Source organism: Lacerta agilis, chromosome 4, assembly GCF_009819535.1.
Source record: "Lacerta agilis isolate rLacAgi1 chromosome 4, rLacAgi1.pri, whole genome shotgun sequence".
Lineage (NCBI taxonomy): Eukaryota > Metazoa > Chordata > Lepidosauria > Squamata > Lacertidae > Lacerta > Lacerta agilis.
Genome location: NC_046315.1, coordinates 57,084,667 through 57,156,755, shown reverse-complemented (window position 1 = coordinate 57,156,755; position 72,089 = coordinate 57,084,667). Strand labels below are relative to the sequence as shown.

At 41.5% G+C, this 72,089-nt stretch overlaps 2 protein-coding genes across 3 annotated transcripts in view; one reads left to right on the top strand and one right to left on the bottom strand.

The window, feature by feature from the left end:
- Positions 1-5,510, bottom strand: part of DYNLT3 (dynein light chain Tctex-type 3) — an 8,483-nt gene extending 2,973 nt beyond the window's left edge. The window contains exons 1-4 of the mRNA XM_033147194.1: positions 5,351-5,510; positions 3,242-3,283; positions 1,856-1,979; positions 506-583 (exon numbers count right to left, since the gene is read on the bottom strand). Coding sequence (XP_033003085.1) covers positions 506-583; positions 1,856-1,979; positions 3,242-3,283; positions 5,351-5,380 — 274 coding nt within the window. The 5' untranslated portion in view covers positions 5,381-5,510. The remainder of the gene's footprint in view (positions 1-505; positions 584-1,855; positions 1,980-3,241; positions 3,284-5,350) is intronic.
- A 26,565-nt stretch (positions 5,511-32,075) lies between these two features.
- Positions 32,076-71,100, top strand: SYTL5 (synaptotagmin like 5). 2 transcript variants are annotated; one of them, XM_033147181.1, is made up of 17 exons: positions 32,076-32,421; positions 39,777-39,989; positions 45,643-45,758; positions 47,049-47,187; positions 48,761-48,862; positions 50,922-51,069; positions 52,905-53,034; positions 55,396-55,502; positions 56,776-56,868; positions 61,550-61,615; positions 63,270-63,448; positions 64,598-64,700; positions 65,645-65,806; positions 66,735-66,843; positions 67,970-68,105; positions 69,703-69,911; positions 70,683-71,100. In XM_033147181.1, exons 1-17 carry the CDS (start codon positions 32,303-32,305, stop codon positions 70,823-70,825), a joined length of 2,274 nt encoding a protein of 757 aa, XP_033003072.1. In that variant the 5' UTR covers positions 32,076-32,302; the 3' UTR covers positions 70,826-71,100. The 2 variants fall into 2 exon arrangements, with proteins under 2 accessions (XP_033003072.1, XP_033003073.1); XM_033147182.1 differs by lacking the exon at positions 61,550-61,615.
- Positions 71,101-72,089: the final 989 nt, after the last annotated feature.

Here is a 72,089-nt window from a genome sequence, read left to right as displayed (position 1 = left end):
TGCCAGAGCTGTTCAGCGCTTTGAACGATGTCTGCCCTCATGAACTAGCACCAACTATCCAGGAGAACAGTCTCTTATCTCTCATGATGCCTTGCAGTAAGACGGATTTGATCCAGAGAGTGAATGAAGTTCAAATACTACTCAAACTTAGGCATCAATAATGATTCCATGTCAGACTTAAACTCATCTAAAGAAACAGTCCTTGGCCTTCTGCCAAAGCATTTTTTCACATGCAACCAAAAGTGATTGGTCAGCCCTTTTCATTTTAGCCTGGCAAGTCTATACCTCTTGCTCATTTGGGGACCTGGGTAAAGAAAGTGGGTAACATATAGTTTGGGTGAAATGATCCTAATTTCAGGCAATATCTATTATATCCTGGTGGCTATATGTGGGCTGCCAATTCAAACCGCCTTTCAACTGCAGCATAATGTTTCACAACAATAAGTGAAAAGTCTCTCTTTTTTTCATGAAGTAATTTGCCTCAATTCTGCAGGCAGGCACTTACCATCAGTTGTGGTATCCCAAAAACATGAGCTTGCTGTATGCAGACCAGCTCCACACTTCTGCATCACTGCACAGGTTACTGAAGACAGAACAAAATCCCATGTTTATCAATAAAGTAGATTAATCAATCAGACTTCACTAGTCCTTTATACAACTGAAAGGACTAAGTCGTGGTTAGAGTATAAGTTGCTCAGTCCCTGCTCCTGCCAACCTAGCAGTTCGAAACCACGTCAAAGTGCAAGTAGATAAATAGGTACCACTCCGGCGGGAAGGTAAACGGTGTTTCCATGCGCTGCTCTGGTTTTGCCAGAAGCGGCTTAGTCATGCTGGCCACATGACCCACAAGCTGTCTGTGCACAAACGCCGGCTCCCTCGGCCAGTAACGCGAGATGAGCGCCGCAACCCCAGAGTCATCCGCAACTGGACATAATGGTCAGGCGTCCCTTTACCTTTACCTTTAAGAGTATAAGCTAAAACCTCCTGCCTTTTCCCAAAAACAAATTCTGTTGAATTGTAATATTTAAGTTGCCACTATGCTGCAAAATTGTGATCCTTTTTCTTTAAATTTCCTTTATTTAAGAATATGAAAGCAACGAGATATATTCTTCTTCAAAATGGTGGACTGCTTCCTGAACAGCCCTGATATTCTAGGCATATGAAGTCTGTTGAAAATGCCTGGCTATTTTTCTGATGCAGATAATCAACACCAGATGACCAATAAATGCCACGGGAATCTGAAAATGGAGCGCACCCCCCCCCCATGGCAACCAGCCACATCCCATATTATTATAGTAAAATGCATAATAAATTGGAGCAAAACTGCCTTCAATGCTCTCACGAAGGTGGGTGGGGGTGCAGCACATAGAACCTTATATGCCTCATTCTACTAACAAAAGTATATGGGACGCGGGTGGTGCTGTGGTCTCAACCACTAAGCCTAGGGCTTGCCAATCAGAAGGTCGGCGGTTTGAATCCCCGTGACGGGGTGAGCTCCCGTTGTTCGGTCCTTGCTCCTGCCAACCTAGCAGTTCGAAAGCACATCAAAGTGCAAGTAGATAAATAGGTGCTGCTCCGGCAGGAAGGTAAACGGCATTTCCGTGCACTGCTCTGGTTTCACCAGAAGCAGCTTAGTCATGCTGGCCACATGACCCATAAAAACTGTCTGCGGACAAACGTCAGCTCCCTCGGCCAGTAAAGCGAGATGAGCACCGCAACCCCAGAGTCGTTCGCGACTGGACCTAATGATCAGGGATCCTTTACTTTACCTTTACTAACAAAAGTAGGCCTGAAATCATTTTCTCCCCATTAATTGTAAAATTAATATTAACTGCATATATGCACAGAATCTTACCAATGTACTTGTACGTTTTCCCCAGTTTTACCAGTTGTGTTAAAGATTGCTCTACTATAGCTGCAGTCCACTGATTGACATTGTCGTGATTGTAATCTGCCTTGCCCAGAACACCTTCTATGCACTAAAAAGGAAAAAAATGCTTTTAAAAAATCTGATTAAATACAAGTATTAAAAATAGATATTAGTATAAACATATATACTTTTAAGCCAGCCCCACTTTGTTATGTAAAGGAACTCAAATGTCAGAAAGAGATTCTCATTTGCCTCTTTTCCTAGGCTAGAGCTCCTAAATGGAGGCACATAAATCAGTAACTGAACTGTTTATACCATTCCCATCTCAGTGGTAAGAGTCATGTAACAAACATGCAGAATCCAGAATGCAGAAGAGCGTTTTAATAATCTGAATTTCTTTCCCAACAGGACTAAAATATCCCACTGAGCTGGATATAATAGTAAATGCTACAATTCTGAGTTGCTGCAGCACTGAAATTCAGACAAGGTGGTCCTGTCGCCTCAGTATACTGAGCAGCTTCTCTGCCAGGGCTAACCGTGGGCCACAATCAAACAACAACAGAGTCAACATAACAACAACAACTACAGAAATAAATCAAATTGACTTCAAGGACAGTTAAGCAGCTCACCTGCACAGGACTGTGATCTCAGTCACCATTACAAATTGTGTTCTATAGCTGTTTTTTTTAAAGCAGAATTCAACACTTAGCACTACTTAACATTACAGTGGAGTGTTATAAAAAGCAGTATCCAAAATTGTATTTTCATTAATCAAAAGGGTTCCTTCCATTCATGGAATGATTCCAGTACAACAAAGGCTTCCCTCTAGCACAAGTAGGGGAAGTGATTTCCCCCTTATATCCTTGCAGGCCCTACTGCCACCTCCCAGTGTCCCATAATGTCCACACTCCCTGGAACAGATTGTTGAAGTCAGAGGACTGCAGAGGGGGGAAAGAATTAGTAAAAATCACCTTCCTCTTCTGTCAGCAAGAGAGTATGATCAAAGTCATTGGTCTTGCTATTAGAATGTACAAAATTTTAAACATCCAATATTGAAAATTTAGTATAAAGAGTTTGAATATTGATAGTGCAATCCTATGCATGTCTATTCAGAAAAATGCCCCATTGAATTCAATTAGCTATATTCCCAATAGACGTCCATATGACTGCAACTCCAGAGTGCAATATTAAACACAGCAACGGAATATGCCCCACTAAATATAGCAGGACTTAGTTTTGAGTAGGCAAGACAGGATGTCTGGTGCAAGTCTTTCAGGGATACCCATTATTCCTGGAAACAGAAAACTGCAAAAATGCATTTTGTCACCAAAATATATAAATATTGTAGGTATACTAAAATGTGTAACTTACATCTTTAATAATACTGTGCGCTTCTTCAGCATTGAAGGTCATCTGTAATAATATAAGAGATTTAATTAAATTATTATTTTTATCACCCTTCATAAAATTTAATTCTAGAGCTACTAACACATTTTAGAATACAAAATAAAAAACAATAAAATTGCAGCTGCCACACAGGTTTTGGAAGAAATAATGAACCAAGACAGAATTTATTTATTCAAAAAGCCCACAAAACTCTCCAAAACAAGGTCCAGATATTAATAATCTTCATTTATTCTGGCAATATCACCAGCTCATGAATTTGATGCACACGGCAGCTGCATAATTGCCAAGTTCTTATATCTTACTGAAAACTAAGTGTGTTACTAAAAATCACAATCACCTGAGTCCCAAATGGATTTTACAATCACACTATTTCTGGCTGTGTCCTGAAATTCATGCATCAGCATTAAGATCTAAGGTCTAAAGGTAAAGGTAAAGGGACCCCTGACCATTAGGTCCAGTCGTGTCCGACTCTGGGGTTGCAGCACTCATCTTGTGTTACTGGCCGAGGGAGCCTGCGTACAGCTTCCGGGTCATGTGGCCAGCATGACAAAGCCGCTTCTGGTGAACCAGAGCAGCGCACAGAAATGCCGTTTACCTTCCCGCCGGAGTGGTACCTATTTATCTACTTACACTTTGACGTGCTTTTGAACTGCTAGGTGGGCAGGAGCTGGGACTGAGCAACGGGAGCTCACCCCATTGCGGGGATTCAAACCGCCAACCTTCTGATCAGCAAGCCCTAGGCTCTGTGGGTTAACCCACAGCGCCACCCGCATCCCCTATCTAACGTCTATGTCAAAGCTAATGTACCATATTATCCTAGTGAGCAGTATCCTTACACAAGATTGACACAGGATAAAGCAAAACTGTAGTAGTGTAATCAATACACAACAAAAACTACATCCTAAATGCTTTGACATGACAGTCAGACCCTCCAAAGGTTGCAGTCAGCATAATTCTACTTAGGGTAGACCCACTGAAATGAAATAGGCTTAAATTAGTCATATTCATTAATTTAAACGGGTCTGTTCTGATTATGATTGGCAATGGATACAACCCCAACATTTTTTAAAAAAGAGTACCAGGCTAAGCATGTCAAAGAATCAAGAGATGACAGCAAAAGGAAGAGTCTGCAGGAGAAGGGAGGTGGGAAAAGAGCAGAGGGATTGTATGTCTGAATGCTGCCACATCAAAAAGATTCCCTGGATGCACACACAAAAAACCCCATCATACCAGGGATAGCGCTACACCAAACCCTTTCTCTTTTACACCATCCTTCTCTGTGAGGTTTTGTCTTCTCCTTTTTCAATTGTGTGCAGAGGGGGTGGGCATTCAAACAGTGCTCCTCTTCCCACCCCTCCTCCTCCATCCTCCCTTGGCCTTAACCTTGGAATCCACTGCACCTCCAAATTGGGCTTCAAAGCAATGGCAGGCTCTTTTCAATACCCAATTTTGTTGTTATTATCACCCCACCGCCACCGCCTGCTATTATTCTGCAGTGGCTTCGATGAGCGGCAGGGGCGCGCGCGCGCAACCCTCCTCGTCCACATGAGGACTGGCGTCGCAATGACAGCATTCTTGGGCGGACCAAGCCTCCCCCGCCTACGATCCCACAAGCGGCTCTTGCGATTGGCTGGATGGAGACGTACACTAAATAAAAAAAAACAACCCTTGAGCCAGGTGACATTTTTATGCAGCCCAGGCCCACCCACGTCGGTCGGAGCGAGACTGAAAAGCGCAAGCCGGCCTGTTATGAAGTCACGGTTGTTGTTGTTGTTTGCGCCCCTCTCCTCCTCCCCTCCTCCACGCACACACTTTAAAGCGGGTGGCAGGAACGGGAGGCGCCTCCGCCCCCGCGTGTCTGGAGGGGGGGGGAGTCCCTAACCTAATTATTCCTCCTCCTCCTCCCAAGTTGAAGCGCGCGCCACAGACCAGCACCGCCAAGCGCGAGATCCTTTCCTGCGACAAGGAAAAACCAGACCATTGCTGTCCGCCGGGGCGACAGGGAGCTTGGGCTGGGGCGAGGAGGGCGCCCCGCTCCCGCTGAGCGGGAGAGGAGGGGGAAGTCCGTACTACCTCGTCGTTATGGGGGTGAAACTCTTCCATGGCCCCAGGAGCTGCCGCGGCGCGTCCCTATTCCCGGCAGTGGCGGAGGCGGACCCGGTCCTCGCCCTGCTCCGCAGCTCCACCTTCCCTAAGCCGGAGGTGCCGGGTGCGCAAAGAATGGCGCCACCTCCTCCTCCTCCGCCAGCTCCCTCTGCCGTCTGATGGGAGCACTGGAAGCTCCCTCGAAGATGCCGCGGCCTCGCGCACACGCGCCTGTCTCTGGAGCGGCGCTGCCGGCACAAGCAAGCTGTTTTCGCAGCGTCCGCACGACGTCGTCGGCGTCGAAGAAGCAGCCCGCAGTTTCCCCCTCTTTACATGGAAAATCCGATTATTTAAGGTGCCAGCCACCCGTTTACGACATTCCGTGGACCCCCCCCCCCCAAACAACACTCTTGATTTTTAGCAGGGTCAAGGCCAGAGCTGTCAGCCTTCCTTTTTTTTTGCATTGGGAAACAAGGCTCATTCTTGAAATCTGTCTTGGATACCAGGGTTGAGAGCTGGAGAGTACAGTATTTGTAAAGAAAAACGTCTCCTGCCACTTGCAGAGTGCCTTTCAGGCTCACCGCTGCTTTAAGAGCATACACGTGCAAGTACATACACAGACTAATAATAAAACGTTTTTGGGCAAAGGGAATAGCTTTTAGGTGGATTTCGATCCCAACACTTTTTAGCAGGGGTGTCATAGTTGCTATATATTGCCTGTGATGTTGCCATTAGCTGCTTTGAACCTGGTTTACCATGGAAGAGTGACAAAGAAAAAAGAGAGATGAAGATGGAGATTTGGTCCATAACTGAGGTCTATCCCACCCATATGGCCCTTTAAGGGGCAAAGGAGCAACTTAAAATGGAAATACACTTGCCTGACTTCCAATCCCTGCTCTTTTAGGCCCCAGGCTAAAGGGATGCAAGTGGAAGTGTACTTAAATCCAATCAGACTAATTCCTAGTCTCTGCTGCCAATGTTTCTTGGGGGCATATGGGCCTCTGCTCCTGCCAGTTTGGAGGGCTTGCAGGAGGCAAGGGTTGTTCTATGACATCCCAGTATTTTTCCTTGCAGCCCAACCATACTTCTGAACAGGGAAGAAGTAGGGTGTTTCCATTTAAAGATACGGGTTCTTGAATATATGATGGGAAAGAATTATTACAGGCTTCCCTGGAAAAATATTCTTAGTGTTTTGTATTAACTCACCTAGGGCCAAAATTTATCCCAAGATGTCCCAATTAGGAGAGTCAAAGATCGTTTTTATTTCATCTATTAATTACATCCCATGAAACTTCCCAAACTGATTAAACATAAAACATAAAAAATAGGGGAAATGACAACAACAACAAAATACAAAAACAATTTCAAATCCAATACAGATACTGTAAAGATTGGAATAAGTCTGCATTGGCTTCCAGTTGGCAGAACCAACTTTAATCACTCTTTCTTCTCTCTTTCTTTGCTAAAGTAGGTTGAATCAATAAGTACTGAACCATGCACAGGGCTGGAATCCACAGGATTGAGACATGTGTAAAGTCAATTAAAATGACTTCTTGTGTTGATAAGAAAATGGTTGTAAGAATCTCTCCTTGGTGACCAGATAGTGATTGCAAAGGACCAATGATCTTTCCTAAAAACCACAGCTAATTCTTTATCATTAGTGTTCTGTTTACAGTGGTATGAATCCAAATAAGAACTCTGGCCAAAAGTTTTAACCAAAAAACATACGTTTACTCGTAAGTAATTCCAAATGTAATATCAATTCTGTAAAGAATTACAGTCTTAAACATAAAATAGTTTCATATGGAAATTTTCTTTGAAGTCTTCTAGATACAGATGTCAAGGCTTCTCAAATACGTGTCAGGAAACGCCAGAAAAACACAGCAAAACTTCTTCTAAGACACTATATCCTTTTAGGAATCAAAGAAACAGACACCATATATATTGTTCATACACTTCTATCATAAAAAACAAGCTGAAGAAGGCATCCATGCCGAAACGGGGCCCTGTCCTGGTCTCCCTGGCTTGCATCTGACACGTATTTGAGAAGCCTTGACATCTGTATCTAGAAGACTTCAAAGAAAATTTCCATATGAAACTATTTTATGTTTAAGACTGTAATTCTTTACAGAATTTATATTACATTTGGAATTACTTACGAGTAAACGTATGTTTTTTGGTTAAAACTTTTGGCCAGAGTTCTTATTTGGATTCATTACAGTGTATTTGGCAATAAGAACTCCAACTTCTTCTGTTTACAGTGGTGGCAAAAATCAGCTCCAGAGGTGTAGTGGTAAAAATAGCCATGATATCTGACTTTGCCTACATATCTCTGTGCTTGGTGCTCCCCATCACACAGAGAAAGCAAAGCCCTTAATTGCAAATGTTAAGCTACCCTTAGTGTTTGCAGGTGGCGCTGTGGTCTAAACCACTGAGCCCAGGGCTTGCCAATCGGAAGGTCAGTGGTTCGAATCCCTGCGACGGGGTGAGCTCCCGTTGTTCAGTCCCAGCTCCTGCCCACCTAGTAGTTCTAAAGCACGTCAAAATGCAAGTACTGTAGATAAATAAGTACTGCTCCGGCAGGAAGGTAAATGGCGTTTCCGTGCACTGCTCTGGTTTCGCCAGAAGCTGCTTAGTCATGCTGGCCACATGACCCGGAAAAACTGCAGACAAACGCCGGCTCCTTCGGCCTATAGAGCGAAATGAGTGCCGCAACCCCAGAGTCATCTGCAACTGGACCTAACGGTCAGTGGTACCCCCTAAGACAACAAAAGACTTCCCATCATCTAATAATTGTTCAACACAGATGCAATATAGAGGTTGTATTGTGAATAGTATTCTGAAGCAACAGTGTTCACACCAGAAAAACTCTAAGGCAATTAAGCAGCCTAGCAACACCCTTCAACATCAAAAGACTTGGCAAAACTTAATAGTGTTTTAAACAAAGCCATATTTTCCTAATTACCAATTTTCTGTTGGTGTAAGGGGAAAAAAACAAGTATAAAATGAGAATTCTTGGGTGCCAAGATCCAAGTTTGGGACAAATACTCTTTGGTGAGAGAACCCCACCAGATACGGTATTTTAAATCACAAAATATGCAGCATGGAAATAAAGCATACAAATATAGGCTGTTAGACTTAAAATATGTGCCCTTTAAAGTGAGTTCCAAAGTTTCCCTCTTCCCCTAGCATAGAAAAGACCACGTTTGATAAGTAAAAAAATTGTTTACTTACAATTTATCCAAAGGTTATATTCATGTCCTTTTCCATACAGCATTTAGAAAAAGTTTCAGAGAAGTAAAACCTGGCTTAGTAACAGTGGTGAAAGTTCCTAAATTATTGGTATAGGTCACTCAAGAATGGTTGAGGAGAGGCATACGGTTGAGCTGGAGTAATCAACTCAAACCTATTTATATGCTGAGCTTCTCAGGTAGACTGGGAGAGAACAATAGGCCTGATTACCTATTTCAGGCTTCCTCAACCTCGGCCCGCCAGATGTTTTCGGCCTACTACTCCCATGATCCCTAGCTAGCAGGACCAGTGGTCAGGGATGATGAAAATTGTAGTCTCAAAACATCTGGAGGGCCAAGGTTGAGGAAGCCTGACCTAGTTCTTTCCAAGGTGAGGGGAAGTGGACACAACTTACTCTATGGCAGGCATGCCCAACCTGCGGCCCTCCAGATGTTTTGGCCTACAACTCCCATGATCCCTAGCTAACAGGACCAGTGGTCAGGGATGATGGGAATTGTAGTCCAAAACATCTGGAGGGCCGAAGTTTGGGCATGCCTGCTCTATGGTATTAACTCCATTCATTAATTAGACTTAAGCATGTTGGTTAGATGAGATATCTCACATTTTCTCAAGTCTTCATTATCACCTCTGTTGCGATCAGATATAGAGCCACTTGTTTGCAAGAAAAGACCACTTGGCAAAGTATGCAGGCTATGAAGAAACAGGGCAACAATCAATAGCAATTGTATTTAGGGACACAACAGTTTCTAAGAACGTAAGAGAACTGCTAGATCAGACCAAAGGCTCATCTAGTCCAACATCATGGTCAACCAGAGGCCCATTTTAACGGAAGCCCCCCAACAGAACATGAACACTTTCTCTAGGGTTCCCTAGCAAGTGGTATTAAGAGGCATACAGTCTCCAATAACTAGTAGTCACTGAAGGGTAATACCTCTGGTGGGGAACATGTTGTGCCCCTTCTGGGGTAGTTTGCCAAGCTTTGGTCACAACACTGCACTCAGTTCTCACCTGTGGCTCCTACAAGCTGTCAGCATTTGACAGCAGCCACACCCTGGGAAACGGCCTCGACTGGCCAGCCAAACCAGGTGAGGTTAACCAATGGATCTCAAACCCACAGTGAGTAGGGGAATTTTCCTGCATGCAAAGACAAGCTCTGCCGGATTGAGCAGATGAGACCAATAGTGGGTCCAATGGCTAAGAAGCTTTCTGCACATGTAGAGGGAAGTGAGGGGCGGATGGGGCTCATCAATCTGGGAGGGTGGTCCTTCAAGGAGAAGGAAAACACTGATCCTAAACTCCTGCTACCTTGCAGGACATCTTTGGGATAAGAAAAGGCTAAGGAGGAGTAAACCCTACACAAATCTGGAGGGGAGTTCCTAGGAAGGTTGGATAGCGACTTCTAGCAACTCTTGCAGTAAAGCTGGTGCCAAACCTATTGCTCTGCTTTCTCTTGCACCACATCACAGAGGCTGGTGTGTGTGGGTGTCGTCGTCGTCCTCGTCCTCCTCTGGTGGACAGCCCAGAAGCTCCATACAGACTGCTCAGGATTGCATCCCAGGTGCTGCTAAGGCAGCAGTTTGACTTCACCCCCAGAGGCGCACTCCATTGACTCTTGAGACAGGCGGATAACAACAACTGAGATCCTTCTTCTCCATGACTTCACCTAAATCCCTATTAACCATCATTTATTTCATTTACTAATTAAATTTCTACACCGCCTTTCCTCCGAGAATCACAGGGAGGTTTACATATAAAAGCACAAAACTTGCAGTTTTGCCCGTCACTCTGCGTGTGTAACGCAGGTGCCAAACTTTGCCCTTCTCCTTTACAGCCAGCACTTAAGCCATCAAAACCACCACTTCCTCCCCCGGCCTTGTTCTTTCTTTATAGGTGGGTAGCCGTGTTGGTCTGCCATAGTCAAAACAAAATCGAAAATTCTTTCTAGTAGCACCTTAGAGACCAACTGAGTTTGTTCCTGGTATGAGCTTTCGTGTGCATGCACACTTCTTCAGATACCGTATCTGAAGAAGTGTGCATGCACACGAAAGCTCATACCAGGAACAAACTCAGTTGGTCTCTAAGGTGCTACTAGAAAGAATTTTCGATTTTGTTTTTTCTTTCCTACTGAGACTTCTTAGCCAAGCCTCCCAAAATCCTTGCGCGGCGTCCCTCCGAGGTCTTGCAAGCGCGCAAGGGGCTCGGTCGCCTCGCCCTTCTTTCGGAAGGTCTTCTCCCCGCACTGCCTACTGCCGCGGCGCTTCCCGAGCCGCGCCAGCAGAGGGCGCCTGAGGGCGGCAGTCGGCGTCCTCGGGCAGCTGTGCGCCAGCCCGGGCAGGGGTCTCGCTTCTCTGCACCGAGCAGCAGCAGAGAGCCGCCCGCCGCGCTCGAGCTGGAGGAGGCGTCCCCAGGGCCCGGCTGCTCTCACCGGGGGCGGGAGGCTGGCGGCGGGGATGCACCTTCTCGTGCAGGAGCTCAGCCCCAGCAGCGGCCGGGCGGGAAGCCGCAGCACTCTAGCTTGGGACCCGCGCAAAGGCGGCGGCGAAGAGGGAGAAGCGAGGACTTGACCCGGAGGGTAAGCTCGCCTCCTGAGCGTCGGTTTGCCCGGTGTCAGGCTAGCCCCTTTAGCAGCCTTGACCGTGGGGGGGGGGGGGAGCCGCGGGGGAAGCAGCTGCACCACCCCCCTTAGGTTTTTCTACCCCCCCCCGGGGTCTAGTGAGGGCCCCCTCGCGCTTCCATGGTTGAGTCCGCGTGCTTCGAAGGCGAGCGGGGAGAAGGCTGGCTGCGCCAATCCCGCGCGGGGCGAAGAGGCGGGAGGAGCCGGGAAGAAGTCGCTTGACTTCGCTCCCCGGCTCCGAAAAAAGCGGAGTTTGACTTCGAGCGGTTGCAGTTCGCGTTTTGAGACGGTAGGGAGAGAGAGAGGCAAGTGCTGGGATTTTGAGGGTGGTTGTTTTTTTGTTTAGAAACGAGAGAAGGACGGGTGCCGAAGAAAGACGCTCGTGTTGTTTCCCCGAAATAATTTCGCCTCAGGTTAGTGTTCCCGGGAGTTCGTGCCGGGCTCACCTGCTCGAGACTCGTGTGGAGCTGCACGTCTGCTGCCAGTCTATCTGCGGGGCACTTTCGCTCCGGGTTGTGCTGGGTGGATGGAAGCGCAGTGGGAGAGAGAGCCTTGCAGGTGCAATCGATTCCTGTTTTTTTTTTTTCTCCTTTCCTCCAGGCGTGGCTGGGGGTTGGGGAAGCCTCATGCCTGAAACTCAAGAGCTGGAGCTAGTTAGAGTAGGATGATACTGAATAAGGCAGCTTTCCTATATTGGTGTGTGTGTGTGTGTGTGGAGAGCAGGAGATCCTTCCCTTTTGTATAATTGAGCTGTTTTCTTAAAAAAAAATTAAGCATTTATTATTTGAAATATTTTATACTAGCCTTAATGCAAAAAATCCAAAGTATTGAAATAATAAGATTTTTTTAAAAATACATTAAAGCAAAATACGATATAATGTATGATATGCAGAGAAATAGGTATGGCCACTGGGTTGCATTTGTTAAATTGTCTACTGAAAATCCTAGACAAAACTCAAGAGACAGGTTATATACCAGTTTTCAGGTTGATGAAATGGCTCTTTGTATAGATGACCTTAAAGGAGTCTACAAGTAAGGTTTGGGCTTGGTAGCCAAGGGTTAGTTTCCACTAAGCCAGCTGCGATGTCCACTCCACACCATGTCAGTGCAAGAACATTAGTTGAATTTACCAATGTAAGTATTGTCTGATGAAGAGGACTCATATAACTCGGGATTTATGTAGGCTCAGTTTTTTTATATAAAAAAACCTTTTTATCTGAGATTCATTCTACAAGTTTTAACAGGGTTTCCATGTTTTTATGACTGTCCCACCAACTCAGGATATTAAACATTGCTGTTTTGTGATACAACAACAAAATATGTGAGAAGTTCAAAATTTAGCCAGTAGGGTTTTTGGTTCAAGAAAATACATTACAAAAATTAAGAGAATGACAAGTTTTTCAAGGTGCCAAAGGATAACTCCCAGGAAAAAAAAAACTGGCTATTCTCCCTTAATTTGTATAATAACTATAGGCCAGGAGCCAAAACCATATTTCAGGTGTACCTAGGGTTCTTGATATGTCTCGTAGAATTTAGCTTTCACTGTTACTCCCCACCCCCCATATCATATCCAAATTTGTGGAACTCTCCTCTGGTTCAAAAGAGATTTGCTGTATAGCACTGGCGTGTGTGGAAGGGAGGGATCATGTCCAAACCTTTCTTGGCTCATAGACCTATTCATATGGTGGTTGTTAGATCTATGATAGAACTATTTAGTTCAGCAGAGCCATTAGTAAAGCACCATGTAATTTCACTTGCAGATCAAGGAAGTGATTTGAACAGGGATTTGGGAGGAACAAATTAGGCTGAGTACACATTACTGCCTACTTGTCCACTCTCATGTGCTCCCACCGCTGGTGTATGAAGCTGAGTGCACATGATTTTAGGCACAATCCATCTGTATCCCTTAGTTTTTTGAGAGAGGCTCTTTTGATGTGCTTCCCCTCAAACCAGTGGAAACTGTAGTTAAACTGATATGTGTACATTTCAGGCTGACAGTGGCCCATGCACAAATGGGAGTTCAGTGTGGAGAAACAAATTGGACATGGTATGAAGATACCCCTGTCTCCTCTCTGGTATGTACAGCAGTGTTTAAAAAGCAACTTGAAACCTGGTGGGGGACCTCACTGAGTTTCAAGTCATAGACTTAGTTGAAAGGAAATTACAGTAACTGTCAAATTCTGTGCATGCTGACTAGGAAATGTCCCTCTGTAATCAGTGGGGCTTAATGCTATGTCAGTGTTGCAGCCTAAATTGCAGTGTTGCAGACAGAATTGCAGCCTAAAGCATATTATTTGTGTAGGTTCAACAACTGACTTCTATTCCTGTGAGTAACTTGCTCAGGTTTTTTTTCCTCATTGAAGAGTAGGTGGAGTCCTCACTGAATGGATATTGGTTTTTGATAACAGATTATCTTTTAATATCTAGCTGTAGTTCCTATTTGCTGGTTTGCCTATTGGCTTCTAACATATTCCAGTCTGGTGTTGGCTTTTTGTGGACTTCTGTTGTGAAACAGTGTTAAGTTCTAATTACCTTACCTACTTTAATTCCTGTTTTCATGCAGATGAAGATCCAAGGTTAGATTTGGGCCCTGTATTTGCAAGCCTGGATGAGCTAACAGTATGGTGTGACAATAGTAAGGAAACATATTGGCTGTAACTGGGAGTCAAGGCTTTCCCCTATGGTTAGACACTTAAGCTTCAGTTAGCAAAGTCTTTGGATCCTGAATAAGCATGTTCCACCAGAAGCAGCAATAATATACCTTTCAGGCATATACCCTCTGCTTTTGTTTAGCAAAATGCCCACCATTATAATGGGTGGAATGTATGAGGGAGTAGAAGGGAAGTCTTCTACTGCAACACAAAGAGGGAGCAGGAAAATATTGCAGTGGCCTCTGCAGGCTGAGGTGGAGTTGGTTCAGTGCATCTTTGTTGTATCCCCTCTTCAGAATGAGTGACACATATGCTATAACTTCATTTGCATGTAACACTAAGCCAAATAATGGCTTAGTACCAAGGACCAAATGTGCAAATATCCTGTTGAGGCTATTGTGGCCACCTAGCTCCTCCTTATGGCTATTTTGCTGTTGTGCTAGACTAAGCCATGGTTTGATTTAGCCTGTCATCTGAACCTGGACTTGTAGTCTAACTCTCAAACAAACTACCGGCTGCAAACCATAGGGCAAACCTTGGTTAGCTCACATGCCCGGGTTCAGACAACACGCTGACTCGTGACTTACCACAGTAGAGCTGCAGGAAGAGCAAAGTGGCTGCACATTCGCTAATTTGTGCTAAGTTATAGTTTGGCCTTAGTATGACACGTGAACCTGTGTCAGCAGTAGAAATCAGGGTTTGCTCTCATAGCAGTGTTCTGAAAGGCAACACCTTTTATTTCCCTATTGGGGTGAATAACAAGCACTTGTTTACATGGGAGAGATAAAGGAATGCATTTGGGATTACCATTGAGATGGCTGCTCAGCCTGACCCGTGCCTCTAATCTCAGTCATCAAGATTCAAACCTGCCACTTCATCTGCATAGCTCATCTTGGTTCTGTTTCTTCAGGCACTTCCAGACTGTCACTGTTCTGAGGTGGGATTCATTCACATACTGGCAAATTCAGGTCACACCATTATAGTTGTTTGGGAGGTCTTGAGCAGCAAACATGTCACTCAGAGAGGGCTTTTTATGATAAAGTAAGTGAAGTGAAAGTGCACTGGAAAGTGAGAGAAATAACACATGTTTTGACATAACACCATCTAACCCCCCCCCAAACAAATCAGAACAAGTTCTCTTTAAACTGCTGTCGTCTAACCTCCCTAACAAATCAAGATGAATAAACAGGTTTTCTGGAAGCGCCCTTGGTCTCACTAAAATGTTATCTATGTGTAATATAGTTTTAGACTTGAGGACATATCATCTCCTATTCGTTAGCATTCTTAAACTAATCCCAGACAGATCATTCTTCTGACTGGGATTAGTTTTAAGAATGCTAACCCTTCAAACCTGGCTGCTTCCAGGTTTGGATTCAGTATATGTAGCTAAAATGTGTCCATTTATAGTACCTGCATAATAAAGAGCATTCTTTACCTTCTCAGTACAGTACATTGTTGCAATATGGAATAAAAATGCAACTTTTGCAATAAATTGTACATCGGGAGTTGGCAGGTGTTTCCTGAAATTGCTTAAGTAAGTTTTTAAGCTCATGGTTTTGGAAGGAGGCAGGAAGAAGGTAGATAACTGAAAAGTAGTTTATTTACAAAGCAGGTCTTTAAAAATATAGCTGCAGCAATGTCCATTCTTGCTTGAAATGTCTTGAACAGCGGAGTCAGAGAACTGCAGTCCACAGAGTGATGTAAGCAAGAGAGTATGAGTCATGGTGTCTGAAAAGGAAGCCGATAAACCTCTTCATAGGTGGACGCTGAACAAATTCAAAGCTTGTGTAAGCAAGGCGGAGATCTGATTAAGTTTCACTTGATGACGACAGATCTGACTCTGGTCTTCAGCACACAGTATATCTAGGATGACATTCACAAAGTTTACTAAGGAATTAAACTTGTAGTGCAAAAGAATGGAAGAGAGCAAAGGAAAAGAGCTGCAACCTAAACCCATTTTGGATTTTATAGCAGTTATTTGGGGGGGGGGGGGGAATGCAGAACGTTACAAATATTTTTTTCTAGTAGAGTTCAAGTCAGATGATTTTTGAAAAAGGATGATAATCAAGTAAGGAATTCAGGAGTGTACTGGCTGCTTTCCAGTCTAGAGGGATTCTACATTCTGCTGTCCATAAGGTGGTTACTTGATATGCACTTGAAAACCCTCCCCTTAATTAGGTTGTCCACTCCTCTTCCTCCCTGCAGGTGCCCCAGGTGGTGATTGTGATCTTGCTATACACCACTCACAATGTCATTGGACAGGTGTGGTGTCCATCCCGCCACCCATTGTTAGTTAACACAAAATCAATCTGCTATGAGCTCTTGCTTTTGGAATGAAACCAGTTTCTGAGGAAGTGCTTTCAGGGCAAAAAACATGCCATAGAAAGCAATTAATTTCCGATGATTCTAGGTTAAAATGTTGTGTGTGTGTGTAGCCCAAGGCTGCATATACATCATACATTTAAAACACATTTTCCCCAAAGCACCATTGGAACTGTAGTTTACTACCACTTACAGAGCAACAATCTTTAGCAGCCTTAACAAACTACAGTTAGTTTCAAGGTTTCTTTTGAGGGAGGGACAATGGCTTTAAATGTATGGTGTGTACACAGCCTCACAAGGGTGGAGAACAGAAAGATAAATAGGGAAATGCTCATTTCTTCTAATGCATATTGCTCCTGTAGTCTTTGCTTTCATGAGAATTCTGTGGAAAGAGCTGGGAGAGCTGCAATTTAGGGAGTGATGTCAGCAGAGAGCGTGAGTCATCAGTTTTGATTTAGGAGGAAGGTCACATTCACCAGAACTTAAGAAGCTGCATTACGCAGTCAGGCCACTGGTCCATAGAATAATAGAATCATAGATTTGCAGAGTTGGAAGGGACCACAAGGCTCATCTAGTCCATCTCCCTGCAATGCAGGAATCGTTTTGTTCAACGTGGGGCTTGAACCCACAACTCTGAGATTGTACACTGGCCAGCAGTGGTTCTTCAGGATTTCAGGAAGCAGGTATTTTCAGCCCTACCTGGAGTTGCTGGGGATTGAACCTGGGACTTTGTGCATGTAAAGCAGATGCTCTCCTATTGAGCTTCTTATTGTTGGTTTCTGGAGAAATTGAGAGCTGGTGCAAGCAAGGTGACATTATCACAGTACTGAGTTTCACTTAACGACGATAGACTTGACCTGATTGTGGCTCTTCTAGTAGTTTTCTTTTTTCACATTGCAACAGTTTGTAAAGTGAAAATGCAAAGCCAGGATCATCTGGACCTTTGGTAATGTGCTCTCTCTCTCTCTCTCTCTCTCTCTCTCTCTCTCTCTCTCTCTGTATCTGTATGTGAGTGTGTGTGTTTGTGTATAAGGGAATGGATGTGTTTAACCTTCTTACCACCTGACATTTCTCTTCTTCAACTCATCTCAAGCTGCTGTGGAACTCTTGCACTCAGTAGTGTGCAACATATAGTTAATATCAGTTACTGAAATCGGTGCTAAGATGGTTCTTGTCCTTAGGTTTACGATCTAAAAGGGCATGACACATGAGAAAAATATGAATGGGAAGAAGGAGGGAAAAGCAAACTCAGGTGCAGGTTCTTAAATTACAGTTGTTGTTGTTGTTTGTTGTTATTATTATAACAAAGTTATATAGTTCTGTCTATGCAGATTCTGGATGTCTTAGAGGGGAACAACTTCCCACTGATGTCACTAGCGGTTCTGCAGAAGCATTTTTCCACCCCACGGTCCCCACTCCAATCAGATCTGGCGGGTGAGCTGGCAGAAATGTCCAAGCCAGAAGGACAGGGCTGCTCCTGCCACACAGTTCTTTCTTCAGACAGAATATGTGATCAAGTCCAAAGTTACAGCTCTGTAGAAGATCTGCAGTTTTTAACCAATATGGGATTGGATTTTCAGGATCTGGGACATCATTCTCATGTATAAAATTTATGTGGGAAGTTCAAAGCTTCACAGATAGCATGTCCTCTGAAGTTTATTTCAAGCATTGGTTTCTGGTTCATAATTGGTTTCTGCTATTTATTTGGAATAGCATTCTGGTGTTGCTAAGAAACTAATTTACTCATAAATATTCATTTTTGACAAAGTATTCGGTCAAATTACCAGACATTTGGTAATTTTTTTTTATTGGAAAATAGCCATTTCCTAGAGTAATCCTGAGCATAATCTCATGGTTAGTGATCAGAGCGGGGCACGGTAACTTTATCTGTTAAATTGCCTTATCTGATAGTGGGTAATAGTTTTAACACTGCCAGTTCACTGAATGTCTCTAATATGGGAACTGACCAGAATGGTGACAAGTGCAGCAATTATTATTATTGTTATTGGGAGGAGGCAGATTAGATTAGATTGGTCATAGTATCTGAAGTACTATGCCAGAGGGCTGATTTCAGCAAACATTTCATGGTCAGATTATTTATACAGTGTGTGAAAAGTGTAGAGGCTCTGTTAGAAAAGGGAGAACTTGTATAGACCTGCTGGGTATAACATTTTAAAGAATTGGGTTTTGTACATACTGTATATCTATTACTAGCCCATGTTCAAAAGGGAATAAACTACCAACAATAACATGTTTGAGGACTCTGATTTTGATGGGTATTAGAAGACTTACTAAACTACAGATCAGATACCCAGAAATGTCAGCTGGAAGATCATTCTATTTGAAAAGTTGTCCATCTGTCATCCAGATTTTTGTGCAGTTTTACCACTAGCACTTGAAGTGTGACAGAACTCTTCATTCTGACACAATTCAGTAAGCTTGGAGACAAGCCTCATTATTATTCTTTAATAACAATAAACCTACCGAGACCTGACAATTCGCCAGTGAGGAGCAGGGGTTCCGAAAAAGCATTACTGAGGGAAGAGAGCTTGACTTGGCTACAGCTCATTGGCTAGTCTGAAGAATTTAGCCATGAGCTTGGGTTGGGCCAATATGCTAAGCCAAAACCTGGCCTGGCTTGGCAAAGTATAGCAGCAAAAGGACTGGAGACCCGCAAATTGGCATGTGAAGTCCAGGTTATTATCTCTTGCAAACTCCATACTGAAATTAGATGCAATATTAGATTCTTGATCCTCAAACTACTGTTCCTTTCTAAGTAAAAAGAGATTCGGGAACTCTTCTTTATATTAGCAAATGGTCACAGGGTCCCTGGCTTATGATAAGCTCCAATCTTCTGAAAATTTGTGATAATTTCTTGGCAGGGTAGGGTAGGTTTGTTGCTGCAGGGACTTAGTTCTGGTGCCAAATGTTTACTTTGTTATATGTGATTTCTTCCTAATTAGAACTCAATATGCCTCTGTAAATATGACCTCTAGGTGAGGCAAACAGTGCAGATCTGTTCAGCTTTGCCTCACTGGTCTTGCAAGTTCCTCTTGGTTGGAATCTTGTAAAGCTGTTAGACAAGTACTGTATAACTAACTAACTAACTAACTAACTAACAGCAGAGCCGACTCAATACATTTTGCTGCCTAACATGAAGGACAAGATAGCACCTCCCTTTCCATATAAAGCAACTGAATGAACTGGCATTGCATCTTATTCAATACTACGGTAGGTTGTTGCTGTTTTTAAACAGATCTTCCAACTGCACAAATTCCCCATCAGATACTCCACACTAAAATAAAAAGTGGACTGAGCACAAAGCGTTATTTGCTCCTTGCACCCTGTTTTAGTGGCCGCTTCTCCATAAGAACCAGCAGTTCTTATCTACTGTACAGTGACAATTCATTTATGAATCTTCCTTAGTTCAGTAACAACAGGCACAAAAAACCCCCAAGAGTACTTTAAGGGTACTTACAAAGATAAGACAAAACATTACCTACCTGAAGATGAAGGTGAAAAAGAGGAGGTTCCAACCATTTTATTTTAAGCATGAAAACAGAGAACATTCTACCTTTATATATATATTGCATACATGCTGTTCCTGACATTGCCTGTTATTTAAGTGCTTAATAAATACTTCTGCCTAAAGGTGTCTAATGTCTCATTTTCAAATTGCACATTGTCAGCTTTCCGACTATAATTTTTTTCCAACTCTATGTTTTGTGTCTACCTGTACACACACACACACACACACAAACACACACAAAACCCTCCTTCAACACTGGTGACAGGATAGTGCCCTTTACCACACCTGAATTTAGGGGGTCCAGGACAGGCAGCAGAGCATACACAGGCCTGTCCTCTAGCAAGAACAGATACACCTTAGGAGAGTGAGTGAGGGAGAGCTGCAGCTCCTGTCCTCCAACACCTGCTGCCTGAAGCAGTTTCTGTACTTTGCCTAACAGTAGAGAATAACATTTTCAAGGCAATGTAATGGTGTATGGTAGGATGTGTTTATAAAGTTCTACAGATTGTAATGAAACCAGATGGTGTCTGTAAGTGGAACTATCCTTTCTACCACCATTTATTTAACTTTTTTTTTTGTCGTAGAAAATTGGTGCAACAAAATTATTTGCATCGCAGTGTGGTTCACTGCTAAGGCCCTGTTTGCCTCTTTTTAGTAGGTTATTTCAGAGCTATAACATGTCTGAAATTGCAAAGCATAGCCCAAATGTAGCCCTTGTACTCCCCCCTTTGAAGTTCAGGTTTTCTCATCTAAAGGAGTGCAGCTGATTTTTGTCATGTTACCTAAACCCGATTTCTGCCATTTGGTATTGAAAAGGAAATTGAACAGATGTGTAGCCTAATTTCTTCTTATTAATAGCCTAATCTCAAAAATTGAAACAATTTACATGAAAAGCCTTTTCTAAAGGCCGTATTGAGCATGTAGACTGCTACTGAATAATTTAAATCTTATAAATACTGTGCAAAGACTTGATTCATTAACATTAGCCTGACATGCTTAAAGGCCAATAATTCTAGAAAGATAACTTGTTGCTCTTCCTTGCCTGGTATTAATCACCCAGACATTAATAAGTCAACACGGGAACAGGCAGCAAGTGTACATTGGTTTTCATCCCAAGATTTGTTTCTGGCATTTTAAGAGAGCTGCACTTCTTCTTTTTAATTCCTCAAAGAAAATGCTGTCAGCTTACCAAGAGCGGGCTGTTAAAAGGGAAGTTCCAGCTTCATAGAGCTGTAGGGAAGAGAAATGAAACTATTTAAATATTCCACAGAGGCCACAGAAGAGCCTTTGGAAACAATTGTTTTCATGGGGAATTGGAACAAGGGAACATTTATGTATGGGAATTGTGTAAACCTAGGATTCTTTTTCTCTAACCTTTTAAAATACAGTGTTACCTCTGGTTACGTGCTTAATTCATTCCGGAAGTCCATTCTTAACCTGAAACTGTTCTTAACCTGAATCACCACTTTAGCTAATGGGGCCTCCCGCTGCCGCTGCACCGCCAGAGCACGATTTCTGTTCTTATTCTGAAGCAAAGTTCTTAACCTCAAGCGTTATTTCTGGGTTAGCGGAGTATGTAACCTGAAGCGTATGTAACCTGAAGCATATGTAACCCGAGGTACCACTGTACTCTGTTCTGCAGGTGCCTATCGGATGCCATTGATGTTTTTGATAGCCACCTGTGGTGATAAGGATTAACATTTCTGGATTGCCAGATTGAAATGTTTTAAATACTGTCATTTAATATATTGATAGTAGATTTCTCGTTGACAATAATGACCTTTTCCCAGGATGAAAAAATTCAAATATTAATTCATTCATAATGTTGGTAGCCGATGAATGGTTGTGAGTGAGTGGTGGTGGAACTCTTGTCAAAGTTTTAAACTATTTTTTTATTGGCACAGCAGAAAACATTGGTTTGGGGTGTGTGTGTGTGTATGGTACCTTGGGTTACAGACGCTTCAGGTTACAGACTCCACTAACCCAGAAATAGTACCTCGGGTTAAGAACTTTGCTTCAGGATGAGAACAGAAATCGTGCAGCGGTGGCGCAGTGGCAGCGGGAGGCCCCGTTAGCTAAAGTGTTACCTCAGGTTAAGAACGGACCTCCAGAACGAATTAAGTTCTTAACCCGAGGTACCACTGTATATATGAAATTTCCTTTATTTCATTGCTCATCAAAAATAAGGTAAAGTGGCATGCATATATATGCATGCAGTGGTCTTTTATATTTTTTATATTTTGAGCTGTTCTGATTTGGTTTATTGGTGATGGTTTTTGATGTTGTAAACTGGGCAGGGTACACTGGGGGAAAACAAAATATAAATAAAGTTGCTAACACAGTGATCCCAACTAAATCCATTGGAAGGAGACAGGATCACTCCTAAGTCCACTTGTACTGATGGAGGCCAAAGATACACTAGCATTCTACAATTCTGTAGCTTCATTGCTGCACCAGTGGGAACTGCTGCTGGTAAAACCCTATCAGTGCAAAGGAAGATCAGAAATTAGTTGGAATTCTGTGTTCCTTAGTTAGTCCCTCCCTTTAATAGTAGTATATGAAAATGTGTAAGTTAAAACTCTCAAATTTAAGTTAACAGAGATTTTAAAACGAGTGTTTCCCTACCCCCTGTCCAGCCAGCCACAGTAGAGGAAAGGATTCTGCCTAACCTGCAGCTAATTGTGCAGTACATACCTGGAAGCCTTTTTCAGAGAACATTGACTGAACATATCCAAGTACATGGCACAGGACTACATAACTCTGCCTCAATGTTTATAGAGCTGGAAGCCCTAAAGTGGATACATTAGTGATGTGTCATTTGGCAAAAAGGGAACACGTTGCACAAAGGCAGATAACTAACAGCCAGAGAGGACAATGAAATGAAGAGAAGGTGTATAACACTTTCCTTCTCAGAACCCTAACAGGTTCATTCTCTCATCAGGGGATGAGACACTATGCTTCAAAGCATGATGACACCAATAACTTCATCCCTCTTGTTGAAGCTTTCTAAGAAAAGAGTGGGAGATATGGGAGGTTTCTTCAGCAACCAAGGACATAATGTGTCTTCCACCTCCACCCTTCGCATGAGGGAAAGCTGTTTATGTTCACTGAGCTAACAGCTGTTACTCAGTAGGTTGTAAAAATGTCTCCCATACAGAGGACCTTAAGTTTGCCATCTGCAGTAAGTGGTTTAGTGCCAGCAAACCCAAGATTGTGCAGAGCTTTGTTTTTAAATACACAACTCTGCCACTGTTGTGTTTACTTGCCCTCTGTGTGTTCAGAGTGTAGTGCAGTAAAGTCTCAATTTCTGTTTGCTTCCAAACAAGATTCTTGTGCTAAGACACTCATGTGAGATTGTGTGTGTAATCATTACTTCTTTCTGTTTCTTTTATCCTCTTGGCTTAAAGATATCAAATAGCAAATGTAGCAGTAGAATTAGACAACTTGATGTCCTGTTGAGCAAATGAAAGGAGGTCAGCAAGAGCTAACGACCTGCTGTAGTCTGCAGTCTAGAAAGAATCATCTTCTAACCACCGTGGCATTTAACACTGTCAGAACTTTTTTTTGTTTTTTGTTTAATGCTGTGAAGCATATTCAAGACTGGCTATGTGAAAATAGATTCTCTTAATACAAGGATGGGCCTTGCGTGTCAGGAGACCGTATTCCTCTCTTCTTCTGTAGCCTACATCTTGTCCTGGCACTGCCTACAAGTAGATGCTGGTGGTTAACAATGGTCAGCAGGTCTACTTGTGGGCTCTGTTCTTTTGCCAAGGTTCTGTCACATTCTAGTAGGTGCGGGAAATACCACAGTTCAGTGGTGCAGCACCTGATTTTCATGCAGAAGGTCCTGGGTTCACTCTGTAGTGTTCCCGTCAGGTAGCAGGTGAAGGGGATGACATCGTGGACAGGAGCTGTCAGTCAGTTTCCCCAGCCACTCTGGGCAGCTCCCAATAGAGGACTAAAAACAGAATAAAACAGTAGGCACTACTGGGCCAGATTTGACAAAATAGTTTGGCTTGGTATAAGGAAGCATTGCTGAGAAATTGAACCCAGAGGATGGAACTGTGTTAGATGGACAGGCATGATTCTCAGTGACTCGGGTGACCAAGGGCAGGGTTGCTCTTGTTAACGAGGCCACTGACAGGGTTGCTGTGTTCATGGTGCAGTTGTTCTTGTGGATAGAGATGATTGCAATTTGTTGATCCTTTCTCTAAAACATACGTTGCCCCTTATAATAAGAGGAAGGGGTAAGATTTAATGAAATTTAAAACATGACTTGTTCTTACGGGAAAACATGACGTTATTTGTGCGTGTGAGTCTTTCACATGCTGGTGTTTTTTCCTCCCAAACATTTTTACTTGGGCACAAGTCTGATTGATTTGAGACATAGTACTTACCAAAAAGTGTCCTTAGGAAACAATGTCATATGGCCAAGTTCTTTCAGGTAGCAACTTTCACTGCTTGAGCATTACCTGCTTCCCTTCTACCAGGAAGAACTTGGTACTCTAGAGACGCTGTGATATGCAAACAGCCCTGTGTCCTGGGGTCTTCTGCCATTGTTTTGATTCAAGCTGTGTTTGACCTACAAATTGGTATAATTCACTGCAGAGTTGCACCATCAAAGCAGGTTGCTAAACAATGCTACATTAAATTGAAGACAAACCTTTTGCTGTCACGTACCATTTGGGGACATACTTTGTATGGCTTTGTAAAGAAATACAGAATGACATATGGATAATTCTGGCCAGATAAAACCTATTGCTCAAAGCTAAATTGATCAGAACCGTGTAAAAATGTTACTCATTTTCTGCTCCGAAACAAAAACACATCTGTGGTGTTAAATCACCTGTGGAGAAGGGGAAAAAGGCTTGGGCATAACTCACCTCAATCTTATTGTTTTGCCTGCAGCATTTGTACTGAACTAAAACCTGTCTTTTTTGAGATAAACTATATACCTTGTGCTTCATCACTTCTCATTGCATTTCCATTTTAACTACTACATTTCAATGGGAAATGAGATTAATATTAAAATCTTAAAGCAGTGCAGGGGTTTGGGATAGCATTCTGTCAGTTTGTTAGATTGTGTCACACTCATCACAATTTAAGCTGCACATAATATTTTCTCTGCACACTGTTGCCGTATTCAGGCATTGACCTCAACATGCAAGTGCAAAACTGTGGAGCAGGGTCAGGGGGTCAGGGCTGCATGTTCATGCCCTTCCATTGATGTACATGGTTCTCCTGCGGAGATCTTCCCTCTGTTAACGTGGGGAAAGTCTGCTTAGGATGCAGTGCATCTCTGTGTTGTTAAATACTGCCTTTCAGAGAGCAGCTTAGGGCCGAGATGAGAAATTTTGAAATCCACAGAGGCAGCAGCAGAATGTGAGTGAGCTGGAGGCTGGAAGCATCTTGGGATTGTAGGTGCTTCTCTGGAGACCTGATGTAGGGCAGAGGATCTGCTGCCTGATAGGAGTTCACATGCTGCTTGCCTCCACCCGTGCTCCACTTGTAAATAAGCCAAATATTACAAAAGCATCATATGTGTCCAGTGTTCTCTCGTCCAAATGAAGCTAAACTAAGCTAACACTCCTCCTGAAACCTCTCACCACTTGGGAGAAGTGGGGAACACATAATACTGTATTTTTTATATAAAAAATAATGTTTAATGAATATTTTCTTGGTTTATGAAAGTACGTGCATTGTCTCTTTTTCAGGTTGTTAAGTCTTTTCTACAGATCAGTTACATTTGATGAGACCATTAGTGTTGTATACAGTATAAGATCAAGGAAGAAGAGAGAGGGGAGAAGAGAGATGGGGTGGTGAAACTTATATTCATTTATACAGTGGTACCTCTGGTTATGTACTTAGTTCGTTCTGGAGGTCCGTTCTTAACCTGAAACTGTTCTTAACCTGAAGCATCACTTTAGCTAATGGGACCTCCCGCTGCTGCTGCACCGCCAGAGCACGATTTCTGTTCTTATCCTGAAGCAAAGTTCTTAACCTGAAGCGTTATTTCTGGGTTAACGGAGTATGTAACCTGAAGTGTATGTAACCCGAGGTACCACTGTATAGTGTATAGGTTCTCTTTCAATTCGCCTTTTACATTTCCTTGGTAGTGAGAGGGTGTGGTTGGTTGTCTGTAGTTGGCTGCAGTGAGGTTTGTTTGCATTTGTGGGGGGGGGGGAGGGATGGTTGGGTTATGTAAGCCATATTGATTCATATGCTGTTGGTGGGTTCTTGTTCTTGTTTTGTTGGGCTGTGTATGTGATAAAGAGGAGCCATACCAAGGTGAAGGCGTCATCTATTTTCCCATGTCAGTTTCAGTCTGTTGGTTAGCTTTTCTAGGAAGGCTGTTTTCCATGTTATTTGGTACCAGTGGCCCATGTTCACTTCTGACAGATCTTTGCAGTGTCTGGCTATGATGCTTCTGTCTGCTGAAAGTAGGTAGGTTATAAGCTCTTTATAATGTGAATGGACATTATTATCTTGGAAAATATTCAGTAGGGCCAGTTCTGAGGTGAATTCTAATACCTGTTAGTTATTTTGCATACCTCTTGTAGGACTGCTGTCCAGAAGGGTTGGAGGTATGTGCCTGGGGAGGTGCAGCCTCTCCAACATTTTGGCTCCTGGGCTTATCAGTGCCAATTTCCGTGGTGTTAGGTATCATCTGTAGGTGAGTTTCAGAGGTTTTGTGCTGCATGTTGGAATAGTGGGTGATGAGCCAGGGGGATTAGTGAGGCTGAGGCTGGGGACAGTTTCTTTTTCCTTCCATGCTTTCATGGACTGTGTGAACCTGTTTATTGTGGGGATTTTCTTTAGTTTGTTTTGGAGAAATGGGTACAGTCGAACCACTACTTACCACCACCTCTTTTTACGGTTGTTCCAAGTCACAACTGCGGCAAACCTGGAAGTAACCGGCAGGTTTGCCACTGTTTGCGTATGCGCACGAGTGACAATCGTTGTTCATGCATGGACAGAAGCAGCGATCACCGTTCGCACATGCGTAGAAGCGGCCAATCGCCGCCTGCGCACAACAGCGCCTCTCCCAGCAACCCATTTCGACCTCCAGACAGACCTCCAGAATGGATTATGGTCGCAACAGAGGTTCCACTGTATGTTATTTTGGGGGTGTTTTTGATTGTTCTCTCCAAGTGGACCCATTGTTTCGTCTTGTCGTCTAGAATGTATGGGATTAGAGATGTGAAGGCCCGGAAAAAAACGGAAAAATTTAGAAAAAAAACCTGTTTTTTTCCGTTTCCCCCCTGAAGCCTTTTTTGTTTTTTTTTCCAAAAAGTTGGAAAAATTGTTTCAATCCGAGCAAACATTCAGTTTTTAGAAGTCCATAATAACTGTGATAATGACAGACACAACAGAGTAGATGCAGAAGCAGAGACTGAAACTGATACTGATCATTACAGCTCAGGAAATGATTGATTAAATTTCATGCCCATTCATTGAAATTTAGTCCCACTTCCTTCTTCAGTTGTTTTTATGAGAATGTTTTTTTAAATACTTTGGAGAGGAAATATGAATAATTGTTACTTCTGGATTTTAAAAATGGTTTTGTGGAGTTGTTTCGTTGTTGTTGTTGTTGTTGTTCCACATAAACTAGTAAACAGTTCAGGAGATTGTTGCTCCATTTGTTACAAATGTAAATAAATATTATTTTAAAAGTAAATTCTGTTTGTAATAATTGTTTGGATACACTATATTTTTAATATTCTAGTTGTGAAAATTTTATGCCCACTAAAATTGTCCATAGTTATATTTTTTGTTTCTAAAGTAACAGAATGACTTTCAATCTGGAAAAGAAAAAATAAGTGCTAATGTAGCATTTTTTTCAATTTTTCCGAAAACTTCTGTTTTTTCCCGAGCTTCAAAATTTCTGGAAATTTTACATCTCTATATGGGATTATGTGGTACACTTGGTTGGCGATGTAATATGATTCTGTTTTGGGGATTCCACATTCTCCTCCTGAGGAGGGGAAGCACAGGTATTTGGGGCTTATTCTTGGCTTTTTGTGAGAGAAAATAAATGAGTATAGTTTTTTTCTGCCATTTCCGGAGCTGGGTATAATACTGTATTTCTAAAGCTAACTGGTATTTATCAGATCAATTGGCTTTTAAAAAAATCTTCAGGCATTAAGTGTTTTAGCCTGAGTATTAGTATTTTAATACATATGTGCTACTGCTTCACACTTCTGTTTTATAAATTTGGTACAGCTTGTAAGCACAGGCTTTGATCTAACAGAATCCAGGACAGCGTGCCAGGGAAGCTGGCATAATTCCCAAAAAAATTAAAGAGTGGCTTCTAGCTTCTGTTTTTACTTGAGCAATGAATGTGCCAACAAGTGTCCTTTTGGTGCCGTGTATTTACTGCTGATATGTAACTTCAGGAGATGAAATAATAGGAATTCTAGCAAGATTGTGGTGTTTGTTTATTGACGGGCTTTTTTGTTGTATGGTAAGGTAAAGCTAATGTTACTTTCTTACTTCAACTCTTTACTATACCATCATGTCTAACCATTAAAAATATGTTCATATAAAAAGGCTACTTTTTATTAGTTGTGATCCAGCAGCGACATGAACTGTTTAGTGATTTATGTAAAGTTATTCTAATTAGTTACATTGAACATTGCTCAGTTGATCATAAGCTCGTTCATTTGGAAGTAAGTCCTTTTAAGTTCAAAAGGGCTTACTCTGAAGTAAGTGTGCATAATACCACAGTCCCGCAACATGTTTTGATATATTTAAAAGTCATTCTGCTGGCCATTTTAGTATAATGAAGGCTCCACTTGCAGAGCTAAGGAGTGTGTGATTGGCATCCCAATAACTCTTAATGCTATTCATGCTGCAGCCATAATCCAGCTTGTTGCATATTCCTCCATTTTGTTGACTACCAGGGCATGTTGCAGGCCGTACAGTGTCAAGAGAGGGTGCTCTGAAGTGATCCTATGGATGGTCCATTGTTTCTCGCCATTGCACAAGGAGACTAGGAGCCTCAGGAGGATTGCCATTTCTAACCACTGGGAAATTTCCCAGAGCGCTAAGGAATCTATCAGATTTTTAAAATGTCCATTATATGTTCCACTTGTAAAAAATAACTATCTGGCGTGAATGAAAATAGTAATACAGTGGCACTTGGGTTAAGAACTTAATTCGTTTTGGAGGTCTGTTCTTAACCTGAAACTGTTCTTAACCTGAGGTACCACTTTAGCTAATAGGGCCTCCCACTGCTGCTGCCCCACGATTTCTGTTCTCATCCTGAAGCAAAGTTCTTAACCCGAGGTACTATTTCTGAGTTAGCAGAGTCTGTAACCTGAAGCGTCTGTAACCTGGTACCACTGTATATGCATTACAAAACAGGAAACAATGCTAGTTTGAACTCGTTTTTGATGGTTTGTCCTAACATAGTATAGCGCTTCTCTTGCCTCACAGGGTGCTATTAAATTAGGGGGTTCATTTTTGTTTGTTTGTTTGTTTGTTTTACTGTCTTTATTTATGTGCTTTCCCCCCCTCAGAAAAGTGATCTGTTGGCTTTTCTTTTTTTTAAAAAAAGTAGAAGAGTGGCATCTAGCAAGTGTCGCTCTGGTAAGACATCCATCAGTGGAATGGGGAATGAGGCAGTTTTTGCCACACAAACAAAAATAAAAATAAAAATTCCTCCTTCTGTTGGTGGATGCCTTCCATTAGTGGAACAACACCTATGGTATTCTGTTGTAAATGCTTCATTTAAACTGAAATATCCACTGTGCAGTAATAATGCAGTGGCATTCCTTCTGGTGATCTGGCTAGTTCAGACCTTAGAGCCGTAGCTCAGGAGCAGAGCATATGCTTTGCATGCAGAAGGTCCCAAGTTCAGTCTGTTGGTAGGACTGGGAAACACTCCTGTCTGCCTGTCACTGCAGGAAATAGTAAGCTAGATGGATGGAATGGTCTGACTTGGTATAGAGCAGCTTCCTAGACCTAACCACTTTTTACATTTTCAAATAAATCAGTTACATATGTATGATTGGGCATTATAAATGGTAGTCAGTAATTCTCCTTGAACGACTGACATTACAGCTTTTCACTTTGTTGTTTGTTGAAGATGGTTCTAAAAAGATGGAAGACTTTAATTCCTTCCTTTGAAAATTCAGTAGGTTGGTGCTGCAGGTAGTTCCTTGTACTTTTGATAACCAGGCGCTGGTGGCAAATATTGCATCACGCTGCTGGGTGTGTGCTTTGTGCAAACTGATTGCCTGTGGAAGAACAGCTGGTTTTTCTCGTTTTGTAGAGTCCACTGCAGTAGTCCTCTGTAAGTTGACCAGAAGTACTTCAGCTGTTAGCACTCTGGATACGGTAAGATGTATGTATTTAGAATGCCATTTGAAGATTTATTCTCATTTTAAACACTCAGTATCTCTTGTCATACTGTCCAGCAAAATAAGACTTAAGAAAAAGGTTTTGTAAGAATGCTTCTCATAACAGAAGACTTCTTTAACTGAACAGGAAGTTTACTGCCTGTTTTGTTTTATTTCCTGATGTCTCAGTGAATGAAGCTGGGCTATTTTAAGGTTATAGTTTCTCTGATACCATCTTAAAGTATCACATTGTTATGGCATAGTTGGCTGATTAGAATACATCGCGGCACAATGAAAATGCCAGATTCTGCCTGTCTGACCTGGAAGTAACTGCAAGGGTGGATGAGTTTTTATCAGTAGTCTCCCTCAGAGTGGTGAATGGCACTATTTAGTGAGAAGAAACTTCAGTGAAAATCCTCATTATTACATATTTTTACATGGCTGTTTATTTATATATATTTTAAAATTTTATATATGGATTTTTAATGATGGCCTATATTTGTAAAGCATAATAAAGGTTTGGCGAAAAAATATTAGAATACTTTCCGATTAAATGTTATTCCCGATTAAATGATATAAATGTAGATCAGGAATAACCCTAATTTGTTGTCCTTTCACAGCAAGGCTGTTCTTGGAATTTTATTACTAATTTGAACAGAACACAGTAAAATTACTTCTGTTTTATCTGTGACAGTTAAACTGGTATGTTGGCCTTGCCTCTAGGAATAAACTGGAATCATAGTATAGACAGAGACTTCAACAAGAGGGCAGTGTTTATAAATATGATTGATTATGTACTCAGTGCATACTGAGGCACTTTATTAATGCTTTTGTGGACCAGAAGTCAGACTGTTTTTCCTTGCCTGGTCTACTCTTGGAGAATCCCTGCTTATATCTAAGGAAACAAATACTAAAGATTATTCAGTGTATTAATAAACAGCACAGCATGGTCGTTTCACATATGGAAATATCTCTGTTCAATACACCATCAATTTAGTGTGTAAACTGACAAGCCAGGAATGGTTTACGCAATAATGAACCATTTATCATGGATCATGCCCACACATGACAAAAATGAGTACCACAAGTAATAATTGATCATTTGCTTTATCTAGTCTACAAATCTGTTAAAGAATCACCCACTTAACAATTCACATGTACCCTAAAAATAGCACCCTCGCTCCAGGAGATCTGTTGTATATTGATTAAGAATAAAATGTGAATACAGATCTAAAATAAGTTTTTTTTATATAGCATTGATCTCTCTTGCCTTCTCTCTTGTATTATTTACCTCAGAATTAATATTACCAACTGAGAAACAAGAAAGGAAAATGGGATGGAGAGTTTATTTGTTACCTGCTCTTCACTCTTAAGGTCCCAGGGCAGGTTGCAACATTAAAACACAATATTAAAAACAGTTTAAAACAACTGAGTAAGATTATATTTTTAGTGAAAGAAAATTGGAAATACTGTTTTGAATCTTAGAAGTACATATAAGTAGTTGCCTGCCAAAAGACAGATTAGTCATATGAATTTCCGTTATGTGGCTAAATCTACTTTTAGTGTGAACTAGCAACTACCGGTACTATGAATATATCCTCAGAAAATTATTTTGGCCATGTGGTGGAGCAATCAGATAACTGTTTTCCATTCTTCCAGTTGTTATGCAAATTGAACTCACCACATAGTCTGGCTGAATTTGGATTTGGGAACTGACAGTTAGACACAAGCAGTGTGGCCATCTCCGGTTTATTCAGCTGCAAGTACATTCAGTTGGGGAAATCTGGGCTTGTTCTTGCTGTTTCCATGGATGTAAACTGATGTACTTTAATACCAGTGGGACAGTCAGAGTCACAGATGTCTACAATGAATGTTGTGAATGTGTCAGCACTTAGGTATTTGCTATTGTCTTGAAGACACCAAACCACTGTTTGATTTCAGCTGCTCATGCAACACACTGATTATGTCAAGTGACTTATTTTCCATTTTGTTTCCAGGCACAAAGAATTGAAATAACCAGCTTTGGGGGGAAACGATTAACTTGAGGATAATTTGTGAATGAAGACCCACAGCATGTTCAGAAGATCCAGCAAAGTTGCAATGGACACTCAAGTCACTAAGATGGACTTTGTAACTTTTGGTTGTTTGCAATGATGTGCCTTTAAACTTTATATCACAATTCATGCCCTTCATACTACATAAATTATAAAATAATACAATCGAAGCAACATGTCAAAAAACTTGGAGATTATCAATTTGTCATTTTTACTGGAACATGAGAGGGAAATGATACTGGGAGTGCTGAAGAGAGACGAGTATTTGAAAAAAATTGAAGATAAAAGAATCAGGTAATTGTGAAACTTTCTTCTGAGGTATTTAAACTTCTGAATACTGGAGTTTGATTTAGATATTTGTGCATATGTTGTTGTTTTTGTCCAGTTAGCTCATGGTTACAGTGTAGGGTTGGGAAGACATCAGGCTTGTGGAATCTACTTTGTTTTTTACTACAACCCTGAGGTCCACCAACCACAGCCAGGTTCAAAATAGTGGCTCAGGTGAGCAGACTTAAGCTAAGAAGGAATTTTGGTTGAGCAATGGGACTTCTTTTCCCCTTGCATGCACTCAGTGCCCTTCTGAAATCTTTTCCAGAGGGTTGAGCCCCTAGAGCAGAGTTAGGGTTTGCATGGGAAGGAGAGCAGGAGAACATTCTGTTACACAAGCAGAAACCCTTGCCCTGACAGAATTTTCACACAGTGCTATGTGTACAACCCAGGGTACCTCTGAACACATGCTCGGAATTTTTGATCAGTAGCAGAACTGAGCTCACAAGTTCTCTTGCACACAAAAATCCACTCTTGGTTTCTTCCTCAATAGTTACTTTCCACCAACCTGATTTAGAAAGGAAAGCTTTTCGTTGCTATTGTTAAGACAGCTGAACATCAGAAACCCTTGCTGATCTTAAAACGCAGGCATATCAGTACAGGACAGTGACCATTTTGCACATGTCCAATTGACACATTACTGTTGATGCATGGATCCTTTAGGACCTGGAAGAGGGCAGAACAGGGATATGGCGTGACATAATGGGGTGGGCTGGGTTTATGCACACTCCACCAACGCGTGGGGGCCCAGGAATGGAACCCCTGCACAAAATGATTGCCATCTGTATTTACTTTCTGCATTTGTATGTTAGTATATTGTGGTTTGTTATTGCTGTCTATAAAATATAACAGGTGGTATCATTCATCTTGCAACACCCCCCCAATAATAGTAATAAAGAAACCATTTCCGATCTACTACGGTAGCATCTAGAGATCTTTCAGTAGATTCTGATATGCCCATCTCTAGTTTTGTTCATAAATAGCATGCATCTGTTGTTGACCTATAGGTTAAATTGACTGTAGGCTAAGATGATTGCCTTGCTCTTTAATGTTTTATGAGGGCATGTTGACTAATCTTTATCCTCCATTTGGAAAGGTTTAGCTTATTAACCACCACACTGCAGTTTTTTGTGCAGTTTCTGTAGTCTATGTGCATGCTATCCATGTTAACATCCTCACTCTCTTGACTCTTAACCTAAAATTTCTTTTTAAATTTAAGAATAGCTAGCATGAAACTGCCATTGTGTGATAAAAATTAAAAAGGCCTAAATGAAACCAATGTAATGGCTGTCATGCCGGCAATATAGCAAGGTGGCCGCTGTTCAAACAGAGAACGTAACACGATGGAATGTCATAGAATCATAGAGTTAGAAGGGATCCTGAGGATCATTTAGTCCAAGCTCTTGCCATGCAGGAATCTCAACTAAAGCATCCATGACAAATGGCCTTCCGACCTCTGCTTAAAAACCTCCAATGAAGGGGAGAGTCCACCACCTTCTGAGGAAGATCATTCCACTGTTGAACAGCTCCTACTGTCAGAAAGTTCTTCCTGATGCTTAGTCAGAATCTCCTTTCTTGTAACTTGAAGCCATTAGTTCGGGTCGTAGCCTCCAGAGCAGGAGAAAACAAGCTTGCTCCATCTACTGTGTGACAGCCCTTTAGATATTTGAAGATGGCTATCATATCTCTTCTCAGCCTCCTCTATTCCAGGCTAGGCATATCCAGCTCCCTAAACCATTCCTCATAAGGACACTTGATCTAGACACTTGATCTTCTTGGTTGTCCTCCTCTGCACATGTAACATGACAAGAATGTGACTTGGTGAGCCTTGAGCTTGGGTGTCCGTCCGTCCCGTCCCCCCCGGGCTTAATGTGGTGCAGCTCTGAGAAGGAGTTTGGAAGCTTTCGCTTCCATTTTTGCTTGGCTTCAGCTTGTCATGTAGACTGACCTTCTGATATATGGTTAACGTTTCTTTGAAACAAGCCAACTTTTAACCAATGATTTCAAGTTCCAGTGACATGACAGGTTGTGGTTAAGGAAGAACAGGAGCAAAAGCTTCTGAACCCCTCACAGATGTACCAGAGGAGAGGGGAGGAAGGGAGCTAGAGGTTCACTGCAGCTCATTCACATCATGCTAAACTATGACTTAGCAGATGAGAATCCATTGTGCTCTTCAGCTCCCATCAGTCTCAGCCAGCATAGCTAGTCATCAAGGATGATGTTAGCTAGCAATATCATGTTTCTGTTAGCATGATGCATGAACACTGCCAATATCTTTATTATGACCAAGTGAAAATTGCAAAAAACAATGAGCTAGCTTTCAAGTTTCACAGTAAGATTGAATTTAATTTTATTGTCCACCCAGGTATATCTATCTACACACACACACACACACACACACACGCCCAAATCAAATAAATTTCATGCAAAGAGTAGAAGGATAGTAGGCAACAAATAAGCTTGCACACACAGAGAAATGTCCAGCTCAAAATCAAAATACAGGGAAGTGGGTGACTAACAGTTTGCTCTTATATAGACTTAGTCACTCCTAACCCCGCCAACTTCAATCATTAACTCTTCTAGGATCAGCTGTAAACAAGATGAAGCAAGGGTTCAATAAACAGAGCAGAATGCACTTAGTGACTATTCACCGTTGAATGTCAATAGAACTGCATGGCTGGAAAAAATAAAAGCAGGAAAGGTCCCTAAAGGCTAAGAGTCCATGACCATTAAGAGTACAACAGAACCCATTTATGCATTTCCTGAAATTACTACTTAGTCATAACCCATTTCTTAGCTCCACTTCAGTGTAAATATCATGTGCTTACCTGACCTTCTGAATATCCAAATGTTCCACATGGCTGAATCTGGACTGAAAATTCCAGCAGTGTTGCAGGTGTAGCTGGTGAACACTATGTTAACTGAGCTCTCATTTCAACTCTCTAGTATTTAAATTTGCATTAGGACCCAGTGGGTTCTATTCAGGTGTCTAAAATGTCTGGTCTTCTCATGTGCTGCGGTCATCTGCTGATACTCTCCTCTGAGTGTACCTGCCGCTAGAGGTAAGGTCAACTGTGACATGGGCATCATTGGTTGTGGTGCCAGGCAAATACTGGTTTTCTCTCCCAGCCCTTAAGAAAAAAACTAATTTTTTTTGGTCCTGCTGCTACTTTTCATTTATTATTGAGATCTGGTGCACATGTGTTTCATGTTCAAACTTCTGTTCTACCTCTGAGGATAAGGAAAGATGCAAAATATGCTATAATGTGATATGTACCTTAAGCATAAGATTTGTATGTTCAGGACACAGTTCTGCACTTCACATTCAAGCACCACCTCAACTTACTGCACTCATTTCCAAGTATACTAAGAAAAACATAATGCAGGGTCTCCTTTGAACATTGAGATCCCAGGTTTTCTTCAAACAGCAGGAGGAAAGATGCAAGACCCATTGTAATGGGACTTTAGAACATTGTGCTTTACAGGTATTCTTAGACTTTTATACATTTAATTCCTTTTAATTTATTTTAGTCTTAAAAATTAGTCAGTTCTGGTTTTGGGCAAAAGCTGTTATTGTACAGCACATAACTGCTTATTCTACTGACGCACAGTGTTCCGTTTCCGTAGTGTTTGACATAGCTAGATAGTGGCTGTTTAGAAAATGTGCTCATGGTAGATTGAGATAGGATGACTCATTCTCCTCCTCCATCTCTTGTACTCTTGGAACACTTAATTCCTCCAATTTTGAAATCAGAGCACATTGTCACAGTTGTTCAGTGATTCACTCTTGAATACACCGCAAGGAAATATGGAAGGAAGTTTATATAAAACGCAGCTGTCTGAGGTTGCTTTATCATAAACGAAGGAAATTGCAAAGTGGGGCATCTTATTTGTTTGTCTACATTTGTGTCCTTACCTTTCTCTAAGGGCCTTGGAGTTGCATTCCTGGGGCTCCTGCATAATTCCTTCTAGTTCTTGGCTAGGTCCAGATTTATTTATTTAATCAAAAAAATCTTCCCGCTCGGTTTTTTAAAAACTTCAAAGTGGTTAGCTAAGATCTGCTTAGCTTTAGAGAGGAGCCTAGAACAAGTACTTCAGACCATTATTTCGTAACTCATAAGGCTCTGCACTGTTTTTCCCCCAGTTTTTTTGGGGTGGTGGTGGTTTGAAAGTTTTTATAGGAACACAGAACTGGAAAGCAGAAAGGGAAAAAGTTGGCATGCAGTTTATTTATTTTGGCATTTATATATGCCACCCAGGAAGGTTCTTTTATGTCATAAATAACTCTTTGCTGACAGGCAGACAGTTCTCAAATTGTTAACCTTTTGTCATTAAAACCTGCCTGATTTCCAGCCTTTGTTTCTTAACTTTGTATCCAAAGTGCCCTTTGCAAAGCTACATGCTGTGGGACATATTAAGTCTTTCTTGTGATCAGATGAAGTCTCCCTGCCCATGGCACCCATCAAACCTCTCCTAAAATTCAGAGGACCTTCAGGAATAAGAAGTTGTTCATGAGCAGTCTGTGAAGGTGATGACCATTCCCCTGTTAGTTTCCAGCACATGGTGCTCAAAGGTATCTGGATTCTGGACATCCATGACAGGTGGCCATCCAACCTCTGCTTAAAAACCTCCAATAAAGGAGAGTCCACAACCTTCTGAGGGAGTCCGTTCTACTGTCAAACAGCTCCTACCATCAAAGTTATTCTTGATGTTTAGTCAGAATCTCCTTTCTTGTAACTTGAATCTATTGGCTGGGCCACAGATTTGATTTAGTTTCGTAATGCTGGTATGCCAGATTTGCTAGAATCAAAATAATGGCAAAGGATTGATCCAGACAGAAACTGGTACAAGTGAGTGTGGAGAACATCAGAATAAGAATTACTCTTATTATTATCCTAGCAGAGTTGCACTCTTACGCTTCTGAAGGAAGTGTCATGAATTTTTATAGCAGATAATCATTTTGATCATTTAGGGCTATCCAATCTCTAAAAGAGAAAAATGCATGTAATACAGTATTTCTCATTTCAAGTGTTTTGTGTGTCAGAAATTACTTTGCTCTTTGATCTACTGCAGCTTTGCAAGCTTTGAATAATTGTGTTGAGGAAAGTTGGCAAAGCTAAAGCCATATAATTATAATAAGCAGGCTGAAGACCCATACCAAACATGCATTCATGCGCCGTGCATTGAGACATTGAGCAAAATGGAACAGAGCTCTTTCTTTGACTTTAGTGCAATCAATTTATGTCACATTTTCCAGCCATGTTGTATATACATGATGTATTTGCATCATGCTTGGCATGTGTTGGTGGGACCACTGCTATGCTGCCAAAGAGCAAATTGCCTTTGAAAGGCTTTATTGTTATCTCTGCAACATGCTCTGGCAAATAATGAGCAAGATAAATAAAAATGTAAAGTAAGCACAATTTTTGGTGAAGTCCTAGATCACAGGATAATATAGTGCAAATTTAAATGCCCTTCATTTTTAGCAGTGGATCCTTCCCTTAGCTCCAGTGGATTGTGATGATTGCTGAAGAAAGGGATGCAGTAGAACATTCAATATTTTATGAAAATAAAACTGTCTTTTGAGGACTGGAATTGCAGTCTCTACACTGCAAGGACTAGGACCATAAATTAGTAGCTTAAATTGTGCCCTACAGTTATATGCTGAGCAGCTCTGTAAGGGCTGACTGTTCATTTCATTTTCTTAAGTACACACACAAAAATCTTCATTAATAATCTGTTGCTTTAGTAATGAAGAGTTTAATATAATGTATTGCATTTAATTTCAGAAATATGTCAAAAGGCTTGGATTAAAATGAGGCCAGCATGTTCTTAATGAGCACTGATATTTCGTCACCTAGCTTTTGTTTTATACCCTGACTTAATTTAATAGTTCATAACATGCCCTTTCTCCCCTAGTGCCAGATAGATTGTTATCATTTTGGGATTATCTTTAGCCTTTGTCCTTTAATTTTCTTCTTTTCCTTTTCACCAAATTGTTAAAGTGTGTATGGTTAAGTCTGCAGCCAGAGACAAGGGAGAAACAGAACTCGGACTGCAGCACAAGGGATGGAAGGTTAAACCTTCCCCTCCTCCATATTGCGGTCCCATCAAATCACTTTTCAAAGCTTTTATTCCCCACAGGATAGAAGCAGCGGGTAGTTAAACTAAGGAACTCTCTCCCGCAGGAAGCCATGATGGCCACCAACTTGGATGTTGTGGAGAATGTGTCAAGATTTTTGAGTAACACTATGAAATTACATCACCATAGGTCCTAAGAGCCATCTTCATACCTCATGATGTCTGGACAGTTTTATCCTAAAGTATCTCCTACTATGGTTCATTAACTGAGTTGTGTTCTGATCCATGTATATGATGTGCTTTACATGCCAATAAAGGAGATTGATTGATTGATTGCACTATTATCTTTATCTCAAAAAAAATCCTGTGATCATTATATCTTAGGAACAGAGTCTAAGAGATAAGAAACTGCCCAAGGTTAGGCACTGAATCTTGTAGACCCTGATAAAAGTGAATTAATATCCCAGTCTGGTATCCATGCTAGAGAGTAAGGTTAGTATTTTCTCCCAATGTATCATTGCACCCAAAGGATGGAGAAGGTAGGACATTTATCTCTGCATAACTGAGTCAGCTGCCGATCTGTTCTACTTCTGTACGTAGAATGGAGGGTGCCGTTTTGTATTTCACCTCAAGCCATACAATTTTTTGGTCTAGTCCTGAGCAAAGTACATACATACATACATACAAACATACATCATTCTCAAGGCAGCTTAAAACATGAAAAAATACATAATTGCAAACATAATGAAACCAGTCATAAACAATAAATAAAACACCAAAAAGTATACAACAAAATTAAACAATTTCCACATAAATCATAAGATCAAAAATAAAGATACAAAAATATAGAATCAATAACAGCAATAATTCCTCCGTCAACAAAACTCTTAAACCAGAGCTTTCCAAACTGTGTGTTGTGACATGTTACTGTGTCGGCTGCAGTGTGTAGATGTGTCATGCAAACGTTCCCCGCACTCCTCCCAGGACTGGAAAGGGGTTAGTTTATCCTCTGGTTTGTTAGTAAAACTGAATTACTGTGTTGCGAAATGATGCATATCTAAAAATTGTGTCACCAACATGAAAAGTTTGGAAAGCAGTGCCCTAAATAATTGCAAAGTTGTAATCAGAAATTATTTTGATGGCTGTGCCACACATACAAGCCACTAGTATTTAGGTTTTTCTAAAGCAGTGAATACTTCAAGCCACTTTTCTTAACTTAAGTTTGTTGTTTTTCTTTCCAGAAAACTGAAGAATGAGTTACTGGAAGTCAAAAAGAAAGGTGGACGGCGTTACCAGGAAGACGACAGCAGGGTCTGCATTCGGTGTCGAAAGAATTTGGGCTTAATCTTTGATAGAGGGGATCTCTGCCAAGCATGTGGACTCAGAGTTTGCAACAAATGTCGTATTGTGGGAATTGGTGGCAACTGGAAATGCACAGTGTGCGATAAGATTGCGTAAGTTTTGTTCTTGGACACACTTGGATGTCAACTCACATTTTCTGATCTCCAGTTACGATGCCTTTGACAAGCAGTATGAACACCCAGGTGATGGAGGGGCTGGGCTAATAAAGGCATGTTTGGTCTTAATTTGAGCTAGAGAGACTCTTAAAGCGTCTCCTGCTGAATGAGGGTAGTCTCCTGCTAGTATCTTCACTTGAACCCACCCTCTCCAGCTATTGTTGTTGTTTCATGAAAGGGATGGTAGGGAACCTGTGGCCCTCCAGATGTTTCTGGATTTTAATTCCCATTGCCATTGACCATGTTGACTGGGGCTGATGAGAGTTCCCCACCCCTGCACTAAGTGTAGTGTATCTGTTTGTTCTATTTATCTATTTCATGTGGTACTCTTGTTTCTCATACACATTAAGGTGATGTGCCTCATAAGTAATAAATTAAAGATATAGACAGTAAAAACAGACAGTAAAAGCATTAAAGTAACTATGGTTTTTTGTATTCCTAAAAACATCCAAAAAATTGAAAGGCCTGGTAAAGTATTTATTTATTTAAATATTCATAGACAGCAATTTATATTTTATTTCATCGAAAGGTATTCAGCTTGTACCAACAAGGCGTAAGAGTTTGTGCCATGGCAGCCTCCCTAGACAAGGAGTTATAGCCAAGAGGGCCCCCTTCCTGGTTGCCACCTTCTTCACTTCTGAAGGTTGGGGTACCTGGAGAAGGGCCTCCAGCAATGAGGTTAAGGGCCCACTGCCTGTGCTAAAGCATACACAGATCTCCATCCCCTTTTGGTGTCTTGGTGGACTAAGAGGAATAGTTCAGCCAGGATTGCATTGATCAGAGGTAGACAGTACGTGGATATAGATCTACTGTTCGATCTCTGGGTGAATTGCGGTAGATTAGCAAGGATTCTTGATTATCTGTTGTTTAACAATAGTAGCAACAAAATGTCTGCTCACCCTACCCTAAATTATACTGCTGAAATTAGGATAAATCCTGGATCTTAAAACAAATTCCTGGGCTTAGAATTCTTTATCTCTAAGTGCATGCCTTTTGCACCAGTCTCCACTTGGTGGATCTGGGTTCTGTTAGTAAAGAGTTTATACCGCAAGCCTGAAGTTCGTCCACCACTGCTGTAGATTATCCTAGCCCCCTCCCCTTACAATTACCCATAGGTACATGTAACACAACTTGCCAACCAGCACTCTGGGCTCCTGTGCAAGATTTCTACTTTTGTAAGCTAGTAGCTCAGGATAGTGCTGAGGTGTCTCACAGATGCTTTAGTTAGTGCCATCCCTTTACCAGTTAGGGATATTTGCTGTCTGCTGTGCTATCCAATGATGTCATCATGCATACTTAATAAAAAGAGGTGTTTTATTTATTCATTGCTTATTATTGCATTGAAAACCCACCTTCCCTCCAAGGAACTCAAGGCGTTGTACATGGCCCTCCCCATATTCATTTTATCCTCACAACAACTCATGGGGTAGGTTAGCCTGAGAGATTGCGATTGCTCCAAGGTGAAGCAGTGAGTCCTTGTCTCCCAGGTCCTTATTATTGCTTTAAAGGTTAGCTCGTGCTTCCTTAATAGTTTGCATGTGGAAATGCCTTTTTGTGCCTAATAAAAGATGAAGAGAGGATTGCTGGTAAATACTGGCTTGAGGAAACTACCATTTTTAAAAGACATTGTGACCCTGCTGTAGGCCATGGTAGCAATCAGGGAGGTAGCTCCTGTAGAAAGGCATAATGGCTGCCCAGGACCACAAAAAAATGGTCAAAGCAAATTCAGCACAAATTATATGAGTGTGATGAACAAATTGAGCTGCTCGTTAGGCAGCTCTTGAGAATAAAGAGCTCCCTGAATTTCAGAGCATGCAGCAGTAAAATTATATCACAAAGCACTTTACTAAGCAATGTAGGCTGGGAATTAAATGCAAAATAATGGGTTTGGGGTGGGGGGAATCCCAAGCATCTTTTAACAGAAGAAGGAAAGACGAAAGAGAAAATACTGTGTTTTTCTTAAGGAACATGTCTCCATTGTACTTTGCATGCATGAGAAATTTAAAATAAGCACTTGTCTTTCTAGAATGCTTTCCCACTTCTAGCACATAATTTCTTTTTAGCTGGTGAAGGGCAAAGCACAGGGTTTTGTTTTTAAGTTAATTGAGTTGCATGACGATTGTGAAATGTAGCATAAAGACTTAAACACACCTGCAATTAAACAGCTTATGTGGGAGTTGTATACCGGTAGGTATGCGCTGCTAAAAACTCCATGAAGTGTCCTGCATTCAGTGACAGTAGTTTTCAAACGTAAGTTTCTAGCTTTAGAAGAACATTTTCTGTATTGCTGAGGAGCTCCTAACTATCAGAATCTCAGCACATTGCCAAAGATCTGCAGCATATTCTAGGGACCAAATTGGGCCTTTACTGCTCCTCTGTATGAACTGAGTGGGTTCTAAAGTATATGTAACACTCTCCTCGGCAATGCACTGCAGGGGGAACATGGGAAGTGACCTCACACTGAATCAGACCATGGATCCAACTAGCTCAGTGTTGTCTACACTGACAGACAGTGGCTCTCCAGGATTTCAGACAGATGATTGGGATTAAACTTGAGGCTTTCTGCATGTAAAGCAGTTTCTCAAGCCATGGCCTTTTCCCAATTTATAAGCCAATCATATCTTGGGTATAGGTGTCTGTCATCACTGTTCTTGTCATTGAGGAAGTTGTAAGTTCCTCAGCACACAGGAATGATGAACACACATCTAGTTAGGATGCCATAGGAATGGTGGTGGTAGATTGGTGAATTTTAAGTTCAGATTTATCCCAATGACATAGAAATTAGAGGATTCAGTTAAAGAGCATACAGGGTGCCTTGGATATCCCTGCTGCCCCCCTACAAATGCCACAGTATTTTTCCCAGTTCATTTGAGGGAGAGACTGTAGGGAGGTAACCTTGCAAAAGTCTATCTTTGAGGAGAGCCCTTTGGCACTCAGTATAAACCTTCTGCTTGTACATGATTAGGCAGCTCCAGTATTAAAACACACAGAGGTCTGCTGCCATTTAGTTTGGCACAAAGCAATAGTAAGTGGATTGGACAGGTGACTGCTAAGTATTTCATATCTAATTATTACATTCACATTATTACTGAAGTTAGAATACCTCAACATTTGCATTTATTCTACAATTTTAGCAAGTTGAGTAAATTTTCTAGACCAACAGAAGACAGTGAGCGGAACAGTCAGCCTGAGTTGCCCTCATCATAAAGGAGCAGCCTAAGATGTGGGTGGAGGTTTGTGTGCTTGCAAACAAATTAAAATTTGGGTTATAATCTAGTCAAATGCCTCTCTCTATTTGGTAGAGAGTGCTAATTATACCAGACAGTTGCCACATTCAATAAGACTGCAAGACATAAATATGGTTTTAGGCAGTAGATTGGAATGGAGCAGTGATGATTCAGAATGCAGCTATATAGATTGTGTAATTCCAGTTTTCACAGCTCAAACATTTCTCTTTCTCTGCAGTGTTAAATTGTTATGATGTTCATGGACATCCTGGATTCTGCAGGTTATTAATCAAAGAATAATATAGGTAGCACAGTTGAGCACCACATGAGAGCAGAGGTTTCAACCTCTTGATCAATCCATGAGAGCAAAGAGGTTTCAGTTGATATCATAAGCAGAGGGAAGGAGTGGTGATCCCTTTCAAAAGGTCCCCTTCTCCCTCTGGTGCAGTACCATTATTAGATCTCATAGAAGTTTCGGGAAATGAGATGAAGTGCTCCTTTATTCTTCCTATATAAGACTCCCTAGTAAGGGCACCAAGTGGAAAGGGGGTCCCTTTTCAAAGGATAAAGAGACTTTATTTTTGCTCCCCAGGGCAGCACTGGTAATGGAACTATCTTTGTTCAGTAGTGTCTACAGCTAGAGAATGAAATGTAGCTTGGGCCCTTACTAAGAGTGATGGACCTGAGCATTACTTGAAACTACAAACCTATTCTAGTTTCTTGTATCTGTTGAACCCATTCTGGGTGGGATTGTGCTCTCATGGAGGAAAAACAAAAGAAAAGCAGGTTTTCAGTTGAAGAGGGAGCCTTGAAAAGCTGTGTAGGAGTTGTGAAATGAAGACTGCTTTTTAAAAGGTTTGCGTTTCTGTGCCTTACATAGTTCAGAATAAGGCACTGACTGTACCCTGAAGCAAAAGCTCCACCCTGACAACATTTGCCAAGGTGTCATGGAAGCTGCCTAATAGAACACTTTGCTTGGCATTTGCTTGTGCAGAATGGGCAGCAGTTATACCTGAAAATGCCTCATATCCAGAATGAAACCTCAGCACACCTGATCTCCTGGCTGCTAGTCTGTCATGGTTGGACTACAAAGGCTGCTACATTCCCAGGACAATCAACATCCTGGAGATTAATAGTTTTGATAAGATCGTTTGTTAGCAACTTTACTCAGGTGTCTAAACATTTGTTATCAAAGGGAGTTGAAGTTTCAGAACACTGCTCTGGTTCAACTGAAAAGGTTTCTTTGCAAAATGAAAGTGAGCAGAAGGAAATGAAAATGTTCAAAGGGTAGTAAGAATGGTTTTCAGAATACGGTAGCTTCTTGTTTTCTACCTGTGTCTATCTTGACATCAGAGGGCTTGTTTGTATTCTCTGTTAGTTTAACCTTCCCTAGGCAGGGCAATACCCTTGACTTTTGAACCCATTTGCATATATATTTTGTTTTAAATTAATGCAGTATCTGTGACTAATATCATTCAATCCTGGAACTGAGCAACAACACTCCCTGCCAGACAGAATTGGTGTTAGGGATTGTATCATTGTTCAAGTGCTGAGGCCCCCACACATGTAGGGACCCCACTTCCAGCCCTGCCACTGCCACTTCTCCTTGCTGATGTATCATGTTCACCTGTCCTCTCTGAGCATGCAGACAATGACTAGAGTTGGAAGATCGCAACATCCTCCAAATTGCCTTGCCCATGCCTTCTGGAAGGTTGTGTGGGTGGGGCCTAGAGGGAGGAGGCAAGCACAATGGTGGCTGTGGCAAGGTCTAATGTCATATTTGTATGACATGGAGGTTTAATTCTGTCCTCAACAAAATTTGAGAAGGTGTTGGGAACTGAATTGGGACTTAGAAACTGAAGAAGACTCTGAACAAAAATGCCATACAAATCCTTATTGGCAACAAGCAGAGAAAGAGCCTTTAAAATTTTGCATGGCTGGAACTTAACACCTAGATGCCTGGCCTTTATAAAACTGAACTGTTCTCTTAGGTTTGCATTTTGTTAACATGGCTCTTTTAGTGCTTTTCCTTCTTTTTTAGTTCATCATTTATCTATAAGGGATCACATGTTGTGGAAATGTGTATACATTATTAAAAGGCGATTAAATATGAGCTCTGATTCTGGTTCCTCTGCCTGTTTTGTAGCCAATAGATTTCTAAGGGCTAAACATAAACGTTAGGCTAAATATACTTTGAGCTGTTACCCTTGTCTGACCTTATCATGTAGGCCCGGTTCCTTATTTAATTTTCTGCTAATGTTTTCTAAAGCAATATATATTTCTTGGGTGGATGGAGTTAATCAGAGTACTTGTTTACATTGATTGGATCAGATTGTGCCATTTTCCTGTCTCTTCTCGTTCAGGCAGCTTAGGATAGTAACAGGTGAATGGTTTTTTGAAGAGAGAGCAAAGCGCTTCAAACAATCCACCCTCCTCGGAAGTGATGTCGTTAGAAGGTCTATCCAACGCAAAGCCCCAGGTAAAAATAACAGGAGGGAAATGTGTTTGTTCTTCCTATGTATAGCTAAAACCTTGTTGTTCCCCTAGTTGATGGTTATAGTCTTAGTGCTGCATAATGAGCTGGCACTTGCTAACGCCTTTTTAGTATTAAAACTTTTTTTAATACAATAGAAACCCCTTGGTCCCTTATCCAAGGGACTACTCTGGTCCACACCTGCTTTGTTTTAGCACCACCAGAGCATAAAAGACTCCCACACTACTCAGTCGAAAATATTTATATGCCACAGTCCTGTCCTACTGAAACCAGTGAGCTGTGTGCATCGGGGCTCAGGATTGCTGCCATGGCTTACAGCAAAGTATATACCCTCTCATCATACCCTCTCATCATGAGTTCCATGTGCAAGCACAGGATTTCCTCTTGTAGCGGAGAATATTGCCTCCAGCTCATTATAGTATTCACACCCAATCTCAACTTTCCTTTCTACACTGAACTATGTATTATACTGTAATGCATGCTGGTGGCCCTGCTAGGTGTGTAATACACTCTAGTCTGAAACAGTTGCAATTCTCGTAGTTCTGTTCTATAGAAAACACAGTTGTTGCAAGGTGTGTGTGTGTGTGTGTGTGTGTGTGTGTGTGTTCAGCTTTGTAATGAGAGCAATGCATTTTATCTTTTGAATGTCTAAAATCTTGGTAATGTGTCTACTAGGGTATATTGAATACCCCTAGTAGGATTTATTTATTTAACAAACTGTATATACTGCTTGATTCTAAGAAAACCTTTAAGGCATACTTACTGCCTATCAGAGATGTGGTAGCATCTACATTAGCAGGGGGTTGGACTGGATGACCTTTGAAGTACCTTCTAACCATACGATTCTGTGACCAGTGTCTGCTGCTTCTTTTTTTAAGTGCCTGCTACTCTTGTTCATGTCGATTTTATATCTATCTATCTATCTATCTGCTATTCCTGTTTGTTTTTCTTCTTGTTGTGTCATTTCTACCACCCCTCTCATTATTTGCTCATGTTAGCTGCATTGGGCACTTTGTTTGAAACACAGTGGTGAGATAAAAAAAAAGATTAGAAGATAGGGAAGTAGTCAGTGAGTGAGAACAAAATTCTGGACTTATGGGCCATTGGCCTTATCCAGATGCTCTTACATTCTTAAGTTGTGGATGCTTCTGTACTTGGAGACCATGTTCAAATGAATGGTGTGTTGGTGTTGCACTTCGGACAGCTGGTTTAAAACTGGGAAGCTTGCTTTTGATCCCCTTTATTATTTTAAAAGTGCTTTTCCCCCTTTTTAAGACCCTTCCTCTGAAGCTACAGAAGGAGGAAAACTCAAAGATCAGTCTCCAGAGAGTTCAGAGGAGACGTCAAAGCAAGATGTGCTTGCTTCCTTTTCAAGTGGGGCAAAGTCAGTCTTCAGTGGGCACAGAAATATTGGGTAAGGCAACATTTTATAATCTGAATGCTGAAGTGGATTTCTGTTTAGTGGATTTCTGTTTAGATTCACTCCAGACCATTCCATCATTTGGACCCAATGACCGAGACGTTTTTCTTCCAGCAAGGATTTTGTTATTAGCTTCATTTATATTTGAAACATTTAAAGGATGTGTGGTTCATAACTGGATTCTTCTTTGATAAGAGATTCTGTGGAGGGGCTCCCTTTTGTGTGGTGTTTGTGGCTTCCTCAGATAACTTTCTTGACATTCAAACAACATGTTTCTTCCATCTTCCTGACTAGAACCGCAAGGTGGTATTTGCTATGCATCGTAAAAGGGGCTCCCCCCTCCCTCCAAATACTAGAACTTGGGATTAGTCAGTGAAACTAATTGACAGGAAATTGATAACCACCCAAAGGAAGTACTTCTTCACACAGTGTGTGGTAAATTTGAGGGGTACACTGCCATGAGCTATAGTGGTGGCCTCTAGCTTAAAGGAAATTAGACAAATTCAAAATGGCTGTATGCCAACTCCTTGTTCAGAGGTAGCATACTGTATTTTTCCATGTATAAGACTATATTTCCCCCCAAAAAAATTAAGTTTAAAATTGGGGGTCGTCTTACACACGGAATGTTGCAATTATTTATTTCTTAATTTTGGGCTCAAAAAATAGGGGTCGTCTTATACATGGGGGCGTCTTATACACGGAAAAATACAGTAACTCTGAATGCTGGTTGCTAGGGAACTGTGTCCGGCTTCTTGGCTTCCTGGGGGCATTTGGTTGGTCATTGTGGGAGACAGGATGCTGAACTAGATAGGCCCTTAGCCTGATGCAGCAGGGTTCTTCTTATGCCCTTAAAACATTGAAGATCCAGTAATGTCCTAATGACAACTCTGCATCCACTTGCCGCCTTTTCTGCTACTGCTAAGAAATGTGTGCAGCAGCAAATGGGGCACTGGTACAAGAAACAGATGATGTAAATTTAGGTTGTGTGCGAGTGTCTCATTGCACCATGTAGTGTTTATTGCAAAATAAAAATAAAAATGGATAGGCCTTAGAAAATATTTATCAGGTCTGGTAGTTAATAAATATTTTTATGAGTGAATGGGAACCCCTAACAGTCCCTTCTCAAAGCCAAAACATATTGCAAGAAACAGGATAATTGTTGCTATTTCCTTCTTCGTTTTGTACAGTTGAAGCACACAAATCCCTGAGGTTCTGCTTTCAGGGATAAAGGCCAAACCCAGTAGAGCATAAATATTAAATGATGCAATACTTTTTGAAAAATTGCAATACTTTAGAAAAATTACTTATCTTTCATGTTATCTCTATTGTAGCAGAAAATTGCACAGTGCTACAGTTTAGATACATTCTTTCATTAACATGTACCTTTCTCAATCATTGTTTTTTTTAATCTTGATGTGAAACATAATGCAACAAGCTTACATGAAAATATACCATGGTGTACAGTTCTCACGAGCATCTTAAACAGAAAAAAGGAAAACTTATGTATATATGGGTCCTGTATTTTGATTGATGTCTCCTTGGTTGCCTTGACCTTTCTGTTGAACAGAGCTTTATTCAAGTCCAAAGGAGAAATCGCAGGTGTGAAGGCAGAAGATGGAAGAAGCATCAGCTCAGATGTTGATGTCCAGAGTATAAATAGTGCTGATAGGTAAGAGAAGTGGTGTGACCTTTGTACGGTTGAACTTAATTTCTCCACTGGCTTCAGAAACTGATACAGATATTGAAATTACTGTAGTCCTCCTTTCTTCTTCTTTTTGCTGAAACCACTCTGACCTAATGTTCTCTGATGCTCATTTTCTACATGCACACATTTTTCTTGCAAGTTGTAAAGCTAGGTGTGGTCTTGTGTCACTTTTGTTACCAGTGGTTAGAGGGGGAGGTGGTACTGAGCCCTAGTAGTCAGTAAAATGCACTCATCATCCCCAGCCAGCAGCCAAGGATGATGGGAGTTGTAGTAGAACAACATCTGGGGCCCCAAGTTTCAAGAACATGGTGCTAAAGGATACAAGCTGTCATTGTAAGTGATCCTGTTTGCCATCTCACTACTTCCCTAAGAAGTCTTTATGGGGTGGGTGGGGGGTTGATGGTTGCTCACAACAGTAAATTAGAATGTGATATGGCATAATCAGCCAAGCAAAAATGTAATTTGGGTGTCATTTCTAGTATATGAATGGAATTACAAAAAAAGCAGAAAGGTTGCTTAGACAGTGAAGTGATGTGTTTTTAAGTTAAAATGTCAGTTGCATTTAAAAGTAAAGTTATTCTATTATACAACGTTTTATTCAATTTCCTGGCAAATGAGGATGGATTCTTTGATCAATACCAAATTTAAAATTACTGTTGCTGAATTTTGAAAATATATTGGCTTTCTCAAACCTTAGTATTATTGAATGGAAAGATAGTAGTGTTCTGGGGAGGCGTTGGAATGCAGTTCAGGTCAGGTATCATCAGCTTGAGACAAATAAGGCAAATTGGAACATTGCTCTTGAGCAGGCAGGGCAGACAGATGGAGGTATTTAGAGCAGCTGAACAGTGTCTGTGGAATGGCAACTGTCCTTGGAGCATTCTGCGAACAATGTCAGAACCATCATGCCACACCATGTGGCCAACATGCCAGACTGCTGCACCGTGGGCATGTTCCACTGGAATTAGCCGTAACTAATTCCAAGTGTCCAAAAAGAGTGGAACTGCATGTTGCAGATAGATTGTGTTTGTGTAGCGAAAATGCAATAGCTGCTTCCCCCCTAGGAAGTGCAATTGTGGAGCAGGCTTTTGGAGCAGAGAAGCTATGAAGGAGGAAGGACAAGGGTGCTTAGCATTTCTTCCATGGGCCTCTTCTCCACTCCAGATCCACACGCACAGGGCTAAATCGTCAGTTGTAAAAACAGCTGATGGGGGCAAAGGTTCAAGTGCCTCTTTCGCCTGGGGTCTTCTGTTCCAAACAGAAGGAAACAGATAGCAGGAGACCACTTACTTTCCCCTACCTGTGACATATGCAATACAGTTCTTTCTGTGAGTGAGATCCGCCAGTCTCGCCCTGAGATATTTCTGCAAAAATGGGAATAAAATGCTGGTGGGGGGGAAATGGAAGAGAAACAACAGCAAAGCAGCAGAGAAACAGAGACATCTTCCTCCAGGAAGGCAGAACATATATGTGTTCCAATATTTAACTAAATAATTGGAATGTCATTGTGTGGCTCTGTTAAACACAGAGATGCTCTGAGCCAATTTTGTGAAGTCTGAAACTACTATCTCCTTTATAAACTAAAGATTGGGTGCTTAATTGACCCTGGGGTGTTTCTTCTCTGGGGGAAAAAAAATACTGACTAGAAGCCAAAGAACAACGGTTTAAGAAAGGTGATGAATGACGAATTCACTTTATGGGGGTGGGGCAGGTAACATTACATGGCTGGGTAGCAGTTTCTGTGGGTTTGTTCTCTATAATGTCTGAAAGGCCTAACTGGATCTGCTAAGAGGTATGTGGGATGAAGCTCAAGGGATGGTAAACTGAAATTACCTTGTGCAGACTCAGTTCCTGAATGCTACTTACATTATTGCCTTTGAGTGCACTTCTGATTTCAGGGTTGAGTTCTTTGTGGAAAATCTGAAGCTAATGGGGTATCACCCTTTATGTTACGAAATAGTGCACCTTTCTGATGCAGTATTAGCTGTCCTAAGAGGATAGATTTTTGGCACTCTTTCCTTAGGGTGAGCACCTATTCTCTCAATATGGAGGAACTGCCTGCTGGCCTGAAAGGAGCAGTTTGTGCTGCAAACCGAAGCAATTCTTCTACTCCAGTCCATCCAAGGTCACCGGCACTGAGCACACGCAGCATGACTGTAGATTATGGCAGAGTAAGTTGACTAATTCCCAAATTGTTCTCTTTAGACTTTACTGCCTCCAAAGAGGTTTAAAAAAAGAGACAGTTGAAACATGAGTCGAGTTTTCATTCAGGCAAAACTCAAATCTATGCACCTTCTGAATGTTTGCTGGTCAGGGCTCTTTTTGTATACAGAAATTCCCTGCCCATAGAAAACCAGATATTTGGGAGAAGGAATCTAAACTAGCTTTCTCCCTGACTTGCTAATTTTCTGTGTGCCGGTGCCTTACATACGGAGGAGCATTCAAGCATGTGAGCTCTCCATCGTAGTCAGAACTGGCACAGTGTTGACACAGGTTTACTGCCTCAGTCACAACCCACATGTGCTAAAGGGAGCATTGAGCCTTTCATGGGAAAATGCTGGTAATAATTGAAATCCATTGATGAGAACAGGTCTCTAATCTTAATAAGGGAGTTATCCTGTGTTGTTTTCACAACCACCTTGCTTGATTGCTGAGAGACTTGTGACCTGCCTAAGGCCACCCAGTAAGTTGTATGGATGGACAAGGATTTGAACTTGGGTCTCCCTGGTTAAAATTTAACCATCTGCCTCCTACACTTCATTGATTTAACCATTATGTTGGCTGCTACCAAACACAGTGGCAAAACCCACATTGACTTTAATAGGACAGCATAATAACCCAAATCTCTTAAATTTCACATTAGACTTGGGGATCACACTACTACCGACTCCATTTGGGCTGCAGGTATTCATTCATTCACCTTTGCTGGCTGGAGTCCCCTGGGAGGATGATGTGCCAATTACTTTAGTAATGTCTGAAGCCTCTCTTTTCTCACTTGTTTTTTTAAGACCAGTGTGACATATGACATGAGTCCATTCACAGCAAAAGAAAATAAAGGTGAGAAAAGATGACCTGCCTAAAGTTATCCAGAACCAAACTCAGTATCTGAAGAAGTGTGCATGCACACAAAAGCTTATACCAAGAACAAACTTAGTTCAGTGACTTTTGAAACAGAGTACTGAAAATTGGATCCTGTGTCCCCCATTCCAATGTGACTGGGCAGTGCTATGACGCGTTTGACGCACTGGAATTTTTCTGGAAAATCATTTGAGTTCACTGAATGTATTTGCGGGGAGGTTTTGACAACAACCGACACTAAATCTAAAGATTAAACTTTTGGTAATTTACTAACCACGAATGGTCAAAACTAATTTGGTTCAGCTTTTCAGGATGGGAACAGTGGCTGTTGTGAAGACATCAGTTTACATAAACATTATGTTTGCAGCAGACATAATAAAAGCTTAGGAGAAACTGGGCACATTTGCAAAAAAATATTTTGCAGATGGCATTTTTTCTCTTGGCTGCTCAAATCCTGCAGACTCCCCATAGAGGCTGATATTTAACTCTGCTTACATTACATATAGCAAAATGGTAAATGTGGCAGTTGCTGACAGAATGTCTTGTTTTTGCTTTAATGTGTTCACTTTTATATTTAATTATATTTTGCCACTTTTATAGTTTGCAATGTGTTCTGTTTCTGGGGCACATACATTTATTTGTATTTATTAGCTCACTCAAATAAATCAGATTATTTCATCAGGATTCTTAGTATGGTGAGGCAGTGTCATGCCTAACTGTACTTCACAGATACAGAGCAAACAAACAGATGAAAAGTAGGAGAAGTTTGCATTTTTAGCATAAAGATTAGCATAAAGTTGTTGGCACTGCCAACAAACAGAACTGCTGTAGTGGGTTAAATAACTTGCCTTTTTCATAAAGAGGTTTTGTTTTTTATATAAAAAATAGCATTGTATACAGAATATTTCTCTTTCTTTCCTTTGGGAAGGATCCTGGATTAGAAAAAGGCACTCCTATACCTGCAAGTGAAAGTATACCAGCAGATCTAGCAAAAAAGCATCGCAGGAAAGCATCTGGAACACCCTCTATAGCTGTTTCTAGGACATCTATGTCATCTGGTAAGCTTTTTCTTTTTTAATGTAGTCTTCATTGCCACCATTTTCTCCTTCCTGTTTTTTCTTCCATTTATTCTCATTTGGAATAAGCCCCACCCCATACACACTTTTGCTTAAAACCTAAGAGGCAGCCATTTCCAGGTTAGACTATTTTATCCATCTAGCCCAGTATTGTCTCTCCTGACTGGCAGAGGCACTTCAGGCAGAGGTCACCTGCTGCCTGTTCCTTTTAACTGGAGATCCCAAGGACTGAATCCGCAGGTAAAAGAAGTTCTGTACAATGGTACAGTGATGGGGGGGGGGAGTATTTGATCCCCTGCTAAATTCGCCCGTTGCCCTCTGACGAAGAAATGACCAGTCCATAATTTTAATGGTAGGTTTATTGTAGCTGTGAGAGACAGAATAACAACAGGAAAACACACAGAAACCCAGAAGACAAAAGTCAGAGATTGATGTGCATTATAATGAGTGAAATAAGTATTTGATCCCTTTGCAAAAGATGACTTAATACTTGGTGGCAAAACCCTTGTTGGCAATTAGAGGTCAGACATTTCTTGTAGGTGGCCACCAGGTTTGCACACATCTCAGGAGGTATTTTGTCCCACTCCTCTTTGCAGATCCTCTCTAAATCAGTAAGATTTTGAGGCTGATGTGTAGCTACTCAAACCTTCAGCTCTCTCCACAGATTTTTGATGGGATTAAGGTCTGGAGACTGGCTAGGCCACTCCAGGACTTTAATGTGCTTCTTCTTGAGCCACTCCTTTGTTGCCTTGGCTTTATGTTTTGGATCATTGTCATGCTGGAATACCCATCCTCAACCCATTCTCAATGCCCTGGCTGAGGGAAGGAGTTGCTCACCCAAGATACATGGTCCCGTCCATTGTCCCTTTGGTGCGGTGAAGGTGTCCTGTCCCCTTAGCAGAAAAACACCCCCAAAGCATAATATGTACCCCTCCATGTTTGATGATGGGGTTGGTGTTCTTGGGGTCATAGGCAGCATTCCTCCTCCTCCTCTGAACACGGCGAGTTGAGTTGATGCCAAAGAGCTCAATTTTGGTCCCATCTGACCCAGGAGACTCTGGGTCATTCAGATGTGCATTGGCAAACTGCTGTCTTGAGCAAGGGGACCTTGCGGGCTCTGCAAGATCTCAGTCCTTCACGGCGTAGTGTGTCACCAACTGTTTTCATGGTGACTATGGTCCCAGCTGCCCTGAGATCATTGACAAGCCCCCCCCCCCCCGGTGTAGTTCTGGGCTGCTTCATCACCATTCTCATGATCATTGCAACTCCACGACATGAGATCTTGCATGGAGCCCCAGACCGAAGGAGGTGCATAGTTATTTTGTTTCTTCCATTTGCGAATTATTGCACCAACTGTTGCCACCTTCTCACCAAGCTCCTTGTCAATAGTCTTGTAGCCCAGTCCAGCCTTGTGGAGGTCTACAATCTTGTCCCTGACGTCCTTGGACAGCTCTTTGGTCTTGGTCATGGTGGCTAGTTTGGAATCTGCTGGATTGATTGCTTCTGTCGACAGGTGTCTTTTGTACAGGTACTGTAATGAGCTGGGATTACAGGTAAAAGCTCTCCCTTACAGCAGGTGCTTCCAAACTCAGCTCGTTACATACAGTGAAGATACCAAGTAGCCTGACATCTGGCTGGTTGATAGGGGATCCAATACTTATTTCACTCATTGTAATACACATCAATCTCTGACTTTTGTCTTCTGGGTTTCTGTGGGTTTTCCTGTTGTTATTCTGTCTCTCACAGCTACAATACACCTACCATTAAAATTATGAACTAGTCATTTCTTCATCAGAGGGCAAATGGGCAAATTTAACAGGGGGTCAAATACTCCCCCCCAACTGTACATCCATTGTTTTATTTCTCATTAGCACCTGCAAATTGTAATCCTTGCCAGGATGCCACTGCTTCCATATGGAGAATGATCAATCCATCTGCCTCTGCATTTTACTTTATACTTTTATTTATGCCTCTTATAGTGCACCATATTTCTTCTTTGGTTTATGGCCGTTTTTAATGGCTAAGTTGCCAGAATGTTGGGTACTCAGTTGTGTGCAGCTTGATTTTTCTCTCCCCTTTGCTTGGCTTCTGCAGAAGACAGGAGAAATGAAGCAACTGTAATGTACCAATGGGATTCTTCTCCTAGCCCACTGCTCTGGTTCTAACCTTTTACTCTCTCTCTCTTGCTTTGGAGAAGAGGAGAAGAAATTGACAATTGTGGGGAGCTGCAGAGAAGTTTGTATACCACAAACAGGAAAAATAATAATCAAAGGTGGTATTGGAATAGAATTTACTGTATAATTTTCAAATAATCTGCTTTTTTCTTCCCCTTCTGTTTTTCAGATCGCAGCAGATCAGAGAGAGATCTCAGTGTATCCTTCTCAGAAGGCAATGAGGATACTTTAAGCTTAAGAAGTAAATCTGTACCTGAAGCATTGGACCAGGAGCTGGTGAGTTAGAATTATGCCACAGTTTAGAACTATGCCTTTTTATGTTACAAGGGCTTAAAAAAATGGTTTCAACTGAATTCGATGGTCCACTTGTATGCTGTGACTAAATGTGTAGCAGCAGAAATAAGAACATAAGAGCTCTGCTGGATCAGGCAAAAGCCTACCTAATGCAGCCCCCTGTTCTCACAGTGGCCATCCAGGTGCTCATGGGAAGCCCATAAGCAGGTCATGAACACAACAGCACTTTTCTGTTCATGATTCTCAACAACTGGTATTCAGAGGCATAGGTAATACTGTAATCATGACTGGTGTAAGCAACCTTGGAAAGGTAGGACAGAAGTTCGGGGTGTGCACTAACCACAGGATTCAGTTTGGACCCCAATTCAGCATTTTGGATAACAGCTGGATACCTGAAGTGTGGTTATAGTAGTCATTAGGAGTAATAAACATGTTGAATAGGAATGCCTAAGTTACAGAAAGGGAAGCAGTGGCGTAGGAAGGGTGGGGCGTAGGGGGCGCTCCGCCCTGGGTTCCAGGGGAGGGGGGTGACACTCCCCGGCCCCTCCCCCGCTGACTGGCACTCCGTCCATGCTTCTTTACGGACTGGGCAGCCCCACAACCCACCATTTGCTCGCCGCCTCGCAGCAGCGCTGACCGGATCCACTATGCATGCCCGGAAATTCCGGGCATGTGCAGTGCATCCGATGCATCGTGCCGCCCCCACCCCCAGGGGGGTGCCTCCGCGCCGCCGCCCCGGGCAACGCGGAGGCTTCCTATGCCACTGAAGGGCAGGAATATTAATTGAAGGTAGATTGACATGATATATAGAGAGTTTGGACTGATGTGGCATCCAGAATCAGGAAGTATGAAGCCGATAAGAGCAGCAATTGCCTAATGGCATTCTGTGACATGTATTACCTGGCATAAATGCATGTTAGTGGAACTTTTTTCTTTTTTTAATAATTTGCAAAACGTAGTTTAAATCTGCCACCCACTACAGGAATCTTACCTCAAATAGGCTAGAAATTCTGTAACTTTCTCATGAACAAGTTTCATCTGTCCCTGTGGCTGAACTGTTCTCTGGAAGGGACAGGGTGATAGGGATAAGAGAGCAGACAAATGCTACTCTTGCAATGGTATCCATTCGACTGAGAATCAGCAAGAGATGAGCACTACCCACTGTATATGTTCTGCAGACATTGTATGTGGTGGACAACAGATTTCAGAGCCAGGTGAACATGCTTATACAGTACTTTTTTCCTTTGTCCTTTAGGGTTACCTGGATGAGACAGAGGAAGATATTGATGACATTGTGGCCTCTGGCTACTCAAAGAGACATACCAATATGACAAGTGGATTATCAACAGTAAGGTCTCCATTACTATTTATATGTATTTTCCTTGTACAATTTCTTCCTCTAGTGTGGTAGGTTGTTGATAGCCTGGTTCACGTGTCACATTAAACCATAGCTTAAAACCAACTATGGTTTAATATGGACAAGTAGAATGCGAGTGCATGCTGCTCAAGTGTTTCCACAGTGCTCTTCCTCTGTTCCTGCACCATGGCCAAAACTAACCAGAGACTGGCTTGCTGTGTTATCTGAACCCAGTCTCCATCAAACAAACTATGAGCAAGAACAAACTTGTGTTTGTGTGGCAGAAAACAAACCATGTGCCCAGCTTTGGATAACCCACTAAACCAGATTTTTTACTTGTTTGATCTGCAGCACAGAAGGAGCAGAGGAAGAGCACTGTAGGAACTTTAGAGCAGCACATACCACCATGTTACTCATTCACATTAAATCATGGTTTGTTTAAAACTATGGTTTACTGTGACATACATATTTGGTTGATATATGTTATATACTATTCATTCTTCTCTATTCAATACATTCATTTTACTCTGCTTTCCTCTACTCCTCTGCCGACGTATCACATTAAACCATAGCTGAAAACCACAATTCAACACTATGTCCGAATCAATAATGATTTGTGGCCTAAATCCAAAATCTGCTCAGCTTTCTTTGTTGTGTCAAATCCAAATGTCCCTGAATAGTGATTGGACTAGAATTTGAATGGAAAGCAACTCACTGGAGAGGCGTTTAAACTGTTGTTTAGGTTGTGCATCGAAAGCATGAATGATTTAAGGCTCCAACATGTAAAATGAATTTTGGAATTCTATCAATGGACAGAACCAGGCAGCTAGCCCAGCTTGAGAGAGAAGAATGCAGTTATTTAAAAATGACTTATTATATCTCTGTTGATGAATGCAGGGATGTAGCCAGTAGCTGTTGCCAGGAGAGCCAATTACGAAGATAAATGTGTTTTAGATAACAGATATATACTTGTTGAATTACTATAGTCTCACATATATTTTTGCAGAAAGAGGTTCAGCTCTGTATATAATATATTCATCCTGAAGAAGAAAAATCCACTATTGCAAAAAGTGGTCATGTTTATTTCTGCAAGCCTTGTGACAATATATAATCAAGATTAAGCAAAAGTGGGGTTCTAGATTGATTTGCATAATAAGGTCAAGGGTATGTGTGTATCACAATTCCATTGAAGAACAAAATTTGGTGGTCAATTCAGCTTCCTTAGAATTTCTGCTATTGTGTTGTTATTGTTTTGAAAACAACATGGATAAGTTTAAAACTTTGTGGGCACTCTCTGATGAAGTCTCAGAAGCCAGGCAAGTGGCTGAATTTTATTTCTTGCGGGAGGGGGGAAGCTTTGATATCTTTGCCTATCCTATGATTAGCAAAATTGGAATATGCTATGTATAAGGGAAAATTACGAAAATCTACCCAATTTCCATAGTTTATATGTGTTGCAGAGTTCTTTGTTTTTTCTTTGCACATAATTTAATTTCATGAGCTCAGATCGCTAATACATTTTAATACAAAGTGTAAAATGTTTGGCGCACCTTTCAACAAAAATTGGAAAACAATACAATTCCGTTGATGTAAATGGCCTGGGAGACATCCAGAATATCTGGAAAAATAAAAGTCTGCTGAATAAACTGTTTATATTGACATAGCAGGTATAAGACAAATTGGGGTAATTGGAGATGTGGATTTCAGGGAAGAGAGTTCTTCTTGCCTTCGGTCACAATTCTTCTGTGTCATGTGGGGCCTGCATATCAACTGTGGATGAGGGTCACAATAGGTAAACAGACCTCAATGGAAACCTGTTGGCAGAAGGTGTGGAATGAGATTCCTGAGGGGAGTATCAAGTTTCTCCATATCCACAGAGGTTGAGAGTGCACTAGAGATCTATTGCCTGTAAATATATGGCATCCTTAGTGTATTTGGTTTTATTTCCATAGTATTTTGCTACACTAATGTAAGTTTTTGGTTTAATGATGCCTATGCTAATTTGGTATGCCGTGGCACAGAAAGACAAGACAGACGCAGTAGGAGTTCTTGAGCAATGGGGCTATACACACACGGCAGAGGGAGTTGGGAAAACATCAACACCCCACTGTGTCTCTTTGAGTTAAAGAATAGAGAAGCGCAATAACTAAGGGTGCTTACTGAAAGCAACATTTTAAAAAGAGAGTTTTTAGTCAACATTACAGTAGGATGGGTACTGTTTATTCAAAGCTGGGATGTGCTGATGCTGTATGCTGCTCAGTGTGCTGTTGTTATTACACATTTTACATTATTATTAGTTGTAAAAATATTGACATCTGTATCATTCTGGTATATTTGGAGAGAGAAAGATTCTCATAATGAATTGAGGTTCAGCCTGTCTGTGTTCCTCAGTGCTTTTCGATTCTTAGCTGCACCTGGAACTCCAGGTTGTGGTGGCGACAAAAAACACTTTTCAGCAACTTCATTGAGTGAGGAGGTTGCGACCTGTGTGTGTGTCAGATGAGATCGCTTCATATGTCTATAACCTCAAGGCTGGGCAATGGTATCATACATGGGCCCCTTCTGACATTTTTTTCTTCATCTGGCTCAGAGTAAAGCCCAAACAAAATGTGATGTAAGGGACCTCACATTTTCTTTAGTAGTTTTTTGGGGTTTTTATTGAGGGGTTGGATCTGATTAAGACCATGGTGCTGGAAGAGGGAGGTGTTAACCCTTTCCCCAGCACTGTTTTTCTGATTTCAAATCCCCTCCTACAAACAAAGCTCTTTACCTGGGCAAACGTACAGGCGCTAGTATTTTCCCTATAGGAAAAATAACAGCAGTTGCCAGTGGTTGAGGGGAATAGTTATCAAAAAATGTTGTGAGGGGAAATATTTAACCCCTTCCCCTGGTGCTGCAGGTAGGCTCCATCCAGTTGCAGGGTGTGGCGGATAGTATTTTTCATTTCAATCATGGGAGATCCTGGTCATTGACGTCCAGCACATCTCCTGTTTAGCGTATGCCACCCTTTAAGTCAGTGCTCCAGTTTCTGCCTGTTGTCTGAATGAAGCCCAGAAGATAAATAGTTTTGACATCCTGGCTTGAGCCCAACGTGGATTTCTCTCAGTGTCATAACGGATGACTGTTGCCAGTCATCTACAGCTGTAATATGACCAGCAATCTGCAGCTAGTTCTTTTGCTATGGTGAAGCCAAGCCCTATGGGTATTTTGCTAATCATGCCGCTCTTACAGTAGGAAGAAAAGATTCTGGGTATCAGGCAAGCTGTATTTAGGATTAAAATGTCAAAAGTGTTGACTTAAATATAAGGCTGACCATTTCACTTGATCATTTATTTATTGTTTAAACCCAGCAAATAACATGGGTTTGATCTAGCCTTGCCTTTTGTGTATGGCGTTGCTCACTTCATCCGGGGAATGCTTTTGGCCTGGGCTGTGCACACATCATACATTGAAAGCACATTATTTCCCCCAAAGAATCCTGGGAATTATGTTCTATTAGGGGTGTTAAAAAATGTAGATCCCAGAATTCTTTGGAGGGAAATAATGTACACAGCCCCAGTGGAGGGATCCCATTAGCTGTGTTTGCTGATTCCCAACTCAGCCTCCATTCTCCAGCACCACCTCCCACACTGTTCTAGAAGATCTCCCCCACCTTTCTGATGGTGTGGGCTGTGACACTAGGGGCGGGGGGCCTGCAGTGAGAGGGAGGAATCAGCAAAAGTTGCTTCCCACCCCTGGGTTTAACAGCAACAATGTTAACTGCACTTAAGGTAACTTCTACCTTTATAAGCAGCTTAAAATAAGACTGAAATATGTGTGTTGATTGCTGTTTATTTGTAAATAGGTTGCCATAGACATCTCCCTTATGATAAGTAAACCCTTTCATCCAAGTGTTCATCTTGTGCTGCAAGAGAGAAATAAAATTACATTTTCTGAACATAGTTTGGGAGTATGTTCCTATTAGCAGCTTGAATCACAGAGAGGTCATCACCCCCTGCTGTATTTCAAGCTGTATTTCACAGTGTTGTTCACATCAGAGAGGGTGCAGGGATCTCTTCCTCTGACATGTGTGATGTTTTTTTTGTTTCTCCCCTCCTGCATCTTTCCCCCTCCCCCCAAACTCCTATTCCTGAATCTGCTGTGCTCTTCTGTGTGACGGCTGTCAGGGTATGTTCTCATTACTGCTTACTTTGCACCCAGTTTTCTTGTAAGATGGAAGCTGGTTTAAGAAAAAGCTCCTTGAACAGCCAGTATGTGTCAAGGAACTACAGGATCAATATGGGTTGTGACTAATGTCATGTGAATGTGGCCCCAAAAACTAGTAGTGGGAATGCACTGGATGCAGAGTAAGAGGTAATGTGAGTATACCCTAAGATTTATTGTTACGGGAGAAAAATAACTTGCTCACTTAAGTATCAGCGGTTTTCTTTCTGTACATAGTGCTTCATTATCATATTTGTGGTATATTGGAATAGGACTTCTCTGTCTTCATTTTCTAAAGCTTATCCTTGCATTTCTGAATTCTTCTGGCAGCTACTTAACGCTTTCCTCTTCACCCTTTCTATGTTTTCACCTCTTTCTTTCTTTCTTTCTTTCTTTCTTTCTTTCTTTCTTTCTTTCTTTCTTTCCTCCCTCTCCCTGCCTCCTTTCCCCCCTTTTCTTTCTCTTAAAGAATTCTCCTTCAAGTTCTGACAGGAAATGGACCTATTTAAATGTTCCAGAAGCAGATGGTGACACTGTAAGTTCCCTCCTTTTTCTGAGAAACTCAAAAGTCTCATTTTTGTTTTGTGCTGCTCTTTCCATTTTCATAGACAGTTAGCTTAAATAACTAAAAATACTTTTGATAATTGATACTAGTTGCCTCATTAATTCAAAGAAACAAATCCACTTACCTTCACATATGATGTGTGTGGTCGCATAACTATTTTTTTTAAAAAAAAAGAAAATTGATACAGTGGTACCTCGGGTTGCGAACATGATCCATTCTGGGGTGCCGTTCGCACCCTGAATAGTCTGCAACCTGAGCGGCGATATCGCTCTTCTGCGCATGCACGAACTGCACAGAACGCTTCTGTGTGCGCGTGTGGCAAAACCTGGAAGTAAACACTTCTGGGTTTCCCGCATTTGTAACGTGAAAAAACGCAACCCGCAGCTATCGTAACCCGAGGTATGACTGTATTTGTTTTCTATATTCAGTGGATTTTAAGACAGAGGGCAGGGGGACATACTGGGGTAGGGGGGCAAAAATAATAATAGGCTTTGGGGGGAAAACACCTTAAAAATGGGGAATCTTTCAATAGGTTTCAACTGCTGCTCATAACTAGAGTGAGCACTCAGTCTTTCATATTGCATTGATATAACTACCAACCTAGCAGTTCGAAAGCATACCGGTGCAAGTAGATAAATAGGTATTGCTGTGGCGGGAAGGTAAAAGGCATTTCTGTGTGCTCTGGTTTCCTTCCGTTTCGCCAGAAGAGGTTTAGTCATGCTCTTCACATGACCCAGAAAGCTGCCTGCGGACAAACGCCGGCTCCCTCGGCCTGAAAGCGAGTTGAGCACGCAACCCCAGAGTCGCCTTTGACTGGACTTAACTGTCCAGGCGTCCTTTACCTTTTACCTTTCATATTGCATTAATATCTGAGTGGAAAGAAGTTGGCTGTTGTCTCCTGTTATGCTCAAATCACAAACATAAACTAAGTTCTTGAAGACCCGGAACTGAGTACTCCATGAATGTCAATTCATATGCTTGCTGGTTTTTCCTTATGGAGTGGTCTTAAGACTTGCAGCAAAATGGTTGAGGTAACAGCTGAATCAGCACTTTTCAGTGAGAGCTGGCACTTCCAACTCAGAAGGATCCCATGCTCCAGGTCAGGTGTATTTGCATGGAATAAAAATCTGAACTGGCCCTGAGGCCACTAGTTTTATTCACTTTTGAACTTCCTGTGTAATAAAGTGAGGACTAAGGAGCTCTCCACTCATCCATGAGTTCACAGGGTGACCTTGGGCCACAACCTCAGCCTAACCTACCTCACAGCATGGTTGTGAGGATAAAAGGGAGAACAGAAAGAACTGTGTAAGCCACTTAGGTTCTTGAAGGAAAGACAGGATCAAATAACACTTGAGTAGCTGTTTCCTCAACAATTTCAGTTATATTGAAAAGAAAAAAACATTTCCTATATTGAAATGCATTATGAACGTAGAGCACAATGCTGTTTATCATGTAAGTCACTCTGTAGTAAGATGCCTAATTTGATTATTCTAGTTCTTCTTAGGCAGATCTTCCATGAATATAGGAGAGAAGCAATTTTTGCAGAATTAGTACCATTCAAGATACGGCTTTTAAAGATGTGACTCAGCCTGATGGACTATTTCTCTCTCGCCTCTTTTTTCAGACCAGCATCAATAGTATGACAAGTGTGTATAGCGAAACGGGGGACTATGGCAACGTAAAGATCAGTGGTGAAATTTGTCTCCAAATTAACTACAGCTATAAAACAGGAGCCCTCAACATCCTGGTAAAAAAATGCAAGAACTTGGCCATAGCAGATGAAAAGAAGCAAAAAACAGATCCGTAAGCAAAGAACCTTTTACATAGTCGTGATTCAGTCATATTTGCTTGTGAGACAGCATGTAAGAAAACATAATACCCAGTTGCTTAGGATGCCCACCTGGCAAGGAGGGCACCCAGCAGTCTCGCACAGGTTCTCAGTGTTTTGCAGAAGGTGAGAAAAGCAGAAGTCTCACTTTTATCTTATCCAAACCTCAGTGCATCTGATATACCGATACTGGGAGACTGATGTAAGAGATGGGGAGGTGACCTGCAAACTGGAGAAGATAAGCAGTCATCTCTCCTGGTCTAACATTCTGAAATCTGCAGTCAAAGTGAGACAAGGCTGAGTTCATATGAACTGGGAAGCCATAATTTCCCACTACCTGAATGAACTGTGGTGAATATTGTACATGTGCTCTCCCCCTCACATCCATGAGTTTAGAAACATGGTTCTGCTTTTCAGCTAGCAGTTGTCTACAATAATCAACTTTTGGGAGCTGTGGTTCGTTTAAATTATGGTTAGCCAGGATATGAAGAAAGGATGAAGTTGTTTAGGGCATAGTACTAACCAGTGCTTTTTTTTCTGGGGGGACACGGGGGTACGCATACCCCTAAACATTTTGTGAATCCGATGGTGGCTTCATTTCCTTTCCTGGTGATATTCTTCAGTCAAAATGAGAGTACCCCTAAACATTATTTTTAAGGAAAAAAAGGAACTGGTACTGACTGAGTGGGGTGGGATATAACTGTATTTGAGCTGTACCGTTCAGACTGCAGGTGGGGACTCTTGAGGCTGCTTGTTACTCCACATATCCATCCGTCTGTAAAATTGGCATGTCAGGGAGCAGAGTAGTCTAAAACGCTTCTTGATATGCTCATTTTCAGCATGGAAGATTTATTGTTTTTAGTAGGGAGGAATATTCAGTCATGTGAGCCATCACTTTCAGTCAGAAGTACTGCTGCCTGAACACAGGCTTACTATCTCAGTGAGAGCTAGGCCCAAATAGTTATGCATGAGTGGGTGAATAAACATACATACCTTTCTCATGCATCACAAGCCACTTGGTTTGTGGTTTGGAATTATAGTCATGCTGTAAGAGTTTCTTGTCATTGTGTTTGGCATTATAGCATTTACTGGATTCTGTTAATGATTTACTTCCCAATCTACAGCTATGTCAAAGCATACTTACTGCCGGACAAGTCTCGTCAAAGCAAACGGAAGACAAAAATTAAAAGCAATAGCACTAATCCTGAGTTCAATGAAACACTGAAGGTGAGAACTTAGAGCCACTGAAATTATCCATGTTCCCTTTGTGATCATGTGATGGATTGGATACTTCGAGTAGCAATGAAAATTGTTTTTGTTTTGAGTTCAAACAGTTCCCTTAGGGGTTTTGTGAGAAGAGTAGTGGAACTTTTAGAAAGGGAATTTCTCTTCTTATTTATGTATTTATAAAATTATTTATATACCACTTTATAATAATAATATGACACTGTCGTATTTTTACATGTCTGACAGTGCACTGTCAAACATGGACAAGTTTCTCGATTCTTTCCCCGCAAAATTTGCAATGGGTATTTTGGATTGATGCCAAGTCGAAAACCTAGCATGGAAGTTAAGAGCAGAAGTTCAATTTCCTAGCATATTTCTTTGTGACACTTTCATGGATAAGTATATTTCTCTTCCTGATTGATTGTTTTGGGCTAGATCATGCCTGCTGTTGGTTGCTTTCCAATCACATAACTCCCTACAGTCTCCTGGTGTCCTCTGATATCATCAGACTTTTGTTTAAAGAAAAAAAAATCTGGTTTCATGATCTGAAGAAATCATGAAAATGCAAAGCCAGTGCAGAAGTTAAAGTAACTAGATTTCTAGAGAGTTCAGTAGTATCTGTCAATTCTCCATCATCTATGTTCATTGCTATATATGAAAAAAAAGTTAAAAGGGGTATTTTAAGAAGCTTTATCAGTGGTGGTTACTGTTTGATAATGAAATAATACAAACTGGCAGCAGCAAGAAAAAAGGCTTGTAAGAGAACATTGGCATTTTATAGATCTCTCCCTAATAAGAACTTCCTCTGATTGATTTGGTCTGCCCTAGCAGAGGGGCTTTTTTCACTTTGCTGAAATAAACTGCTGGTACCTTCCTGAATTTAAAACTCTTAAGGGTTCTGTTACACTCCTGTAATCTTCTTTTGGCCTCTTGTCACTCTTTAGTATGTCATCAGCCATACACAGCTTGAGACTCGGACCTTGCAGCTTTCTGTCTGGCATTATGACAGATTTGGGCGTAACAGCTTTCTAGGAGAAGTGGAGATACCCTTGGACTCCTGGAACTTTGAACATCAAGCTGATGAATGGTTCATGCTTCAGCCCAAGGTGAGGAATGCCAATTGGTTTAAACTGAAGATGGTTATCTGAATGTCTAGATTTCACACAACAAAAGGTGCTTTATAAATCACAGTTCGGGCTTACCTCATCAGTGGAAACCAATTTCTTGCAAACAGCAGGCCATGGAAATGAAGCACCTGAAATCTCTGCAATAGAGGCTCATTCTCTTTATCTACTGCTTTGTAAGAAGATAAGAAAAGTATTGCTGGGTGAGATGAAAGGACCCTCTAGACCAGCACCTAGTTTCCTACAGTGGCCAACCAGATGTGCTCAGAAAGCCCACAAGCAATAGCACTCTGATCCTAGAGGTGGAATGTAGCCTTCATGGCTAAGTGATTGATAGACTAAGGCTAACTCTTGAGATAGCTAAACTGGAGGCCACCATTGCAATCTGTAGTAGTAAAGCGTATAGTTTAATTACGTGCTGTGTAAAGAAGTACTCCATTTTTGTCTGTCCTGAATCTTCAACCATTCACCTTCACTTAATGACCTCAAGCCCTGTTATTATTATAAAAGATTGTGGGGAAGCCCCCCCCCCCACTTTCTCTGCAGCATGCAGTTTTACACACTTCTCATGCGTGGAACTAGCCACCATCAGAAACAACTTAGAGATGAACTTTAGGCCTACCTAATAAGGTTTCAGTTGTTGCAAGGAGCTATGTGAACCATGCTATCACTGCAAGTTTGAGCACAGAAGACTTTGTGAGATAACTTTTTCTTCAGCTCTTCCAGAACAATTTGTCCTTGTCTCAGCAGCTTAATGGGTCCCTGGTTATTTAGATCTGACCAACTCTGTATTAGGTTCAGGAAGTACAATTTCCTCTATTTGCATGTACTTTCTTCTGCTTACCACGCACTTGTAATACAAACAGGGAAGGAACATTCCAATTACTTCTGTTTTGCTTCACCATTTCAGATGGAAGTTGTTGCTGATACAGGTCTTCAGTACAAAGGAGAGTTGATAGTTGTTTTACGGTACATCCCTCCTGAGAGGAATTTAACACTTCCCCTAGGAGAAATTCAAGGTAAATATAGATGGGAGCATCCAGCGTTCTCTGGTTGATTTGAAATTTGTCATCTTGTGCAGACATAAAACTGCTAGGCTGTAGAATATTAGAATTACCTACTGTTCAATTACTTACCAATCTCTGAAGGAATTTCTAGCTACACGTTTTTAATTTTCTGAAGTACTAAGCCCCAACAATAAACCTTTCGGAGCAAGTAGGATGTGTCAGTTTTCGTAAACGAGTCTAACCTGATTGTTAGCTGACAATTCCTCAGCTTTTTGTTACAATTTGATTTTTGGCTCTTCTTGGCTAAGGAGGCTTAGCATTTTCATTGTACAGTACACAGAATACTACAGACACATGCTAAACATATCTGTAGGAAACAGGTATCACCTTTTCTATAAAGGGGCAAAATATGCATTTCTTCTTTTTTACATGATCTGCTTCTATATTCATGCAGTCAAGAGGTGCAACATATCACACTTGTAGACACATTTACCTTGTCGATGACATCTGCTAATTTACTTTAATAGAAGCTAAATATGGCTACTTGGTTTATTTGATAAACTGCATCATATTTATCTAGGCATGTTTGGGCCCGTAGGTCTTTTTATTCAGATTTATAACCTAATGCAGCAGATGGAGGGATGAACAAAGATTTGTCTTGTTGTATGGGATGGGCTAATGCTGAGAGATGAGTTATTGAGTTAAGTTAGACTTTTAGATGAGAAATATGAATGCATGGTGTGCAGGTTATTTTCTGATTAGGCAGGCAAATATTGTTGTTTGGGTGAGCCATAGGGATAAGTGTGAAGTGTCTAATCTGGGATGGCAGTGGGTTATCTAAAATACAGTGGTACCTCTGGTTATGTACTTAATTCGTTCCGGAGGTCCGTTCTTAACCTGAAACTGTTCTTAACCTGAAGCACCACTTTAGTAATGGAACCTCCCGCTGCACCACCAGAGCACGATTTCTGTTCTTATCCTGAAGCAAAGTTCTTAACCTGAAGCGTTATTTCTGGGTTAGCGGAGTATGTAACCTGAAGCGTATGTAACCCGAGGTACCACTGTACTGAAGGGTTTATACACACGTTCTTTAAGCTGGGTAAAGAGGTTTTACCCCATTGGTTTATTTTTAATACAGGAAAGAAGAACTCTGAGAAGGAAAAGAAGGCAAACCCACAACTGCCACCAGGAGGCATATTAGAAGTTGTCATCAAGGAAGCCAAGAACTTAACAGCTGTGAAGTCAGGAGGCACTTCGGACACCTTTGTGAAAGGGTATTCCCCCCCCCCTTCCTTAGCATGCCTGTGGATGTTGGATGCTTCTGCATAGAATCTGACATTTTTATTCAACAATATACTTTTAATTTCTCTGTGTGTGGAATAAACACAAGTCTTACTCCTTGACGTCCTTCCTGCTGCTTTTCAAAATTTGATGTAGAGAAATCATTGAGTGGTCACATCATACACTGGGGAAACACCATTGTGACTAACTCTGAATAATTTGGGGTGGGGCTGATGTCATACTTCCATTTGCAGTGGATGACATGGGGTACAGAACGGATATTTGGAGGAACCCACTACTTACTTTCCTTCATATGAGAACTCTGCATTTTTTCTTACCCTCTGCTTCCTGCTCAATTACCAATAACTGGTGCTGATGTCCCACTGCTTTATCCCCTGTTGTTGCACTGACTTCTTTCCAAACCTCTACTAATGAATAAGGTTTTATGAATGTTGCATATATTTTTTTTAATAAAAGCTCAGCAATTTCACAAATTCCTTTTTATTGTCACTTGGGCTAGATACCCTGGGTGGTATTTAACTAACTTTTATTCTGAGCAGACCCATTGAAGCTAATGGATCTAACTTGAATCATATTCATTGATTTCACTGCATCTACAGTGGTACTTTGGTTTACAACCATAATCCATTCTGGAGGTCCGCTTGTAAACCAAAACAGGTTGTAACCCAAGGCACGCTTTCGCCAATGGGGCCTCCCCCCCCCCCCAAAATGCTTGCAATAAAAAAAATGGTTCGTAATCCAAAAAAGGGACACGCACTTCCGGGTTTGATCTGGTTGTAATCCAAAACAGTTGTAATCCAAAGCAGTTGCAAACCAAGGTACCACTGAACTCTTGAGTAAAACTTAGTTGACTACTACCCAAAGGTAAGTCCTGACTTCATGTCTACACAAGGGAAAGAGGATGGGGGTGGAGGAGGAAAAAAGTATGCTCAGGAACCAGCTCCTAAAGCTACAGTCATTAAAACATGGTCATTTAAATTACAGTGGAACCTCTTGTTACGTTCCGCCCTCCTTGCAAAAGCTTCGGGTTACGACAGGGGTCCCCAAACTAAGGCCCGGGGGCCAGATGTGGCCCAATCGCCTTCTAAATCTGGCCTGCTGACAGTCTGGAAATCAGTGTGTTTTTACATGAGTAGAATGTGTCCTTTTATTTAAAATGCATCTCTGGGTTATTCGTGGGGCATAGGAATTCGTTCATTTATTTATTTTTTTCAAAATATAGTCTGGCCCCCCCACAAGGTCTGATGGACAGTAGACCGGCCCCCTGCTGAAAAAGTTTGCTGACCCCTGGGTTGTGAGCTCCACTAACCCAGAAGTAGATGCTCTCAGTTGCAAACTTTGCCTCAGGATGCGAGCAGAAGTTGCGCACTGGCAACACGGCAGCAGTGGGAGGCACCATTAGCGAAAGCGTGCCTCATGTTACGAGCGGTTTCGGCTTAAGAACGGATGAATTAAGTTCGTAACCGGAGGTACCACTGTAGTGATTCTCTCTTCTCATTTAGATTGCTTGTGTCATGGAAACCAAACCCATAATGTCTTACTGCTGTCTAACTCTTTTCTCTCCCTTAGGTACCTGCTTCCTGACAACAACAAGGCATCTAAGCACAAAACCCAAGTAATAAAAAAGACTGTGAATCCCCACTGGAACCATACTTTCACATTTAGTGGCTTGAATCCTAGAGATATACAGAATGTCTGCGTAGAACTCACTGTCTGGGACAAAGAGTCCCTTGCCAGTAATATCTTCCTGGGAGGTGTTCGCCTGAGTCGTGGAGGAGGTAAGAGTAGTGATTTGATTAGACAGGCGATGTCTCTTGCCTCCTTTTGGTGGGTGGGGAACTATTTGGACAGAAGTCAAAAGGGCATGGAGGAATCAACAGGTTTTTGTCACATTTTCATTTCTAGTGTGCGTCAGCTTCCCCCTCCCCTAGAACTCTGCTTGGCCTTCTCTTCCAACCTTTTAAGTGGACTTAAATACTTTATCCCACCAGGCTTACTGATTCTATTACAGGCCCCAAGTATAATTTAATATGATACTATTTTTTTAAATGTTGCAGTGCTTTGGGGCACCCCAAAAATGGAGGTCAGCCCATATTTTCCATAGTTGTCCAGTGATTTACATTTTAGCTATTTGAACCACAGTCCTAAATTTAAATAGAGCACTTTGTCTGATTCTTTAGATGTTGTATATGTATAGGTGAAGCACACATTTCATTCATTGTTTAAAGCTCATTTGTTGTTTTTGCCATTAATTTAAAAAGTGGGAATTCAAGACTTGGAGCACTCCATCCTTAAAATGCACCTGCTCCATTTTCATATCCTAAACGTAATTAGTTTTGGGTTTGTTTTTTTATACTCTTCTCTTCCTTTAGACTTAATCTAACCACATTCTTTCATAGATTAGGGTTTTGTTTTTCCCCTACATGAAAGGGAAAACATAATTTCAGAGGCTATAGGACAGAATACATAGGGCATATTTTTTTTAAATCAATATATTTCTCCGATGGTGGCAAATGCGCTGACCTTTTACCATGTTTTGCAATTTCCAGGTTTCAGTAACGGCAAAGAAGTTGACTGGATGGATTCTCAAGGGGAGGAGCAACTTCTCTGGCAAAGGATGATTGATTGTCCTGGGGATTCTGTGGAAGGTGTATTAATGCTGAGATCTAGCATGGGAAAGCGCAGGCTCTGAGAGGGGCTATATGTAGGCACAGAAATAACTTCAGGTATTTTGCTTGTACAATTAATTTCAGGATGGTATGAAAGCCGACCTGCCATGGAGCAGCTCCTGGTGTAATTTGCACATGTAAAATAGGGAAAACAAGGACTTTCGGTCAACTTGGACTTTCAACTCCCTTGAAACGGATTATAAATGCATTCAGCACTTTCCTGCGATTCTTATCATTGTGTTTCCTACTGTGACTGAGTGGATGGACTAAGTTCTTTTAAAATTTTCTACAGAACCCTGATTCAAGCAGCTCCTGTAGATAGTTATTATTTCAAGACATGGTTGTGTTTTCACTGGACAAATGCGATTGATAAATACGCCCCAAAGTGCTTTGTGATACTGTTTAGGCCAATTCAGACCAAGCCCATTTCAAATAAGTGTAATGGTTGGAAGATGTAAAGGGGATGGGTGTCAGATTGCAGGCAAGCTGCAAGAATAATTAGTTCCATCTACTTTCCCTTCCAAGTTCTGCATGTTCATATTCTTGAATGGTTCCCAGAAGTAGCTTTGGTAATAAGCAGTTAAGGAATCCCTACTTCCTCACTCAGAAGCAGAATGTCTATTTGGGGGTGGGGGGGTGGGGTAAGAGACCAGGAGAATTTGCTGACATAAACATTTCAAGAGTCCCCACAAATCTCAGCGGTTGTGCCCCCCCCTTAGACATTTGTTTGGCATGTTCCAACCAGGACTCTCATAACAATTGGACAAAAGCAGTTGCCATTAAGGGTCGCATCCAGTGCTGCTATTCTGCTAGCGCAGCAGACCTCCACTTGCGCAACATAATTTTGTCTCCCCCTACAGAGTCTCAAAATCTGCTCCAGAGAGTTGTAGGATTCTACAGAGTAGATTTTGAGGGGGTGTGGGGAGAGGAAGTCTCATTGTGCTGGCAAAACTGGATACCACCCTACATTTCTATGTCTAACCAAGTTAATTATTCCCAGGACTTTGACACCTTGAGAGCAGAATAATTAATGAACGTTCCTAAGTTAGTGGAAAGCTATCAAGCAGATAATCAAATCTGTGCCCTAAAACAGGGTTGTTAGTGCCTACTAAACTTTTTAAAAATAGCCTCTGCCAAGTACCTGCACTGCACTAAGATTTAAGCTGTTTGCTGCTAATATGTTTAACTTAAACCTCCTTCCCTGTTGTAAGGAATTGAATGATCAATTGTTCCCCCTTCCCCCAAACCCCCTTTAAGCACTTGAAAACTGTAATATTAATATCCATC

Bases quoted from the DNA above. Each gene is read 5' to 3' on its own strand.
- SYTL5 (XM_033147181.1), top strand. From the start codon at position 32,303: ATGTCAAAAAACTTGGAGATTATCAATTTGTCATTTTTACTGGAACAT. The intron at 51,070-52,904 runs GTAAGTTGACTA...TCCTTTGGGAAG, and splicing joins TGACTGTAGATTATGGCAGA to GATCCTGGATTAGAAAAAGG. The intron at 63,449-64,597 runs GTAAGCAAAGAA...CCCAATCTACAG, and splicing joins AAGAAGCAAAAAACAGATCC to CTATGTCAAAGCATACTTAC.